Raw genomic sequence first — 72,089 nt, 5'->3', positions numbered from 1 at the left:
TTCTCTTTTGACTTCAGGTATGAAGTCATTATTTGTAACACAAATAATGACTAAACATGCAAGAAAACTAGGCATATCATACTCCATATCCAGACCCAGGAATAATTAGGTGGGGAACATTCCTGTATAAAGGAACACAAATGGGAAATTGAGTTAGAAAGATCACACATAAAGGAAAGCTTAATGTTGAGCTTTTTGCTCAGATGCAGACCTCCACTCATCCTTCTGAATAGATTGTGACATTTCTCTGAAATGGTGAGTTACTGACTTAGTGGTCCTTCATTCCCACCTGAATTCAAAACAAAAAAAAACCCAGTATTAGTTACAGTCTCAAGAAATGTATCTCAAATACCAAATCCCACAACAGAGCTTCAAGTTCAGTTCTAAATAAGTAACAATAAGACATTCATCACAGGAGATTCAAAACTTATCTTGATATCTAGGGAAATGACCTTAAGGTCAAAATAACACAAATAATTTTGCTTTAAGATGCTCAATAGCAAATAACCAAAGACTTACAATGTAGAAATATGAAAATTCTAAATTGTTTAATTATTAACACCACATTCAGTTATTAATCATATTCTAAGGGCATAAACATGGGATATCTCTTCAAACAATGGAAACAACTTTAAGGTGAAGAGATTTCATTAAATGATTTCATCCATATTTTTTAAAACTCATTCCTTACTTGGGGACTTCATCACCTACTATAGGTTCTTTTCCCATGGCAAAAATGGTTTAAAAAACCTAGCTAGTTTACAAAAAAAAGTGTATCAGCATGTGGTAGGTTTTTTCTCTTTCACCCAACTCCTATCCTCCAGTGATGGGGAGGGCTGCAGCATGCCTTCAAATCCCAAAGGGAACTGAGCCAAATGCAAAAATAATCTAAATAAGAAATTGTTTCAATTACCAATTTCAGATAACTCTCCCCAAACTAATCAATCTTAGAATTTTCATAATTGATAGACAAACTTTTAATTTTCCTAAATTCTTAGTTCTCAGCAGGGTTTGGAAGGAAGAGTTTTCCCTTCCTTCCCTTTAAATAAATTGCTTTCATTGTTTGGGAGGAAACAAGACAATTTTTAAAACTAAGAACAAAGGGGCAGCTAGATGGAGCAATAGCTAGAGTTCTGGCCTTAAAGTCAAGAGGACCTAAATTCAAATCTGACCTCAAACCCTTAATACTTCTTAGCTGTGTGGTCTGGGCAAGTCACTTAATTCCAATTGCCTCAGCAAAAAATAAATAAATAAATAGATAAAAAATAAATCATAAAAATAGTTAATTTCATTATTTTTATAAGTGATAAATAATTTTGGGTGAAACTTCACAAAATTTCCTATTATGTAGTACATGGTTTATGAACTTAGCTAAGATCTTTATCATAACCAGAAGGAAAATAAAACTTTCTTGGGGCCATAGGCTAATACATTTCTTATTTCCAAATAACAAATAACTAATTTTTTAAGGATGAGGAGCTGAATGGTGGTGTATTTGGCTGAAGAATTGATCCCTGAGGCAGGCAGAGAGAAGGCACTAAGAGACATCAATTTAACTCCATGGTCTCACCCTCTGGGGGGAGGGGAGGATGGAGGAGAAAGGGGAAGGGAGGAAATATCCAGGCAGAAATTTAAATTTAAAAAAATTAAATAAAGAAATGTACATCAAATCCCTGAGGCTCACCCTCTGTTGGGGTCTTGGGCAATCTCATCTTGCCATGTCCTATCAGAAATCCCATTCATGTCCCTGAAGTTAAATTTTCCCTTTAAAGTCTACTTATGGCCATGCACAATGCCATACTCACTGCCCTTCTTTGGGTCAATCCATGACAGCACTATGCCTCATAGTATTTTTCTCCTTATCTCTCCTTCATATCAAATCATATCTCCTAACCCCACCATGCCTTGTGGTGTCTCTCCTGACCCTACTTCTCTTTCTAGCTAGCTAATTCTTTTGAGGTACTAAGTTTCTTTCAGGATTTAGCCTGCCAGCTAAGGGCATGCCCCTAACCTCATGGGGTGTTTTCTTTCCTTTCTCCAAATAAATGGCAAGTTCCAGTAGGAAATTTGTCCTTTCCATCGTTAATTGTTAAAACCCCTTTCTATGCTTTCTCAACTCTATTTTATATTTACCATTCCTGGTATCTATTGTACTTTTCATTTTGTCTGTAACCTAGTCCCCTAAATAAGTCTACCTTTGCCAAAGAAAATGCTATTGTGAATTCTTCACCTCATCAAAGCACAACTTTTAATACTGACCATCAGTGCCCACATCAGTTGCATTATTAATGCCAAATAACAAATTATCTTTTATTTTTAGGTTACCACAGAGAACTTTAATTAAAGCCCAGATTTTGGCTTAAAAATCAAGTCAAATCCAGATTTATAGTTGCTAGTAGTAACACCAATATTCTTAGCACTTATAAATATTATCATAAATTAATGTATACACATTTCTAAAATCTTATACACACCAATTTAGGGGGAATTTTTTTCTCCTCCTATGAACCAGGATTAAATGCCAGTTTCATTTCAAAGTGTAGGCCCAGTAAACACCCTCTAATTCTCGTCCTGATTTTAGACAGCAGTATCCAAAATCTCTGTTTTGGGCACCAAGCCCCTTGTTAGGGGCCCAGAACATCAATCAAAACAAGCTCTCTCTAAATGGGAGATTCTTCTCCTTCCACATGTCTTAGGAGAGATCCAAAACAAAAAAATAGCCTTACATGGTTTTTGTCCCTGTGATAGAATCCATATGGCATTTATTTTTCTCTTCCTTGTTTTTTCTTTTAAAATTTTTTTCAATTATATATGTACATTCATTTTTTACATATTTCCAGAGAAAAATCAAAACAAAAGGGAAAAACCATGAGAAAAAAAAAAAAAAAACAAGAAAAAAAATGGTGAAAATAGTATGCCTTGATACACATTTAGTTCTTGAGTTACATAGTTCTCCCTCTAGGTGCAGATAATGTTTTCTATCCAAAGTTTATTAGAATTGCCTTGGATCACTGAATTAATGACAAATACCAAGTCTATCATAGTTGATCATTACACGATCTTGTGGTTGCTATGTACAATGTTTTCTTTGTTCTGCTTGTTTCACTCAACATTAGTTCATGTAAATCTTTCCAAGCTTTTTCTAAACTCAGTCTGTTCCTCATTTTTTATAGAACAATAATATTCCATTACTTTCATATACTAAAACTTATTGAGTCATTTTCCAAATGATAGGCATCTATTCATTTTCCAGTTCTTTGCCACCACAAAAAGAGTTGCTACAAATATTTTTGCACATGTGAGTCCTTTCCCTTCTTTCATGATTTCTTTAAGATACAGATCCAGTACTGTAAACTGTTAGACAAAGGACGTGTACAGTTTTATAGCCCTTTGAGTATAGTTCCAAATTGCTCTACAGAATGGCTGGATCATTTCACAACCTTGCATTAGTGTCCAAGTTTTCCCATATCCTCCCTCCTCCAACATTTATTATTTTGTTTTTCTAAAATCTTAACCAATCAGAATAGATGTGACATGATACTTCAAGAGTTATTTTAATTTGCATATTTCTAATCAATAGTTTTTTTGAGCATTTTTTTTCCACATGACTATAGATAGTTTTAGTTTCTTCATCTGAAAATTGTTCATATCCTTTGACCATTTATCAGTTGGGGAGTTGATGAGGTCTTCAATGTTATCAATTGGTAAAAATTAATTTCTTAGACAATCAGGAAGAAGGCACTGATAATGGAGATCAGTTTAGTTTCTTGGTCCTACCCTCTAAAGATAATCCAGTTAGAATTCCAAATTTTATGTCAAGATTCTGAGACTAAATTCTCCCTGTAAAACAACTTATGGCCCATGGTTTTGCTGCTACTTTCCTTTGGGTTAGCCTGCCACTGAACTCTGACTACTTGTGTCTTTCCTCTTCTCTTTCCCCATGCCCTATGGCATCTCCCCTAACTCCACAACACTTCTCAACCCCACTTCATCCTTATAGTTAACTTTTTTAGGGTATTAAGCCCATTTCAAGATTTAGCCTACCAGCTAAGGGCATGCCCCAACCTAATAGGCTGCTCTCTTTCTACTGGGGAATTGTGAGTTCCACTGAGGAATTTGTCTTTCATATGCTCTCCCGATTTTATTTCATATTTACCATTCCTGGTATCTATCATATCCCTTCACTTAGTAACCTCTTTCCCCAGATAAATCTACCTTTTGCCAAAGGGAACGGCCATTGTGAATTCTTCACATGACCAAACCCCAACTTTTGGTGCTTGACATCATTTGGTGCCACATCATGTCACAACAGAATGACTTCTTGTCTTATAAATTGGACTCAGATGTCTATATATTTTGGAAATGAGATCTTTATCTCATTCTTATCACTGGCTTATCATATCTTATCACTGGTTATAAAAATTCTTTCCCAGATTTCTAATTCTCTTCTAATCTTGGCTGCCTTGGTTTGGTTTGTGCAAAAAATAAAAATAATGTATTGTAATTAAAATTATCCATTTTAGATTTCATAATGTCCTCTTTCTTGTTTGGTCACAAATTTCTCCCTTCTCCAAGTATCTCGCAGGTAAACTACCCCCTTCCTCTCCTAATTTACTTATAATATTACCCTTTGTGCTTAAATGGCCATGCAGAGTTTTTTGGTACTAAATAAAGTGGATTTGATGGGGGTGAACCCTGAAACTGTCCCCCTTGACTTTTGGGGGGAAGCAATGGGGGTGAAGGGTGAAATCTGAAACTCTTCTCTGACAGAGACTTGCCCTTCAGGGAAGTTGAGTGGTTTCATTCTGTTAGAAATCTTGGCAGGGACTAGCTGCACCCTCCATTGAGTTGTAGATTAGCCCAGCACCACTCCCACTAGCTCACATTTAAGTGGCCTCATTCACTTGGAGATCTGGACCTGATATTTCTATTGGGTAGCTTGAAACTCCAAGATAAGTTCTCTCTTTTCAACTGGAAATCTAGGCCTTGGGGCATTGAATAGCAGCCCAGCCTCAGACTTCTTATAAAAAGACAATTTTGAACTCCAAATCTCAGCAGAAGTCTGAAGTAGGATGATGCTTTGCAATGAAGCTCTTTGGGCAAAGCTGCCTACCAGGACTCTTGCCCATTGTGAAGACATTCTCTTCTCAGTGTTAACCTTTATTTCCCTGACAGGACCTCTTGCCACAAAGGAGTCTGTCTTCCTAGCAAAGCTGGCCTCTCAGTGCCAATAAAAATCCCTTTTGTCATTCAGATTTTTTGGGTACGCAAATTGTTTCACGTTGGACTTGTGCACCAACCAGAGGGGATTCTCACCTCTACCACTAGAACCACATCAGACTGAAGAAGATTGGAAGAGGAAAATTTTATTAGTATGAAGAATTGTAGTATAAGAGACATGAAATCACATGAGATATTTATTACATGATAAAGATTTGCCATATTTGCATAAAATAGATCATGAGCTCAACCAAATATGATTAAGCAAGGCAGAATCACAAATGATTAAGCAGCATTTTTTCAAGTTCAATAACTTTCAAAGTTTCAGGGGAGAGGGGGAGCAAGGGCAGAGTCTGAGCAATAAAAGAAGGAATATGCCAGGAGTTGGGGAAGAATTAGAAAGAGTCCAGGGAGGAACCAAGAAGGATCCAAATGGAGTCTACCTAACTAAACCTCATATTGTCTGAAGTTGTACTTAGCAAGACAGTCTCAGAAATTGTTCTGTCTCTATGTAACAATGGAGATAGGGGATAAGATGGATGGATTAATGTTAATGACAGTGAAGGTTTAGATGAGGTGGTTAGAATTCTGGTTTTCACATCAAACAGTACTGGAGGATCCCACTACTGATTTATGCTAAGTATAAGCTATCCTATGGCTGCCAACAGGAGCCACTGGATTGGTTGGTTCCCTTCACCTTTAAGGGAGAAGAAATATCATATTAGAGGAAGGGGAAGGAGATAGAATAATAGTGAAGGCAATGAAAAAAAGGAGAAGGAAAAAGAGAATTTGGAAGAGAAATAAAAGGAAAAAACTCCTAGAGAGATGCTTTGAGGGTACCCCTGGTGACTAACACTCTACATATGCTTAACATATGCTTAGGGGACTGAATTGAATGGAAATTTATTTTTTCCTCCTCAAAAGTATGTTATATTTCCAATTACATGGAAAGATGGTTTTCAACATTAATTCTGGAAGACTTTGTATTCCAAAATTTTCTTCCCCCACACTCCTCCAAGACAGCAAGCAATCTGATATAGGTTAAACATGTACAATCCTTTTAAACATATTTCCATATTTGTCATCTTGTGCAAAAAAAAAAAGTCCAAAAGGGGCAAAAACACAAAAAAGGAAAACCAAATGAAAAAAGGGAGATGAGATACTATGATTTGAAGCATATTTAATAAAAATTTCTGAACTCCAAGCCTTCCCTATATCCCAGTAAACTCAAAGTCCTACTTTATTCAAAGTACTCCACAAGGTGGAGTCCTAACCCAGTGCTAAATGCCCAAGCAAAGTCAACTTGACAAGTGAGTCAGGAAAGAAGACGTTTAGCTGACCTGAATGGAACAAGGAGGGGCCACAACTGGAGGGAGGGGGAGAAGGAGGGAGAGGAGAGAGACCTGAAAGGATAAGAAACAACTGGCCTTCAGTAGAAAAGGAAGGCTGTTATCCAATGGGAAGAACCTGGTTTGATGCAATTTGAAGCTGTTTGTTTTGGGTTGTTTTTTCAAAATAATATTTTATTTTACCAATAAAATGCAAAGATCATTTTCAACATTCACCATTGCAAAACCTTGTGTTCCAAATTTTTCTCCCTATTTCCCTCTTTTCCCCTATCCAAGACAGCCAAAAAAAAAAAAAAAAGAAAAAATCTATCATTCTTCTAAACATATTTCTATATTTATAATGCTTCACACAAAAAATCAGATTAAAAAGGAAAAAAAAACCATAAGAATAAAAAGAAGACAAGCAAATAAGCAAACAAACAACAGCCCCCAAAAGCTGAAAATTCTATACTTCTATTCTCATTCAGTGTCCATAGTTCTCTCTCTGGATGTAGATGACTCTTTCCATCACAAGTCTATTGGAATTGCCTTGAATCACCACATTGTTGAAAAGAGCCAAGTCTATCACATTTTGTCATAGCATAATTTTGTTGTTGCTATGTGCAATCCTTTTGGCTCTGCCCATTTCACTTAATATCAGTTCATGTAACTCTGTCCAAGCTTTTCTGAAAAGAGCTTGTTTATCATTTCTTATAGAATAATAACATTTCATTACATTCATGAATCATAACTTATTCAGCCACTCCCCAATTGATGGCCATCCAGTCAGTTTCCAGTCTCTTGTCAAAAAGAGCTGTTATAGATATTTTTGCATATATGGGTCTTTTTATACTCTTTTTAAAAAAATAATCTTTTGGGGATACAGATCCAATAGAGATTGCTGGATCAAAGGATATGCATGGTTTAATGGCCCTTTGGCATAGTTCCAGATTGCTCTCCAGAATGGTTGGATCAGTTCACAACTCCACCAACAATGCATTGGTGTCATAGTTTTCCCATATCTCTTCCAATATTTATCATTATCTTTTGCTGTCATCTTAACCAATCTGAGAGATGTGAAGATGTATGTCAGAGTTGTTTTAATTTGCTTCTTTCTACTCAGTAGTGATTTGGAGCACTTTTTCCTTATGACTAGAAATTGTTTTAATTTCCTCATCTAAAAAATGACTGCTAATTTTCTGATGATGAAATTGAAACTATTTCTACTCATATGAAAGAGTGTACCAAATCACTATTGATCAGAGAAAGGCAAATTAAGACAACTCTGAGATATCATTACACACCTGTCAGATTGGCTAAGATGACAGGAAAAAATAACGATGAATGTTGGAGGGGATATGGGAAAACTGGGACACTGATGCATTGTTGGTGGAATTGTGAAGGAATCCAACCATTCTGGAGAGCAATCTGGAATTATGCCCAAAAAGTTATCAAAGTGCGCATACCCTTTGATCCAGCAGTGCTACTACTGGGCTTATATCACAAAGAGATACTAAAGAAGGGAAAGATACCTGTATGTGCCAAAATGCTTGTGGCAACCCTTTACATAGTGGCTAGAAACTGGAAATTTAATGGATGCCCATCAATTGGCATTGGAGCAACAGAACACTAACTGAGATAATGCTAACATGAAAACAGCAACAATCAAAACCTCAAAGAAAAAATTTAACAAGCACAACAAGAATTCCTAGAAGACTTAAAGAAAAGATAAGAATGTTATAGGGAAAATTAGGAAAAGCAATAAGGCTGAGCTAAGCAAATAATAAAAAGAAAATTAACAGCTTTTTAAAAAAACAGGCACCAAAAATTGGAAAAAATAAAAATAAAAACAAGATTAGCCTAATGTTAAAAGAAGTGCAGAAATGCACTGAAGAAAATAATTCCTTAAAAATTTTAATTGGATAAGAAATCAAAAAATGCCATGAAACATCAAGAAACAAATTTTCATTTTAAAAATGAAAAAACAAATAGAAGAAAATGTAAAATATGTCATCAGAAAACAAATAAATTGGAAAATAGATTGAGGATAGATGATTTCAAGAATTATCAAACTACCACAAAGCCATGATTAAAAAAAAAAAAAAAAAAAAAAAAAAAAAAGTCCTCGGCATCATATTTAAAGAAACTTTCAAGGAAAACTATCCTGATATCTTGAATCCAGAAGGTAAAATAGAAATTGAAAGAATGTACAAATGACCTCCCCAAAATGAAACCTATAAGGATATTATAGAGCAGAACTCCAAGTTCAAAGAGAAAACAATACAAGCAGACAGAAAGAAAAAATTCAGATATCATAGAACCAAAGATAGAATCACACAAGATTTAGCAACTTCAGGTTAAAGGAGAAAAGGGTTTAGAATAGGATATTCCATAAAGCGAAGGAGCCACGAATACAATTCAGAGTAATTTACCCAGAAAAACTGAGTATAAAAAACCCCAGATATTTAATGGACTAGAGGATTTTAAAGCACTCCTGATGCCAAGACCAGAGTAGAATAGAAAATCTGACATTCAAACACAAGACTCAAGGGAAACATAAAAATGTAAACAATAAGAAAAAATATAAGGGAATCAAAAAAGTTAGTGTTTATATTATTATATGGGAAGATGGCTTGTGTAATTCCTAATAATGAATATTATTATTATGACAGCAGTAGGAATCTACATAGACAGAGGCCATTGATGTGAGTCAATTTGGAATTATCTACAAAAAAAAAAAAAAAAAATGAAGGAGTGAGAAAAAGGAATGCATTTTTTTTTTGAGACAATTGGGGTTAAGTGACTTGCCCAGGGCCACACAGCCAGGATGTGTTAAGTGTCTGAGACCAGATTTGAACTGGGGTCCTTCTGACTTCAGGATTGGTGCTCTATCCACTGCGCCACCTGGATGCCCCAATTGGAATGCATTTGAAGAATGGAACAGGGAGAAGTAAAGTAGGGAAATGTTTATTACATAAAAGAAGTGTGCAAGGAAGAGCTTTTTATGATGGAGAGGATCATTTCGGGGAGAGTCATGAGCATTGTTTGTACCTCACATTGATCAGAAATGGTTCAAACAATAAAGGATACATCTACGCACTCACTTATGTATAGAAATTTGCCTACACAACAGGGAAATGGTAGGGAAAGGGGATAAGAGAAAGTGGGGAGAGGAATGATAAAAGGGATGGTGGAGTGAGGGAGGCAAGAAGTAAGATAGATTTTTGAGATGCTTCCCAATAAAAAGAGAAAAAATTGGAAATGGAATGGAGGGAAATACCCAGTAATTGTAACTGTTACTTTTAAGGGATGTGCTCACTCACCCACAAAAGAGAAGCAGAGAACAGAAAGGATTAGAAACCGGAATCCAAAAGTATGTTCTTATAAGAGATACACTTGACACATAAAAAGATTCTGTTATAGTAGAAACTATTATATTTCAGCAGAAGTAAAAAAAAAAAAAAAAAAGCAGGAATTAATCATGATCTCAAACAAAGCAAAAACGAAAATAGACTTAATTGAAAGAAATAATCAAGGAAGCTATGGTTTGGTAAACGGTACCATAGACACTGAATTTAAAAAAAAAAAAAACTTTCAGCAAGTTCCACTGATTAAAACTTTATTTCTCAAATATCTTGAGAACTGAGTCAAAATAAGAGCTATTCCCCAAATGATAAATGGCCAAAGGATATAAACAGGGAGTTTTCAGAAGAAGAAATCAAAACTATCTATAATCATATGAAAAAATGCTCTAAATTACTATTGCTTAGAGAAATTCACATTGAAACAACTTTGAAGTTCTACCTTATACTATAGAAAAAAAAAAAAAGATAAATCCTGGAAGAGTTGTGGAAAAATAATATACCCCTCTGTTGGTTGAGTTATAAACATTTTGGAGAACAATTTGGAACTCCACCCAAAGAACTATCAAACTGTGCAAATCCTTTGACCTAGCACTACCATTATTAGGTCCCTACCACAAAAAAGGAAGGAAAAAAAAAAAGAAAGAAAAGTGTTTTTATGAACAAAAACATCTATGTCAGCTTTCTTGTGGTGGTAAAGAATTGAACACTGAACAGTTGACCTCACTTGGGGAATGACTAAACAAATTGTAGTATGATTGGGATAGAATATTATTGTGCCATAAGAAATTATGAGAGCTATGGCTTTAGGAAAGCATATGTGAACTGATGTAAAGTGAAGTGAGAAGTGGAATATCATTGTGCACAGTAACAACAATGTTGTAATGATGATCCCTGAGAAGGGATGTGATGATTCACTATTAGACACTTAGCTTCTTTGATCATCCAATGATCCAAGACTATTCCAAGGACTCATAATGGAAAATGGTGTCCAGCTCTAGAGAGATAACTAAATGATCAGGTCCTCTGACTTCTAATCCAGAGTGATTTTGACCATAGCAGGAGGGGAGAAACCACAATGTTTTGGAGTGGAAAAAGCATTAACAAGAGTCTGAAGACCTGGGCTTATTAATTTGATACTAATTTGCTGAGTCACCTTAGACAAGGCACCTGGTATCCCCTTTCTTCTATAACTTAAAGGGATTGGGTTATTTCGATTGGCAAAGTGCTTTGGTCTAATACACAATCTCATTTGATGCTCTCATCACTTCTGTGAGATGAATGATGCTGGCATCTTAGCCTTATTTTCCATAGGAGATGAAATGACTAGCCTTAGATCACTTGGTTAGTAATAACCATGCCCAGAAGGGATCATTTGATTTCCTGAATGTTGATCATTGGTGTCTAGCACAGTGTCGGGTACATAGTGACTGTCTAACAAAAAATGTGGTAGTTGTTAAAGGAACTTTAAATGTAGAAAATATAAACTGGAAAGAATACTAAGAAAGCAATTCTATATTTAAGGGCCAGCACCCTTTTTGGAATTATTTTAATATAAATGGGTACTCCTGGTCAGTCACCTGGGAGATGTCTCAGTTCCCAACATATGCTCGACCTGGCGAGCAGGAAATAGTAAAGCTGGTTAAACAGCAAAAGGCCCAAGTCTTTTCATGGGATGGCCTAAAAAGGAAGTAACCATTATTGACCAGGGGACATCAATGTTGTCTGTTTCCTGTGAGTCATGTCACTTCCTATCACTTCCTAAAGCTTAGACCTAGGTCCTTTCTTGCCCTAGAGAACTTTAGGATCATGGATCTAGGATTATGTGACTTCCTGCAACTTGGGCTCAAGGCCTGACCCTCCTGTCCTACAGACTTCTGGGAATAAGTATCACATGACTTAGGCCTGACCCACTCCAACTCAAACTTTTGGAGAAAACTTCACCTGGTCCCCTTCATAGGTGAAGTATGACAATGACCTGAATTAGAGGGAAATCTGTGAGGGGAGAAAGATTAGATGACCTCTTATTTCAGGCTCTCCCTCCCTCTCACCTCTGATCTACTTTCTTCTCAAGCAGCCTCAAAACCCTGGAACACACCCTTTGCTGCCACTGCTTGGATGTCCATCTAACCTCTGACCCCAACTCCACCTACCAGCTCCCAAGAATTCCTTCTCTAGGTCCTAGACCTTCTTATTCTGTAGCTCCTCTCATGCTCCATCTCTTACTAAGCATTCTATACTCCAACTTCTTTAAATCTTCATGAAGCTCTTTCCCAATAGGTTTAGAATACTCTTTTCCATTCTTCCATTTTTTCCATTTCTTTTTTCCATTCTTCTCTCCTTCAAGAAGATTCTATGACTACTTACCCCTCTTTGCTTTGTTGGACCTCAGTTGCCCTTGAATTGATCTGCCTCAATCCCCCTGGTTGCAAACTCCCCCCTTCCTGATATAACTAAGGGCTAGCTACAGAATCATAAATTGTAAATGTTTAATCTCAGATAAGGGAGAGATATTTCATTTCAGACCTCCTGCCTACAAGGTCCTCCTAAGTTACTAAGAATTTATGGTCCTCACTCCCCAACCTGTCAGAACTGGATGTATGGTCTGTCCAGGAAATTCCTCCTCTTTAGTGTTTGGACTCTACCCCTTGCCTTTAACTCCCCTGATCACTAGAGTCCTATAAAAATCACTGGAATCTGACATTCAATGCTGAATTCAGCCGTAGGGGGGAAAATGGATTTTGCTCTGCCCCCTGATAATCTCTCCCTCTCAGAAATTCAAATAAAATATTAAAAACTCTCTCATCTTTATCTTGCCTCAGTTTCTCCAGCATTACAGTTTCTCCCCATTACCCAAATATTGATTTTTAGGATTTGGTTTTTACTGGTTTTTTTGTTTGGTTTTTTATTATTTTTCTCCTATTCTCTGAGATCTGTGCATATCTTTTCTGCCAGTCTATTGAGGAGAAAAACACCCCAACAAGATTAGGATCTCTCTTGGTCAGTGTTGTGTGGGACAGTATTGACCACAAAATGATCAGAGACTCTGAGAGTAAGAAAAAGCAAAAAGGATTTTATTACAATCTAACCAGAAAGGCCATCTTCCATATGACAGAATGTCAGCAAAAGGAGTACAAAACATAACCTGCAAAACACAAAATTAAATAGAACAGAAGCCCCTCCTTGACAGAGTACAGGCTTACATCCTACACCCAGAAATCTATCCCAGAAACAAAAGAATACAAGTAAATAATAATAGACTCTTAATTTAAATTCCCCTAGAGAAGGCTACACAACTAGATATCCTCAGATGAGAGAATTCAAAGACATTATCACCTTTAAAAGAAGTACTTAAATGGTAATTAAGAGATGGTAGAAAAGATGAGAGGAATGTTCTTTCAAGACAATGGAACACATGCAGCTTTTTAGTTATAGCTCAACTTATTATTATAAAGTCTCAAGTCATAATTAGGTCATATTCCCATGAGAGGATCTTCAATCAATTCATCCTAGACAGTGTCATGGGTTTGGCCAAAGAATTTGCATACTCAGTCACCAAGTTAAGGGGCAAAGAATTATTATGCTGCTTGACTGCAGGCTAACGTTCCAAAGGAATTTAGAAAAGGGAGTTTAGCAAAGAGGCAGAAGCAAAGAGATAATTATAACATCAATTTAAGTGAGCTAAAGTTCCAAGGGAATTTAGTAAAAAGTCAAATTCAGGGAGATAACTTCACAGGAAAGAGATACAAAGATTAAATTAATAAGCAAATATTATGATTTAGAGGTACAATTACAGAGTGGTAGAGATGAGGCAATTCCCATCATTGAGTTTTACTTCTTACTGACTAATAGAATCAATATTGAATAACTGTCTTTGGCCAGTATGGTTTGTGCTACTCCCAAGGCTGGCTAGCCTTAGGGCTTCTCAGCTCTTGCCACTTTCTCACCCTGCAACTGGGGAAGCTAAATGTACAAGCCTGTTTCTCTTGGCCTGAAATGAACCCCCCTCCTGGTATCCTTTAAAAAATATATAACAGAAACCCCTATAGATCCATGGACAGATTAAAGTAATTGTAGAATTTCCTCTGCATATTTCATGGGGTAATGTTTGGTTGTTTCTTTCCTTATAGTCCCATAAGTATGCAAGACATAAAAGGCATATTTAGAGTCAATATAAACTCTCATTCCTTTCCCCAATTCTAAGACTCTAGTAAGGGCAAAGAGTTCAGCTCTCTAAGCAAAAGTCCCTAGGGAGAACAGTTTAGCTCCAAAATTCTATTGAGGCTCACCACAAAATAATCTCCCTACTTTTCCCTGTTTTCAAGAAAACTGGACACATCAGTAAATCATTCACCATCCAGGTGATCATGGGACATATATCCTTAAATTGTACATTAATGAACTGTAACTTGAGGCTTTATAATAACAAATAGAGGTATAACTTAAAAACAAAAGGTTGCAGGTGTTCTTCCCCTCTCGTTTCCCACCACCTCTTAATGAACATTTAAGTACCTCTTTTAAATGCAATTTGTTCTTTTATTTCTGGGATAGATTTCCTCAATTAGGATGTAAACGCAGATTCCCCTAAACAATGGGAGAAGGGAACAGCTAGTAGAGCAGTGGATAGAGCACCAGCTCTGAAGTCAGGAGGACCTGAGTTCAAATTTGCCCTCAGACACTTAACACTTTCCTGGCTATATGACCCTGGACAAGTCACTTAACCCCAACTGCCTCAGCAAAAAAAAAAAAAAAAAAAAAAAAAAAAAAAAAAAGAGAGAGAGAGAGAGAGAGAGAGAGAGAGAGAGAGAGAGAGAGAGAGAGAGAGAGAGAGAGAGCGCCAGGTTAGGGGCTGGGGCCTTCTTCATTCAGGTTACTTGATCTTGTGTTTTGCAGGGGTCTCTCCTGTAGAGAATCTTTGGGCTGGCACCCTCCAGAGAGTGGTCCTTGGATTTGACTCAGGAACTCCCACTCAAATTGAATAAACTCTCAAAGAGAGACACTCTGAGAAAACAAAAAGAGAAGTAGGTTGGGAAAAAAAATAGAGGATTAATTTGGCCCAAGAGATAAGCCAGCTAAGAAAAGTTTGAAATCAGTCAGGTAAGTTGTGCAGCACAACTTAAACAAGCAAGAACTGTTGAGGAGAGGAGAAGGTATCTGTAAGAGCACTTTCCTCTGCCAAGCAATTTATGACCTGCCTGGGTAACTGGAATTGGGATTGGAGAATTTAGGCAATTAGAGTCTGTAAAAAGGTCCAATTTCCTTTTGATATAGAGAAAATTCTAGGCAGTTCAAGTCCGTAAGGATTCTCCTATTTTCCTTTGGTAAGATCACGAGAATTCTTCATTAAAAGAAGATAAGACACTTTGAAGCTCAGAATAGGACAGTAGCTAGCTGTAAACCTACCTGGTGACCCCAGAAGATAACTCTTTAGAAAGAGTTGGGATGAAGTACCAAGATGTATAAGGAAATAGTGCTGTTTCGTTTGGGCAGGAGCCTAAGTCACTGGGAGAAACTGTCCATCCCCCAAGGGTTGGGTATAAATTCAAAGGGCCTTCACTATGGGCTATCTCCTAAGGCTTTGGCTCCCGAACTCCCTTCCTTGATTCCATTCCAGAGTAGGGTAGAGAGCATCAGCTTGATTGATTTAGAAAAGCAGTTTGTGTTCTTGTGTGAATATGAGCTTGTGTTTGTCTTCTGTGTTTCTCTCAGTCAGCCAAATTACATAGGAAAAGATCTGGCTGTTTTAAATTTTTTAAATGTTTGTTTTGTACACAATTGGATTTATGCAAATAGCTTTTAGCTAGAGAGAGGAGAACTAGTTCTGAAATAGGGAAAGTTTTTAACTGTCACAGCAAAAAAAACCCTTATATTTCTGTGGACCTAGAACTGGCCAATTTGAGTCTACAAAAATAATTAAAACTTACAAAACTGTTAAAACATTTTAGCAGATTCTGGGGTTTTTGAGACTGTTTTAAGTTGCTTGGCACTATCAGCTAAGGTAAGTTGGTCTCTTGTATTTTTAAGTATACTTAATTTACATATCTTGAGGCTTATAGAAAAAAAAACAAAAAACAAAAAACCTGCCAAATGAAAAAAGGACCACCCTGTCTGGGATTTTTCCAAACTCCAAGTTAATGGAATATTTCTTGGCTAGGGCAGTGTCCCTGACTAGCGCAAATTTTTCTGGGGTTTGTGTTGGTGCTCCAACATCTTTGACATGCCCCCCACCCCAGCATTTTTGGCATGGAGGATGGCTAGTCACTGGGCCACAGAATTATAGCCAGACCCCTGGATCCAAATTTCTCAGAGCATCTTCCTCCAGGGTCCTAAAGTCCACCAGATTTTTAAGCCCTGTGGACAGACATGAAAGGGTAGTTTTCTGCCACCTTAAATTTTTGGGGCTGTGTGTGTTTAAATGGGAATTATGATTCTGAAATTGTATGATATAATTACTATTGTGTGGGACATTACTGATGTAAACTGTGTCCCCTTTGATGTTTTGGGGGGACCTGATACACTGTGTCCCATGTGATCTTTGGGGGAAGGTTGATCCAGAGTCTCAAACCCTCCCTATCTCTGGGACTCTTCTGTTCTTAAGGGAAACTTCCAGATAAGTAATTTCATTCGATGTTGGCCTGGGGCTTCATCACTGCTCTCTAGTGAATAGAGAATTAGCCCTTAATCTCCCCAGCCTCTAACCTCAGCCTCAAGCCACAGAAGACTAATAAAAGACTACTTGGAATCCCAAATCTTTGCCAATGCCCTTCTGGACTTAGCCTGCTGGGTCTTTCTCAATGTAAACATTTGCAGAAGTCCTAACAGGATTTTGCCCACCAAGAAAGCTGTTTTCTTAGCATAAATAAATCCATTCTTGCCACAAACCTTGAGCCTGTATTTATTGGGGTTTGTGAATTCTTTCCCAAAACCTGTGACTGGCCAACGAGGATTCCATTGCTGTTAGGGGATGTCTCAACCCTCAGTTCTCAGACCTTAACATTATCCTCAACAAAAACAGACACTCTCAGAATAAGAAAAAGCAAAAAGGGGTTCTTATGATCTCTCTAGAAAGGGCATCTCTCATCTGATAAGGTATTTGTCATTAAAGCAGAAAGCCCATCACACCAGGTTAAATAGCCTGAACACAGAAGCCTCCAAAGCACCTGCCCTACCCAGGCTGTCCTTTTCTCTCATTGTTTAGGGGACTGCAGCCTTATATACTAATGGAGGACATCTAACCCAGACACAAAAGAATGCAAGTCAATAATAATAAACTCAATTTAAGTTTCCCTATAGAACTATTAGGCAAGCAAATGTTCTTGGATAAAAAAAAATTCAAAATCATCACCTTTAAAAGCTCTTAAATGCCAATTAAGAGGTGGTGGGAAATGGGAGGGAACAAAGACCTGCAACTTTAAGCTAAAATTCTAGTATTATAAAGTCTCAAGTCACAATTAAAGTATAGTTTAAGACTATATTTCCTTGCATGTCTTTAGTCACTTAATTCCACACATTAGTACACGCTAAAATTGTGAACTTGTTTATTCTGATATAAGATTTTAGAAATGTATTTGCATTGATATTGAAGTATCATTACTAGAAATTTAAATCTGTATTTGATTTGATTTTAAATTGAAAATGTTGATTTTCTGGTAACTAACCTAAAGAGATCACATGTTTGTGTCTCCTAATTTAATGAAATAAATTTAAATACTATGTTGCTTGCCAAATAGTATATTGGTTAATTTGTAAAAATTATGAGCTGTGTTTTAGCATTTTGTCAGCCCATCTGGATATGGGGTATACATTTTGCGAAATTTAGTCCAAAATTATTTAGAATATTACATTTAAAGTCTTGTCTTACTTTCTCCTTTTAACAGAAAAGTACAAGCAAAAACATTTGGCACATAGGAATATGTGTAACTGCAGAACAAGTTGCATCTGAAAGGCATGTCTAAAAACAAATAAGAAAGTATTGAGGAGGTTTCCCTCTGGAGGGAGGGAGTCTAGCTCCAAAATGTTTAGGTTAGGTTTTCATGAAATGACACCAATGGTGAAACTAAAATAGGGGATGGGTAGAAACTTTCCTCTGATCTCTGCTGCTTTAGGAAGGGTTAGTGGAATAACATTGGAATAAATTGTACCTAAACATGGATTGGTGAAGACTACTGATTCTGATAATGGAACTTTACTTCTAAGGTTTTGTTTTTTTTTTTATAGCTTTTTATTGACAAAACATATGCCTGGGTAATTTTTCAACATTGACCCTTGCAAAAACTTCTGTTCCAACTTTTTCCCTCTTCTCCATTCCCTCCCCTAGATGGCAGTTAGTCCCATACATGTTAAATATGTTACAGTATATGTTAAATACAATATATGTATACATATTTATACAGTTATCTTGCTGCACAAGAAATATCAGCTTTAGAAAGAAGGTAAAAATAACCTGGGAAGAAAAACAAAAATGCAAGCAAACAATAACAGAAAGAGTGTAAATGCTATGTTGTGGTCCACACTCATTTCCCAGTGTTCTTTCACTGGATGTAGCTGGTTCTATTCATTATTGATCAATTGGAACTGACTTGGATCCTCTCATTGGTCAAGAGGGCCACATCCATCAGAAATGATGCTCATATGTACAATGATCTGGTTCTGCTCAATTCACTTAGCATCAGCTCATGTAAGTCTCTCCAAGCCTCTCTGTATTCACCCTGCTTGTCATTTCTTACAGAACAATAATATTCCATAACATTCATGTACCACAATTTATTCAGCCATTCTCCAATTGATGGGCATCCATTCAATTTCCAGTTTCTAGCCACCATGAAAAGGGCTGCCACAAACATTTATGCACATACAGGTCCCTTTCCCATCTCTTTGGGATATAAGCCTAGTACTTCTAATGTTTCATAAAAAGTAATGGGGAGGGATTAGAAACTGAGTGGTAATTCCATACACCTGGGCATCTGCCCTAATCAGGGAAAGTAGAAAAAGTGAATCAGACTCTTAAGGAACAAGTTACTAAACTGATGTTAGAGACTAAATTTTCTTGCACCAAATGTTCGCCTAATGATCTGTTAAAGAATTAGAACTGTTCCCAAAGTGATCTGGGACTTTTCCCATATGACATTTACTTTCTTGGGGGAGAAAAAAAAAGAATATGTTTTAAAGGAATTATACACTGGCCTTGTCCTCATCCCTTTTTAGCTCCTGGAAAGTAAGAATTACTGGCCCAGTTAACATCTTTGTCATCTGCAGTCCCGGGAGTCCTGAAAGAAGTAGAGGAGAAGTACCAAATATTATAAATGAGTGAGACTGCAGGCTGAAAACATCAGACTTAAAGGACCTATGGAGGAAACTCAAAAATGGACTGTGAAGGACAACTCATAACCTCTACAACTGACTTGGAAATTAGGAATGTTTTGGTAGAAGGTGGAAATGTTTGTACTTAGAGGAATTTTAACAATATTGATGTTGTTGTACTTGTTATGTATATTTTATAAGGGACTCCTCCATTGGAATAAGTTGAATTAACGTTTTTTAGGATGAAGAAATTATTGTTAATTCTAATAAGATTTTCTCATGTGAAATTAGGCCAGTATATTCTATATTCTATGTGAGTTTTAATTGGTTTCATTGAGTCATTTTAAAATTGTTCCCATTGTTTAATGAGATTCTGAGAGCAATGGTCTGTGTCTTTGTCCTTTTAAACATGGTTAATGTTTTAATGTGCACTAGATGTAGATATAGATTCATTATTGAGCATCTTAAAAGTAAAATGATTTGTGTAATGTTAAAGTTAGATATGAAGATAAGCTGTGAACTTTCTAGGGTGTATCTCTTATTGTTATCAATGTAAGTAGCTATAGTCAATACTTTTTCAGGATATGTGAACCTTGAGAGCTAAATTCACATGAAGCTTTGATTAATGAGAATTGCTATTTGAGAGAAAATCTCTTGGGATTATAGCTGATATTATTTGGAGTTTTGAATTCAGGTATGATTGTCTGGTGGATCATCAAGCCAGTGATCCATCATATGAAAAGAATATGTCACAAGTTACTCAGAGAAATGTGAACCTGAATTGTTACAGGTGGAGGTTAGTATCTGGCAAGAGTTGGGAGGACCTTGGCCTCTGCTTAAGGTGGGATCTTTTTGACTCAGTTTTCCAATGATGAAAGAACCTACCTGATTATTCCTGAGTCTGGTAATAAGGTGGAATTGTGAAATTGAGCTAAGGATGCTTTATCCTATCATCATGTCCCTGCTATTTCTTCTTATAGCAAATTTCTATAATCAAGGCAAGTGTTTGGCACATGCAAAATCTTTCGGTTTCCTATCTGAAAATATGTGGTTAGTGAGTATTTGGCCTAGTCATGTGTCTGTTGCTAGATACATATATCTGTCTTTCTTTTAGTATTTTGTTGTTGCTGATAGTTTTATTTGTGAAAGATTACCTACTCTACTTGGGACACAAATGGTTGGGGTGATAGATGGCCCCCAGTGGGAGTTGGGAATACAGAACTCCAATTTATATGCTGAATAGGCTCATTAGACTGCCATTATGATGACAAAAGCACAGAATTTGTTTTAGATTTGAGAGAACATATAGTTAGCAAGGAAAAGGCTTTTATAAGTTCCTTGGTAGAACTCACAATTTCCCAGTAGGAAAGGAGTACGCATGAGATTGCAGCATGCCCTTAGCTGGTAGACTAAATCCTGAGAGGGACTTAGCATCCTAAAAGGAGAAGTGGACTCAGAAAGCATAGTGCAGTTTGGAGAGATATCACATGGCATAGAGGAAGGGAAAAGATACCACAGGCAAAATGCTATGGGGGACTGACCAGAAAAGAGTGGCAGTCATGGGAGGGCCAATAAATAGGTTTTATAGGGAATTTTTACCCTTAGAGACATGATTGGTATTTCCACAGAAGAAAGATTGAAGCATCTCCTAAAGAAGAAAGTCCAGTTAGACAAGGATGAACCCTAAAAGAGAAAAAGGAGAAGCCAGATGGAGTGGAATTAGAGACTGAGAACAAGATGGTTGAGGAAATGTATCAAGAATGGTATGAGAAGTCTTCAAAAGGATAATAAATAAAATGGAGGGATGGTGTGGAATTAACTGAGTGAAGACACTCTCATAAAAAATATAGCCTTAAACTATACCTTAATTGTGACTTGAGACTTTATAATAACTAGTAGAGGTATAGTATCCCCTCCAGTTTCCTTTCACTTCTTCATTGGCATTTCAGTACCTCTTTTAAAGGCAACTTGTTCTTTTATTTCTGATATAGATTTCCTTGATTAGAATGTAAACCTATATTCCCCTAAACATCAGGAGCAAAGGCCAGGCTCTGGAGGAATGGAGGCTTCTGCATTCAGGCTACTTAATCTTGTGTTTTGCAGTTTTTACTTTGCATTCCTTTTAGTGACAAAAACTTTGCCAGTTAGGAGATGACCTTGTGCTGGATTGTCCTTCAGATCCCACCTAGATACATATGGAGTGAAGTGCAAACAGCCTATCTTTATTCAGTCATTCTCTCAGGTGGGGTAGCAGGAAGCAAGAGCTAGAGAGTGGAAGAGCAAGTATGAGTGTGTGTGCCTTATTTGTGTGTGTGCTTAAAGCTGACAATTTAGCTTCTTCTCTTCCAGGATTATCCCATGCCCAGCCCACTCAGTACTTCATAGGTGGAGCCACAGAAGGAAGACTTCTGGAGTTAGCTCTGCATCCCAGGAGATCTAGCAAGAGGACATCCCCCTGGATACCTCAAGGAACCTATTAGCAGTTCCTTTAACTCCTGCCAAACAACCTTCTGCCTCAAAATGCCAAGCCCCCTTCTTACCTCCTGAGCCTGCCCTACCAGCTAACATGGTATATAGGCTATGTGGCATGCATGCTACATGGAAACTCTTGGAGAGAGAGTCCCTAACACTTTCTCATGAGGTCATAATATATCCCTTTTTACTTTTTCTTACCCTGAGAATTTGATTGTTTTTGTGGACAATACTGTCCCACACAAGAATGTCCCTCAAATCAGGTCTACTAAAGTAGACAGAAACTGAACCACTGCCAGGCAGGATTGAGAATATGGCACACCCAGAGAGCCAAGTCAGGGTTGTCCAGCAGGAGAGCCAGAGAACTGGTAAGCCTTCCGCTAGCAAGCCACTAATGACCTTTGGCTTCCAAAATGCCAGTGGGGGGGTGAGGTTATAACCTCCTATGATTAGGCTAGGGTGAGCTTGGAAGCTTCCTCAATTAGAAGGGGTGTGGCAGTCACTGCTCTAAGACAGGAGGCCCACCCAAGGACACAAGAGTCAAGCTTTTTTGAGAAGTAAGCAACAGGTCTGGGAGTATGGACCACAACATAGCATTCTCACTATCTCTGTTTTTGTTTGCATTTTGTTTTCTTGCACAGTTTTTTTTTTTTTCCCTTCCTTCTTGATCTGCTTTTTCTTGTGCAGCAAGATAACTGTATACATATGGAACAGAAGGTTTTATAAAGGTCAATGTTGAAAAATTACCCATGCATATATTTTATAAATAAAAAACTTTAATTTAAAAAAAAATGAGATGATTCAAACTATTTCCAGTTGTTCAATGAAGGAGAGCCATTTATACCCAGAGGGAGAACTGTGGGAACTAAGTGTGGTTCACAACATGGCATTTTCACTCTTGTTATTGTTGTTTGCTTGCATTTTATTTTGCTTCTTTTTTTTTTCTTGTGCAGCATGACATTTTGGATTTAACATATATTTCTACCACATTTAACACATATTGGACTACTTTCCATCTAGGGGAGAGCATGGGGGAAGGAGGGGAAAAATAGAACACAGGGTTTTGCAAGGGCTGATATTGAAGAATTGTCCCTGCATATGTTTTGAAAACGAAAAAGCTTTAATAATAATAAAAACATTTGATAATAATCTAAAAGAAAATGTATGATTATCTCAATAGGTGAGAAAAAGCATTTGACAAAATTCAGCACTATTCTCTCACCAGAGAGCATGGGAATAAATGGAGTTTTCCTTAAAATGATCAGTGGCATCTATTTAAAACAATCAACCAATATCATATGTAATAGTAATAAATTAAAAGCATTCCCAATAAGATCAGGGGTAAAACAATGTTGCCCATTATCACCATTGCTGTTCAATATTGTTTTAGAAATGTTAGCTTCAATAGTAAAAAAGGAAAAAGAAATTAAAAGAATTAAAGTAAGTAATGAATAAACAAAATTATCCCTTTTTCAGGATGATAAGATGGTATACTTAGGAATCCTAAAGAATTAACTAAAAAACTACTAGAAACAACAAGTGTAACAAAGTTGCAGGATACAGAATAAATCTACATAAATCATTAGCATTTCTATATGTTACCACAAAGTTCAGTAGTGGGAGATACAAAGAGAAGTTCCATTTAAAATACCTGTAGATAATAAAAAATATTGAAGAGTGTACGTGCCAAGACAAAGAAAGCAACTATATAAACACAATTATAAAACATTTTCCATACAAATAAAATCAGATCGAAACAATTAGAAGAATATCAAGTGCTTGTGGGTAGGCCAAATTAATATAATAAAAATGACAATTCTACCTAAAATAATCTACTTATTCAGTGACATACCAATCAAACTGCCAAGAAATTACTTTTCAGAGCAAGAAAAAAATAACAAACTTGCAGGTCTTTCAGGGAATTAGTGAAAGAAATGCAAATGAAGATGGCCTAGCTCTACCAGACCTAAAACTATATTATTTAATTTAATTTTTATTTTATTTTATAATTATAACTTTTTTTTTTGACAGTACATATGCATGGGTAATTTTTTACAACATTATCCCTTGCACTTACTTCTATTCAGATTTTTTCCCTTCCTTCCCCAACCCCCTCCCCCAGATGGCAGGCAGTCTTATACATGTTAAATATATTACAGTATATTCTAGATACAATATATGTGTGTAGAACCGAATTTCTTGTTGCACAGGAAGAATTGGATTCAGAAGGTAAAAATAACAGTTTACACTCATTTCCCAGTGTTCCTTTTCTGGATGTAGTTGATTCTGTCCATCATTAATCAATTGGAATTGGATTAGCTCTTCTCTATGTTGAAGATATCCACTTCCATCAGAATACATCCTCGTACAGTATCATTGTTGAAGTGTATAATGATCTTCTGGTTCTGCTCGTTTCACTTAGCATCAGTTGATGTAAGTCTCTCCAAGCCTCTCTGTATTTCTCCTGTTGGTTATTTCTTACAGAACAATAATATTCCATAACATTCATATACCATAATTTACCCAATCATTCTCCAATTAATGGACATCCATTCATTTTCCAGTTTCTAGACACTACAAAAAGGGCTGCCACAAACATTTTGGCACATACAGGTCCCTTTCCCTTCTTTAGTATTTCCTTGGGATATAAGCCCAGTAGTAGTATGGCTGGGTCAAAGGGTATGCACATTTTGATAACTTTTTGGGCATAATTCCAGATTGCTCTCCAGAATGGTTGGATTCTTTCACAACTCCACCAACAATGAATCAGTGTCCCAGTTTTCCCACAGCCTCTCCAACATTCATCATTATTTGTTCCTGTCATCTTAGCCAATCTGATGGGTGTGCAATGATATCTCTGAGTTGTCTTAATTTGCATTTCTCTGATCAATAGTGATTTGGAACACTCTTTCATATGAGTGGAAATAGTTTTAATTTCATCATCTGAAAATTGTCTGTTCATATCCTTAGACCATTTATCAATTGAAGAATAGCTTGATTTCTTATAAATTAAAGTCAATTCTCTGTATATTTTGGAGATGAGGCCTTTATCAGAACCTTTTACTGTAAAAATGTTTTCCCAATTTGTTACTTCCCTTCTAATCTTGTTTGCATTAGTTTTGTTTGTACAGAAACTTTTTAATTTGGTGTAATCAAAATGTTCTATTTTGTGATCAATAATGGTCTCTACTTCTCCCTTGGACACAAACTCCTTCCTCCTCCACAAGTCTGAGAGGTAAACCATCCCATGTTCCTCCAATTTATTTATGATTTCGTTCTTTATGCCTAAATCTTGGACCCATTTTGATCTAATCTTAGTATGTGGTGTTAAATGTGGGTCCATGCCTAGTTTCTGCCATACTAATTTCCAGTTTTCCCAGCAGTTTTTGTCAAGTAATGAATTCTTATCCCAAAATTTGGGATCTTTGGGTTTGTCAAACACTAGATTGCTATTTTTATTCACTATCTTGCCCTGTGAACCTAACCTATGCCACTGATCAACTAGTCTATTTCTTAGCCAATACCAAATGGTTTTGGTGACTGTTGCTTTATAATATAGTTTTAGATCAGGTACAGCTAGACCACCTTCATTTAATTTTTTTTTTCATTACTTCCCTTGAAATTCTCGACCTTTTGTTGTTCCATATAAATTCTGTTGTTATTTTTTCTAGGTTATTTAAATAGTTTCTTGGAAGTCTGATTGGTATAGCACTAAATAAATAGATTAGTTTAGGGAGTATTGTCATCTTAATTATATTCACTCGGCCTATCCAAGAGCACTGAATGTCTTTCCAATTATTTAAATATGACTTTATTTTTGTGGCAAGTGTTTTGTAATTTTGCTCATATAATTCCTGACTCTCCTTTGGTAGATATATTCCCAAATATTTTATACTATCGACCGTTATTTTGAATGGAATTTCTCTTTGTGTCTCTTGCTGTTGGATTGTGTTGTTAATGTATAAAAATGCTGAGGATTTATGTGGATTTATTTTGTATCCTGCAACTTTGCTAAAATTCTGAATTATTTGTAATAGCTTTTTAGCAGAGTCTTTGGGGTTCTCTAAGTATACCATCATGTCATCTGTGAAAAGTGATAATTTGATTTCCTCATTTCCACTCTAATTCCTTGAATCTCTTTCTCAGCTCTTATTGCCGAGGCTAGAGTTTCTAGTACTATATTGAAAAGTAATGGTGATAGTGGGCAACCTTGTTTCACTCCTGATCTTACAGGGAAAGATTCTAGTTTATCGCCATTACATATGATGTTTACTGAAGGTTTTAAATATATGCTCCTTATTATTTTAAGTAATAGTCCATTTATTCCTATATTCTCAAGCGTTTTTAGTAGGAAGAGATGTTGGATTTTATCAAATGCTTTTTCTGCATCTATTGAGATGATCATATGGTTTTTATTAATTTGATTATTAATATGGTCAATTATACTAATAGTTTTCCTAATATTAAACTAGCCCTGCATTCCTGGTATAAATCCTATTTGATCATAGTGTATTACCCGGGGATGATTTTCTGAATTCTTTTTGCTAATATCTTATTTAAGATTTTAGCATCAATATTCATTACGGAAATTGGTCTATAGTTTTCTTTCTCAGTTTTTGATCTACCTGGTTTAGGTATCAGTACCATGTCTGTGTCATAGAAGGAATTTGGTACGACTCCTTCAATCCCTATTTTTTCAAATAGTTTACATAGCATTAGAGTTAGTTGTTCTTTAAATGTTTGGTAGAATTCACATGTAAACCCATCTGGTCCTGGGGACTTTTTCTTAGGAAGTTGGTTAATAGCTTAGTATATTTCTTTTTCTGAGATGGGACTATTTAGACTACTTACTTCTTCCTCTGTTAATCTGGGCAAGCTATATTTTTGAAGGTATTCTTCCATTTCATTTAAGTTATCGAATTTATCGGCATAAAGTTGAGCGAAGTAGCTCCTGACTATTGTTCTAATTTCCTCTTCATTAGTGGTGAGTTCACCTTTTTCATTTTCAAGACTAACAATTTGCTTTTTCTCTTTCCTTTTTTTAATCAGGTTTACTAAGGGTTTGTCTATTTTGTTGGTTTTTTCATAGAACCAACTCTTAGTTTTATTAATTAATTCAATAGTTTTTTTACTTTCAATTTTATTAATCTCACCTTTTATTTTTTGAATTTCAAGTTTTGTGTTTGTCTGGGGGTTTTTAATTTGTTCCTTTTCTAGCAATTTTAGTTGTAAGCCCAATTCGTTGGCCCTCTCTTTCTCTATTTTATGCAAGTAGGTCTGTAGAGATATAAAACTTCCCCTTATTACTGCTTTGGCTGTATCCCACACATTTTGGTATGATGTCTCATTATATTCATTTTCTTGGGTGAAGTTATTAATTATGTCTATGATTTGCTGTTTTACCCAATCATTCTTTAGTATAAAATTATTTAGTTTCCAATTATTTTTTGGTCTATTTTCCCCTGGCTTTTTATTAAATGTTATTTTGATTGCATTATGGTCTGAAAAGGATGCATTTACTATTTCTGCCTTACTGCATTTGATTTTGAGGTTTTTATGCCCTAGTATATGATCAATTTTTGTATAGGTTCCATGAACTGCTGAGAAGAAAGTATATTCCTTTCTGTCTCCATTTAGCTTTCGCCAAAGATCTATCATATCAAACTTTTCTAATATTCTATTTACCTCTTTGACTTCTTTTTTATTTATTTTGTGGTTTGATTTATCTAATTCTGAGAGTGCAAGGTTGAGATCTCCCACTATTATAGTTTTGCTATCTATTTCCTCTTGCAGCTCTCTTAATTTCTCTTTTAAGAATTTAGATGCTGCACCACTTGGTGCATATATGTTTAATATTGATACTGCTTCATTATTGATGCTGCCCTTTAGCAGGATATAATGCCCTTCCTTATCTCTTTTAATTAGATCAATTTTTGTTTTTACTTGATCTGAGATGAGGATGGCTACTCCTGCTTTTTTGGTTTTGCCTAAAGCATAATAGATTCTGCTCCACCCTTTTACTTGTAGTTTGAATGTCTCACCCTGTTTCAGGTGTGTTTCCTGTAAACAACATATAGTAGGATTCTGACTTTTAATCTAGTCTGCTAACTGCTTCCTCTTTATGACGCAGTTTGCCCCATTCACATTTATGGTTAGAAGGACTAATTCTACATTGCTTGCCATCCTATTAACCCCTGCTTATGCTTTTCTCCTTTCCTTCCCTCTTACCCCCCTACCCAGTATTAAACTGGTGAACACCACTAGCTTTTCACAGCCCTCCCTTTATAGGATCCCTCCCCCACCTTAAAGATCCTCTCCTTATTTTACCCCTTTTCCTCGAAATTTCTGTATTCCCTTCCCCTTAGCTTACTCCTTCCCTTTCACTTTTCAATGAAGTGGAAGAAGTTTCACCATAAATCGAATATGTCTATTGATACACACTATGTTCATCTCCCTCCTTTCTTTCTCTCAGATATAATAGGTTACCTTTGCCTCTTCATGAGATGTAGTATCACCACTTTACACTTTTTTATGATATAATTTCCTTTCCACCTCTAGTTTCTAAGACAAATTGTACATATGTTCTTTACATATTTTTTTGGCAGAAGTATAGTTCTCAAGATTTCTTTTTACCTTTTTAGAAATCTCTTGAGTTCTGTATTTGAAGATCAAACCTTTTATGTAGGTCTGGTTTTTTCCTTGAGAATAGATGGAATTCCTTTATTTCGTTAAATGTCCATCTTCTTCCCTGGAAAACGATGCTCATTCTTGCTGGCTAAGTTATTCTTGGCTGCATACCAAGTTCCTTAGCCTTTCGGAATATCATGTTCCAGGCCCTGTGTTCTTTTAATGTGGATGCTGCTAGATCCTGAGTTATCCTTATTGTGGATCCTCCATATCTGAATTGCTTTTTTCTAGCAGCTTCCAATATCTTTTCCTTTGTCTGATGGTTCTTGAACTTGGCCACTATATTTCTTGGCATTTTGATTTTAGGGTCCCTTTCAGTAGGTGATCGATGAATTTTTTTCAATGTCTATTTTACCCTCTGTTTCCAGAACATCTGGGCAGTTCTCTTTGATAATTTCCTCGAAAATGGTGTCCAAGCTCTTTTTTTTCCTCACATTTTTCAGGGAGTCCGATTATTCTCAAATTGTCTCTCCTGGATCTGTTTTCCAGGTCTGTTGTCTTTCTAGTAAGGTACTTGACATTCTTTTCAATTGTTTATTTCTCTGGTTTTGCTTGACTACCTCTTGGTTTCTCCTTTAGTCATTCATTTCTACTTGTTCCAGTCTAATTTTCAATGATGTATTTTCTTCACTCACTTTTTTTATATCTCTTTGTCCAATTGGGTTTTTATCTTCTATGGAATTTTTTTCCATTTTATCCATTTTATTTTTTAGAGAGCTGTTTTCTTTTTCCAGCTCACTAATCCTGTTTTCCTTGGATTTGTTCACCTTTTCCAGCTCACTAATCTTGTTTCTCAATGATTTGATTTCTTTATCCACTCTGTCTTTGAATGCATGGGATGACTTCTCCAGGCTCTCTTGCCAAGCTTCCCTTTCCTTTTCCCATTTCTCTTCCAGCTCCCTTGTGAGAGCCTTTTTGATTTCCTCTATGAGATTCTTTTGTATTGAGGAGCAGCTCATATCCCTCTTAGGGGATTCATCTGGGGACAGTCTGTTTTTAGTCTCCTCAGTATTTGAAGTCTGCTCTCTCTCCATACAAAAGCTGTCAATGGTTAGAGCCCTTTTGAATTTTTTGTTCATTTTGTCAGAGTAGGAATCTAAGAAAACAAACTGACAAGAGAAACAATTGGTCTGTTTTGCGGGGGATGGTGCTGGATGGTATTAATGGGCTTCCTCTACAGACTGGGGGTAGGGCAGCAGAGAGCCACTAACAGAACAGCAATGACTGTACTGAGTCTGCGCTCTGAGGCTCTGAGAACGCACTGGGTCAGTCCAGGTGGGGGTTGGGGGTGGCTGGGTTCTGAGAGATGCTGGCTTTCTGGGGTTTTAATCTTCACCTCCGTTGTTTATACCCTCTCCGCTGCTCCCGGCTTGCTGCCAAGATGGAGTATCCACACTGGGGTAAAAGCCTTTTCGCAGAAACGGCAGAGATCGTACCCCTTCCCCTTTGGTCTGAGCTGTGTGAGCTGCCTGTCTCGCTCTGGCTTGCCTGCCCCGCTCTGGCTTGCCTGCCCTCAGTCTGCGCCCAGTCTGATTGTCCCCTCCCCCGAGCAAACACAGACCTTTTCTGGCAACTTTCAAGGATGTCTTCTCTTGGTGATTATTTGTGGATTTCTTTCTGGGTCAAGCATTAAGTCTGAGGCTTGTCATGAAGTAAGTTCTGAGAGAAAACGAGGAGCTCAAGCAGCTGTCTGCCTCCACGCCGCCATCTTGGCCGGAAGGAACTGTTATCCTAAAACTATATTATAAAGCAGTGGCCATTAAAACCATTTCTACTAAGAAATAGAGTAGGTGATCAGTGGAATGGATTAGGTTCACAAGACTCAAAAGTCAAGGGCTATAGTAATTTAGTGTTTCATAAACCCAAAGACTCTAGCTTCTGGGATAAGAACTCATTATTTGACAAAAACTGCTGAGAAAATTGGAAAATAGTATTGGGAAACTAGGCCTCAACCAAAACCTCACACCCTTTACCAAGATAAGGTCAAAATCGATTTATAATTTAGACATAAAGAGATAATACCATAAGCAATTTAGAAGAACAAAGGATAGTTTATCTCTCAGATCTGTGGGTGAATGGAATAAACTGAAGGAACACCTCTCATAGAAATGTGACCTTAAACTATGCCTTAATTGTGACTTGAGACTTTAAAATAACAAATTGAGCTATAACTAAAAAGCTACAGGTGTTTGATTGTCTTAGATGAACATTTCCCCTCCTATTTTCCCCACCACTTAATTATGACTTTGGGAATTCAGGTAAGAGAATTCTCTCATCCAAAAATATCTGCTCTGCTTGTACATGAGGTCTCTAAGGAAATTTAAATTAGACTGTGTTTAGAGTGTAAGCCTGCACTCCCTCAGACAATGGAAGGAAAAAGTTAGGGATGGTGTAGAGGCTTCTGGTCTATAAATCTTGTGTTTTGCAGTTTGTTCTTTACATTCCTCTACTGACACTTTATTAGAAATTGCCTATCTTGAGAGATTGTAATACATCCCTTTTTGCTTTTGTTTTTGTTTTATTTTTTAATCTCAAGAATCTACTTTTAATTTGGGTAAGGGACACTGTCCCACACAGTTTGGGGGCTAGTCCAGGATATTTCCTGTTCATGAAGGGTTCTCTCCTGTATCGAATCCTTGGGCAGGTGCCCTCCAGAGAGTTTTCCAGTAATTCTTGGATTTGACTTGGGAACTCCCTCTCTGATTGGGTATACACATAATGAAAAATGGTGTTCAGCTCTAGAGAAAGAACTGAAATTTGGTCCTCTAATACTTGTCCAGAATGCTTTTGCCCATATTGGGAGGGGGGAAGACAATGTGATAAAATAGAAAGAGCATTAACAAGAGTCTGAAGATCTGGGTTTAATTTGATGCTAACTTGCTAATTAACCTCAGAGAAGGCATTTTTTACTCCCTGGAATCCCCTTTCCTTTGTTATATAAAGGGATTGGATTATTTGGGTTGGCAAAGTGCTTTGTCTAGCACACAATCTCATTTGATGCTCTCATTAAGTACATGACATGAGTACTGCAGGTATTCTTAGCCTTATTTTTCCAGAGGAGGTGTGTTAAAGGCTAGAACTGAGCAGATGCACTTAACATAAGGTAACTTAGCACTTCAGGCTAATTAACAATTGGACAATTCTCTATTAACATATGCTTGGAGGATGACCCTACTCAACTCTCTGCTGGTTACACATGTGGGTATGGACAAAGAAGGGGAAGAGAGATCAGAGGCTGAGTAAGACAAGCAGGATAATTCTTTGTAGATGGAGAGAGAGAAAGGAGGTGTGGAGATTCCTATATCTAATCCCCTGACAGTGACTCCAGAAGACCAAGAATAAATACTTTTGTTTATCCTGACTCCAGCTGATTCTAAGATATCCAGGGTACCAACATGGACACAACATTTGGCATCCAGCGTGTGGGCCAAGCACCCTACTTTCACTTAAGTCCTCTGGTGACCAGGAAATTAGGTGAGTATTTTAATAGACAAACAGGGAACTTACTTTGTTAAGGGCTAAACTAGTAACCTTTTATACCTGAAATGGGGCAAATGTTAGGAAAAGATTCTCCCCCCGTCCCCATCCCCAGCCCCTACCCCAAAGGGGCGCTATAGAAAGCATGCTTAAGTTAATTGATGGGCAAGATTTAATTATAACCTAGGAACAGATCACTAGACTCTTGGGTACATTAGGGCACATGTCCCCTTGGTACTTAGAGAAGAAGAAATAAGTGTAGATAATTGGAAACTTGTGGGACAACAACTTTATGAATATTACAACAATAAAGGTCCTCATTCAATTTCCACAGAAGCATTTTATATATATAACATAATTCAATTGGCATTAAACAATCTGGCAAGTTGTAGAAAAAGGAAAAGTTTTAGAAATGGCCAGATGAGGAAGTGTGAGGAAAAAAAGGGAGACAATGAACAGTCTAAAGATCTTGCCTGAGGGCATGGGAACTTAAATGAGTTTCAAGGGTGTGGTAATTATAACTTTCTTGAGGAAGCTTCATCCCCACTTAGGGAGCAGATTATTGCTGGGCCCCCATCAACTTCACCTTCTGGGATATAAGCAGGAGGAGTAGTGGGAGGGGTGGTGATATCATCAACACCTCCCCCTCAGCAATCACCCTCTCCTATAACTAGATTGCAAAAGACAGTACTTAAAGCTACAGAAGAAGGGAGGGATATAGGTGATCTGAGGCTCCAAATATATCCTGTGATTCAATAGTTTAACTCTTCAGGTCAAGAGAATAGAAGATATACTCCTTTTGATATAGACGTCCTCAAAGACCTGAAAAAGGCTTGCACTCTTTATGGGCTACATCAGCTTATGTTAAGATATTATTACAGAATTTGGCTTCTGAAGTCTTAACCCCTAGTGACTGGAAATCTATAGCAAGGGTATGCTTAGAACCTGGGCAAAACTTGTGGCTTTCTGAATATAGTGAGCTCTATAAGATACAAGCCCAACAAAATAGTCAAAGTGGAGTTAATACTTCAATCACCTGTGACCAACTAAGGGTTTTTATTCAGAAATTTCAGTACAGATTAATTACTCCATAGCAGCATATGAGCAAATTGCTACTGCTGCTAACAAAGCATGGGCTTCTCTCCCCAATAAAAAAAACAAGGGCAAGACCTTCACAAAAATTGAACAAGTATCAAATGAATAATTTGCTGGTTTTGTGGGATGTTTGCAGACAGCTACTAATGGTGAAAATACAGTAACAGACATTTTGATAAGGCAATTGGCTAAAGAAAATGCTAATAAGGTTTGCAGAAGAATTATATTAGGACTACACAAAGATGCTCCTTTAGAGGAGATCAGAAGATGCTATGCCACAGTGGGTACAAATATTTACCTTTTATAGCCAGGCTATGATGCAGACTTTCCAAGATCCTAACATGAGAAGACAGGGTCCTTTTTGGCAAGGGACTTCCAGAAAGACTCATCAATGTTTTCAATGTGGCAAAGTAGGGCATCTGAAAGCTCAATGTTGGCAAAGAGACAGAGTGAGAAAACAGGGTGGGAGAACAAGATCCTATACCCCATGCCCAAAATGCAACAGAGGATTCCATTGGGCATCAGAGTGTATACTGATTCAGGGAAACTGGATGAGGGGCCCAGCTCCAGGGCCCCAGGCAAAAAACACTTGGGTCATGATGGCAGCCAATGCCACACCCAGAGAGTGCCTAGAAGTCCAGTACCCAGACATAACCAATCAGCAAGAAAGCCATCTGATGGGAGAAAGGGATTACACAATCAATCAGCTAGGAGGCAACCTGATGGAAGAAAGGGATTATAATTTGGGAGGATAGAGTTGTATGCAGCTGGGACAACTGAGATATCCTCTGGAGAGGTGAAATGTGTTCCTCTCCAACCTATGGATCCCTTGCCTCCAGGCCCAGTAAGCTTGACCATTTCACCTCCTGAGAGTACTTATAAAATAGTGTCCATCCATACACTGATGTGGGAAACTGGGGAATGTGTAGATAATATCCCAGTCACAGGTAGACAATGTGTGACTTATCAACTAGGAGAAGTAGTGGCATTAGGTTTATTGATACAGACTCCTAATAAGCAATCTGGTGATAGTCACCCAGATTCTGACTCCAAGCAGCAAAACCCAGGAATATACTGGACAGCAGCCATGATAGCTGATCGACCTATGCTCACCATCTATATAAATGGCATACCATTAGAAGGACTGGTAGCACAAATGCAGACCGTACAGTCATTAGAGGTGCCAACTGGCCCAGTCACTGGCCAAAGACTAAGGCAGATACCTACATGTCTGGTGTAGGAGGATCAATAGCAGCTGAAGTTAGTGCTACCCCTTTAAGATGGATATTTGAAGGTGAAACAGGAGTTTTTACTCCTTTTTATAGTTGAAAAAATCCCCATCAATATGTGGGGAAGAGACATTTTACAACAATTAGGGTTACAAATGAGTACTTCGGTTTTTAAGGCAGGGCTGCTGTTGAAGGCCTGCCAACATTTTCACCTGTTCCTATTCAATGCAAAACTGATACACCAGTGTGGATAGAACAGTGGCCCTTAGCTAGCAATAAAATTCGGCCTTATTAGATATCATATAGGAGCAACTTGACCAAGGACATTTACAACCTTCTCTAAGTCCTTGGAATTCCCCAGTATGTGGTGTAAAAAAGGAATCTGGAAAACGGAGGATGTTTTCTGATTTAAAAAATGTAAATGAACAGATGGAAACTATGGGAATTCTTCAACCTGGACTTTCATCTCCTACTCAATTGCTTCTTTGGGTTATAGACATTAAGGATTGTTTCTATTCTATCCCTCTAGATAAGGAGGATATGAAAAGATTTGCCTTTTCAGTGCCCAGTGTTAACTTAGCTGAGCCTTATAAAAGATATGAATGAACAGTTTTGCCACAGGGAATGAAAAACAGCCCTACTATTTGTCAAATGTATGTTGCTGCTGCTCTTACTCCAGTAAAAAAAGCATTTCCAAAAGTAATGTTAATACATTACTTGGATGATATATTGGGATGTGCACCTGAGGAATAAATGTTAGAAGCATGTCTACAAAAAACCATAGAAACACTAAGGAATTATAAATTGCACATAGCTCCAGAAAAAATTTAAAGACATGCTCCTTTCCAATATTTAGGATATGAAGTATATCCTAAGGTGCTTACATTACAAAAATTCTCCTTAAGAACAGAGAAGCTAAACACCTTAAATGACTTCCAGAAATTGATAGGAGATGTCCAATGGATAATGTGTCCCACGTTAGGCTTGACTACCTATCAATTGCAACCATTATATGACATTTTAAGGGGAGACAGTGCTTTAAGTTCACCACACCAGCTTACAAAAGAAGCTCAAGAGGCTTTGAGAGAAGTTGAACTGGTTTTATCCAATGTGGTTGAAAAAGTCACTAAAAAACCCTTGGAAATATTAGTTTTTGCTACACAAGAGGTATCCACAACACTTCTTCATCAAGGACACAGTGTGATAGAGTGGGTGAATCTCCCAGCACAACCAGAACAAAGCCTTACTCCTTACTCAGTGCTTGTGGTTAGAATTTTATTAAAAGCCATTAAGCAAGCAGTACAATCTGGGATAAGACCTGACAAGATATACACCTTTTACACTAATGCACAAGTTAATGTGTGTTGTGAAATAATCCCAGAATGGCTCCAAATTTTACAAACGGGTCTCCATTAAAGATAACCAGACTATTACATAATTGGTGATGGATTCTTGAAGAAAACGTTTCTAAAGTTCCTCTTAAAGGACCAACTATCTTTACAGATGCATCCAAACATAATATTTGTGCTGTATACTCTTGTGACTTAACTATAAAGAGAATAGTCAGAACTCCTTTTCAGTCCACTCAGCAGAATGAATTGTATGCAATCATTCTAGCTCTTACTTATTATTCAGGAGACATAAATATAATATCTGATTCAGCCTATTCAGTAAGTGTGGTACAAAGAATTGCCAAAGCCCAAATAAAATCTGTAGCCTCCAATATATATCAGCTCTTTAGGGAACTTCAAGAGCAAGTGAGAAAGCATTCAGATAAGATTTATATCTTGCATGTCCACTCTCATAGGGGACTTCCAGGTCCTATTTTTGATGATAATTCAAAACAGATAGCCTTCTAACTATGTTAGCCAATACTCCTTTATTTCAAGAAGCCCAAGAATCTCATTCTAAATATCATCAGGCTTCCCAAGCTCTACATTTACAATTTGGAATAACAAGAGAAGAAGCTAGGAGCATAGTAAAAGCCTGTACAGCTTGCCTTCCTTTCCATGCTCCTATACTCCCTCCAGGGAAGAACCCTTGTGGTTTGAGACCCAATGAAATTTGGCAAATGGATGTGACCCATTATAAATCTTATGTCTTTTATCCATGTTGTGGTAGACACCTTTGAAGGATTCACTTTTGCAATACCAAGCAGGAAAAGAGACAGCCCGAGTGGTCACTGAATTTGCATTTATGCAAGCATTTGAAATTATGGGTGTTCCACAAGCAATAAAAACAGACAATGGACGTGCATATACTTCTAAACATTTTGCACACTTTTGTGCACAGTATAAGATTTTGCATACCGCTGGCATACCCTTTAATCCTCAAGGATAGACAATAGTAGAAAGGAGAAACAGAGACCTCAAGACGCTGCTCCAAAAAAAAAGAAAGGAGAAGCCACAGGTAACCCTAGAGAACTTCTAAATCTAGCCCTTTATACTATTAACTTCTTAATTTTTGACAAAGATGCACTGGCTCTGGCAGACAGGTTTTATAACCCACCAGAAGGGCAATGTCCAGTGCGAGCAGCTCCACTGTCTTTAGATAATCACCAGGTCATGTGGAGAGACCCAGAAAGTGGTGAATGGAAGGGACCAGATAGGTTAACTGTTTGGGGGAGAGGGTTTACTTGTCTCTGTACAGATGGAGACGGAATCAGATGGGTGCCGACAAGCCATATTCACCTTGTTCATCAGAGAGAGACAGAATAGACCCTTGAAACAAAGGAGAAGACCCAAGAAACATCGGGTGATTCTGTTGCTGACTGCCCACCACTGAAAGAGCCTGGCAGTTATGGCATTTGACTCATGGACATCAAAAATTGTTGGACTTAAAAACCCTCAGAAATCATTGGATTTTCTGGAACATCATAAAACTATTGTAAGACTTGAAAACCCTCAGGAATCATTGGATTCTCTGAGACATGATAAGACTGTTGTAGGATTTGAAAGCCCTCAGGAATCATTGGATTCTCTGAAACATAAGACTATTGCAAAAAGTCCTGAGGATCATTGGATTCCCTGACATGTGAAGCAATGGACAATAGATTGGTTTTGGACTATCTCTTGGCTGCTGAAAAAGGTGTATGTGTGACTGATGTTTACATACCCTCCTTCTAGGACTTCTGGAAATCTTTTACAAGACCATGTTGATTTATATTGTTTCTTATATCACTATTTGCATGTACAATTCGTGTTTGTTATAACTCATAGAGCCTGCACTGACTGTGGAGAGTGCGTTATTGCTTTGTGCTTATGTAATACCTCCCATGCTGATGGTTTGTGCACACACACACAAGACCCTTCAGCCCAGAAACACTCTAGCAATCCCGACTTCCCTTTGGTGCTTTTCATCTCCCTTCCTGAGAAGTTGGGGGAGGGGGTTGATCACCTCCTTTTTGCTGTTTTCACCTCCATTCCTAAGAAATCAGGGAGGGTGTGATCACCTCCTTTTTGGGGTACTTACCTCCCTGAGAAGTCAGGGATGGCATGACCACCTGTTTTCTAAAACAAAAGAAAGTGGGAGATGTAAAGGGCTAGAACTAAGCAGATGCACTTAACATAAGGTAACCTAGCACTTAAGGCTAATTACCAATTGGACGATTCTCTATGAACATATGTTTGGAGGATAACACTACTTAACTCTGTGCTGGCTCCATCTGTAGGTGTGGACAAAGAAGGGGAAGAGAGATCAGAGAGTGGAGTAGGACAAGCAGGATCATTCTTTGTCAGTGGAGAGAGAGAAAGGAGATGTGGAGATTCTTATACCTAATCCCCTAATAGGTACCCCAGAGACCAAGAATAAAGACTTTTGCTTATCCTGACTCCGGCTGATTCTAAGATATCCAGGATACTAACGTGGAAATAACAGAGGTGAAATGATTTGCCCAACATCACATGGCTAGTAATAAGAGCATACACTTATCTAGCACTTTTAAGATACCCAAAGGACTTCACATAGATAATATCATTTCCTTGTATTTTTATAACAATCCTGTGAGATAGCTCTTTCAACATCCTCATTATACAGATGAAGAAATTGAGGATAAAAGAAATGAAGAAATTGGCTTAGGGTTACACACTGAGTATTTTATGCAGGAGTCAAACCCAAGTTTTTGGACCTCTAAGTCTAGGACTTTATCCATTACTACCCCACTTTTAACTCAGATGGGTAAAAAGGATCTTCCAGCATCTATGAATATCTGATATATTCTATGAGATGCAGATGGCCACACCAGAAAGCCTTTTATAAAAGAAATTTATTTATTTATCTTTAAATAATGTTTTTTTTAATACTCAAAATATATGGAAAGATAGATTTCAACATACACTTTTGCAAAACCCTGCGTTCCAAGTTTTTCTCCTTCCCCTCCCCTAGGAAAAAAAAATCCACTAATCCATGATATGTTCAACATGTACAATTCTTTCATACATATTTCCCCAGAGAATCTTCATTTTCTAGGCCTAGGAATGTGTCTCATAGGCTCTCATCATTTAAAATTCAAAATTTATTTAAATAGTTGTTAACTTTTAACATGCAATTGGAAAATATGTTGTGAAATATATAAAAATGTATTTTTAAAAGAACATCTATGTTATACCAGAACTCAAAAGAAGAAATGGGAGAGAACATTCTTACTCCCCCTTTTACTCTCCCCTTTACAGAGGAGATAAAGCTATAAAAGTTGTATATTACATATAGTTGGATGGGTTTTTTTTTATGTATTTATCAATCACACTGATTTTTTCCATGTATTTTTTTTCTTTTTTTGACTTTAAAAGTACTTCTTTGTAAATGGCATAAAAATCTTGGAATAGAAGAAAAGATAACACAGAAAACTGTTCTGATATAAAGCAAAAAAAAACAGCAATAAAAATGTACTTTTCAAAAAAAGTCTATGTTTTATGTTCTAAGATTCTTTCCAGCTCCCACATTCTAGAGTTCTAGAATTCCAGGTCTCATTCATTCACTGATATTTAGTTGAAAGATTCCTGAACCTGGGATCAGGAGATTTGACTTGGGAAATCTGTCTCAAAGAGAGGAATGGAAGAGGAGAAATAATGAGAATACTACTACATCTGGACTCCTCTGTCTGGCTTTTCAAGATCCTTTCCAGACTCCAGCTACTGCCTACCTACCTTAAATGATCTTTTCTGCCTCCCCTTCATATAATTAGTTTTGTATTCTAGGATGCTTCTTCACTACATATATATATATATATATATGTATATATATATATATATATATATGGTACATTACACTCAGTCCCACCTTCATGTTTTTGCCTTCTCTTCCCAATAACAATTTTGTCTCTTTAGGAAGCTCATAAGAGGAGGGAATTATGTGTGTGTATATTTGTGTGTGTATATGTATAGATATGTGTATATATATATATATATATATATATAAATACATATATACTTATATGTCAGTGTATATACAATATGTATATGTACACAAAAATATTGTTTTGTGTGTATGTATATAAACATACACATACATAAAAACATACACACATATTAATGAGGGGAAGGCAAAAATAGGAATGATCAAGAAAGGGGGAGTCCCTTCCTGCCATTCTAACAGTATTACTTGTCTTCTTCATCAACAAAGAAAGGAGCAGGTGTGCTGATGCTTTAGAATCTATATGATGAGTGCACTGTTTTGAATCCATGCCAAAATCTGTCTTACCACAATTGGCCATCAGGACATTTCTTTCCTCTGATCAATAATAACTTCCTTCTCAGAAAGATCTCAAAGGGAAAGATTACCTGTCTTCTAATATCTCGTTCTAATATTTACTCATCACACTTGGGTGGGGGATGCAGCTACTAGTATCAGCTGATTTAGCAAAGTTGCAGAATTTAAATAAACCCACACAAAGGGGCAGCTAGGTGATACAGTGGATAGAGCACCATCCCTGAGGTCAGGAGGTCCTAAATTCAGATCTGGCCTCAGACACTTAATACTTTCTAGCTGTGTGACCCTAGGAAAGTCATTTAAACACAAATGCCTCAGGAAAAAAAAAAACATACAAATCATCAGCATTTTTATATATTACTGAAAAAAAAAACATCAGCAAGAGATAGAAAGAGAAATTCCATTTAAAATTACTGTAAGCAAAATAAAATAATCAGGGGTCCACGTGCCAAGACAAACCCAAGAACTATGTGAACACAACTGAACACAATTGTGCACACACAAATAAAATCAGATCTAAACAACTGGAAAAATATAAATTGTTCATGGCTAGACCAAGCTAATATAATAGAAGTGACAATTCTGCCTAAATTGGGTTACTTTTTGTTTCTTTTTTTCTTTATTTATTTAAAAAAAATTTTATTGAAAACAAAGTCACTTTATTATAAAATTTTTCTGATGCATGAGTAATTTTTTAAATAACATTATCCCTTGTAATCATTTTTCCAAATTATCCCCTCCCTCCCTCTACTCCCTCCCCTAGATGACAGGCAATCCCATACATTTTACATGTGTTACAGTATAACCTAGATATAATATATGTGTGTAAATCCAATTTTCTTGTTGCACATTAAGTATTAGATTCTGAAAGTATAAGTAACCTGGGTAAATAGACAGTAGTGCTAACAATTTACATTCACTTCCCAGTTTTCCTTCTCTGGGTGTAGTTGTTTCTGTCCATCATTGATCCACTGGAAGTGAGTTGGATTTTCTTTATGTTGAAGATATCCACTTCCATCAGAATACATCTTCATACAGCATTGTTGTTGAAGTGTATAGTGATCTTCTGGTTCTATTCATTTCACTCAGCATCAGTTGATGTAAGTCTTTCCAAACCTCTCTGTATTCATCCTGCTGGTCATTTCTTACAGAGCAGTAATATTCCATAACCTTCACATACCATAATTTACCCAACCATTCTCCAATGGACATCCATTCATCTTCCAGTTTCTAGCCACTACGAAAAGAGCTGCCACAAACATTTTGGCACATACAGGGCCCTTTCCCCTCTTTAGTATTTCTTTGGGATTTATAAGCCCAATAGCAGCAATGCTGGATCAAAGGGTGTGCAAAGTTTGATAACTTTTTGGGCATAGTTCCAAATTGTTCTCCTGAATGGTTGGATTCTTTCACAATTCCACCAACAATGTATTAGTGTCCCAGTTTTCCCACAACCCCTCCAGCATTCATCATTATTTGTTCCTGTCATCTTAGCCAATCTGACAGGGGTGTAGTGGTATCTCAGAGTTGTGTTAATTTGCATTTCTCTGATCAGTAGAGATTTGGAACACTCTTTCATATGAGTGGATATAATTTCAATTTCATCATCTGAGAATTGTCTGTTCATATCCTTTGACCATTTATCAATTGGAGAATGGTTTGATTTGTTATAAATTAGGGTCAGTTCTCTATATATTTTGGAAATGAGACCTTTATCAGAACCTTTAACTGTAAAAATATTTTCCCAATTTGTTACTTCCCTTCTAATCTTGTTTGCATTAGTATTGTTTGTACAGAAACTTTTTAGTTTGATGTAATCAAAATCTTCTATTTTGTGATCAATAAGGATCTCTAGTTCTCCTCTGGTCATAAACTCCTTCCTCCTCCACAAGTCTGAGAGGTAGACTATTCTCTGTTCCTCTAATCTATTTATGATCTCATTCTTTATGCCTAAATCATGGACCCATTTTGATCTTATCTTGGTATATGGTGTTAAGTGTGGATCCATATCTAATTTCTGCCATACTAATTTCCAGTTTTCCCAACAGTTTTTTTCAAATAATGAATTTTTATCCCTAATGTTGGTATCTTTAGGTTTGTCAAAGACTAGATTGCTATAGATGTACCCTTTTTTGTCCTTTGTACTTAATCTGTTCCACTGATCCACTGGTCTATTTCTTAGCCAATACCAAATGGTTTTGGTGACTGCTGCTATATAATATAGCTTTAGATCAGGTACACCTAGACCACCTTCATCTGACTTTTTTTTCATTAGTTCCCTTGGAATTCTCGACCTTTTATTCTTCCATATGAATTTTGTTGTTATTTTTTCTAGGTCATTAAAATAGTTTCTTGGGAGTCTGATTAGTGTAGCACTAAATAAATAGATTAGTTTGGGGAGTATTGTCATCTTTATTATATTCACTCGGCCTATCCAAGAGCACTGAATGTCTTTCCAATTATTTAAATCTGACTTTATTTTTGTGGCAAGTGTTTTGTAATTTTGTTCATATAATTACTGACTTTTCTTTGGTAGATGGATTCCCAAATATTTTATACTCTCAACATTTGTTTGGAATGGAATTTCTCTTTGTATCTCTTGCTGTTGCATTTTGTTGGTGATATATAAAAATGCTGAGGATTTATGTGGATTTATTTTGTATCCTGCAACTTTGCTAAAATTCTGAATTATTTCCAATAGCTTTTTAGCAGAGTCTTTGGGGTTCTCTAAGTATACCATCATGTCATCGGCAAAGAGTGATAGTTTGATTTCCTCCTTTCCTACTCTAATCTCTTTCTGGGCTCTTATCATGGAGTTTCTAGTACTATATTGAATAGTAATGGTGATAGTGGGCAACTTTGTTTCACTCCTGATCTGACTGGGAAAGTTTCAGTTTATCTCCATTGCATATTATGCTTACTGACGGTCGTAAATATATGCTCCTGATTATTCTAATGAATAGTCCATTTATTCCTATACTCTCAAGCGTTTTTAATAGGAATAGATGTTGGATTTTATCAAATGATTTTTCTGCATCTATTGAGATGATCATATGGTTTTTGTTAATTTGATTATTAATATGGTCAATTATACTAATAGTTTTCCTAATATTAAACTAGCCCTGCATTCCTGGTATAAATCCTATTTGATCATAGTGTATTACCCGGGGATGATTTTCTGAATTCTTTTTGCTAATATCTTATTTAAGATTTTAGCATCAATATTCATTAAGGAAATTGGTCTATAGTTTTCTTTCTCAGTTTTCAACCTACCTAGTTTAGGTATCAGTACCATGTCTGTGTCATAAAAGGAGTTTCATAGGATTCTTTCATTCCCTATTTTTTCAAATAGTTTATATAACATTGGAGCTAATTATTCTTTAAATGTTTGGTAGAATTCACATGTAAATCCATCTGGTCCTGGGGATTTTCTCCTGGGGAGTTGATTAATAGCTTGTTCTATTTCTTTTTCTGAAATGGGACTATTTAAGCAATTTATCTCCTCCTCTGTTAATCTAGGAAGCCTATATTTTTGGAGGAAGTCATCCATTTCACTTAAGTTATCAAATTTATTGGCATAAAGTTGGGCAAAGTAATTCCTTATTATTTCTCTAATTTCCTCTTCATTGGTGGAAAGATCCCCCTTTTCATTTGTAAGACTAATAATTTGATTTTCCTCTTTCCTTTTTCTGATCAGATTTACCAAAGATTTATCTACTTTATTGGCTTTTTCATAAAACCAACTCTTGGTTTATTTATTAATTCAATAGATTTTTTACTTTCAATATTATTGATTTCTCCTTTTAATTTTTGTATTTCAAATTTGATTTTTGGTTGGGGGTTTTTAATTTGGTCTTTCTAGCTTTTTAAGTTGCAGGAATTGGGCTACTTTTTCAATGCCATGCCAATCAAACTGCCAAAACATTATTTTATAGAACTAGAAAAAATAATAATTAAATTCATATGGAAGAACAAAAGGTCAAGAATATCAAAGGAATTAATAAAAAAAAACTTACTGATAAGTCAGAATGCTGGCTCAGCAGTAAGAAACCTAAAGCAATATTATAGAGAAGCAGTCACCTAAACTGTTTGGTATTGGTTAAGAAATAGTCAGTAGAACAGATTAGATACACAGGACACAATAAGCAAGGCCAATAGCAATTGAGTATTTGATAAGCCCTCAAACTCCAGCTCCTGAAACTCACCATTTGACAAAAATTACTGGGAAAACTGGAGAATAATATGTCAGAAACTTGGCATAGACCAACATCTCATGCCCCATGTCAAAATAAGATCAAAATGGATACATGATTTGGGCATAAAGGATGATAGCATAAACAAATTAGGAGAATGAGGGAAAATTTACCTGTCAGGTCTCTGGAGAAGGGAGGAACTTAAGATCAAAGAAGAACTAGAGAACATGATGAAGGAAAAAATGGACAACTTTACATTAAATTAAAAAGTTTTTGCACAAACAAAGCCAACAGAAATAAGATTAAAAGGGAAGTACAAAGCTGTGAAAAGCCTTCTGGCAAGGTCTCATTTCTAAAATATATAAACTGTGTCAAATTTATAAGAATGCACATCATTTCCCAATTGATAAATGATTAAAGGATATGAACAAATGATTTTCAGATGATGAAATTAAAGCCATTTATAGTTATATGAAAACATGTTCTAAATCACCATTTATTAGAGAAATGCAAATTAAAGCAACATTGAGGTACTACCTCACACCTCTCAGAATGGCTAAGTTGACAGGAAGAATAATGTTAAATGTTGGAGGGGATGTGGGAAAACTGGGACACAAATGCATTGTTGGTGAAGTTGGGAAATGATTCTATCATTCTGGAGAGCAATCTGGAACTATGCCCAAAGGGCTATAAAACTGTGCATACCATTTGACCCAGCAGTGCCATTACTGGGAGTGTACCCCAAGGAAATCATAAAGAAGGGGAAAAGGCCTACCTGTGCAAAAATGTTCATAGCAGCTCTTTTTATGATAGCAAAGAATTAAAAAAGGAGTGGATTCTCATCAATTGGGGAATGCCTGAACAAGTTGTGATACATGAAGGTAATGGAATATTACTGTTCCATAAAAAATGAACAAGCTGATTAGAGAAAGGCCTGGAAAGATTTACATGAACTGATGCTGAGTGAAACCAGCAGAACCAGGAATATGTTGTACACAATAACAGCAAGATTGTGCAGTGATCAACTATGAAAGGCTTGGTTCTTTTCAGTAGTTCAATGATCCAAAAGAATCCCCATGGACTTTGGACAGAAAATGCCATCTGCAAACAGAGAAAAAACTAAGGAGACTGAATATAAATCAGCACATGCTATCTCTGCTTCTTTTTTCTGTCTTTTTCTCTCTCCCATGATTTTTCTAGTTAGTTCTGATTTTTCTCTTCCAACATAATTCATAAAACAAAGTGTATTAAAAATAAATAAACTAAAAAAAGTAGTATTAGCTAAAGCATGGAAAAAGGAAGGTCTTTTGGTCATTGTGGTTGGCAATTGGACTTTATGTGGAAAGGTGGAAGTGCCATTTGTCAGGTCTAATGTTAAGTTATCTGGTAACCATCATAGTGTTTTCTCTGAAGAAATTCAGACTTACTTTCCAACTCAAAGAAAGGCATTTAATGACATTTAAACACTCATTGGGTGGGCCAAACTCCCTGAAGGAGTCAGCAGGTTGGCCAAGCAAGATAAGGATTTTGAAAGAGTCAATGGTGCTGATTACATGAGAAGATATAGAAATTCTGAGGTTACAGGAGGAATTTGGGGAGGTCCTAAAGCCTTGATGGAAGTGGACATGGGGTTATATAAAATGCAAACAGGAAAGCCTATTCAAGAGGTATTAATGTTTACCTAATGAGACAAAGAAGGGTAATAGGGCAGGCATTCTGTCAGGGGTAAGATTTATTGAGGTTGGCAATTCAGCATCCTGTTCTACATCCTGTTGGTGCCACTTTCTTATTGACTGACTTGGCAAAGGCAGCCAAAGAGGCTGCCAATGATTGGAATCCTGCCTGACCAGCTAATCAATACTACCTGCCTAAGAAATGGTAAGGCCCATTTAACCAAGATCATAGTCCTTTTTCAGGGAAAAGTGCTAACTATCTGAAGTTCTAATTCTCCTGGAGGGAAAGAGAGCTAAGCATTCAGATACTTGGGATACTGTATTCCCCAAGCCTTATTTTTTCCCCACTTAATAGTGGGGGAAAAGCTTAATAGCTTTTGATTTTTTCCAATTATATGTAAAAACAATTTTCAACATTCATTTTTAAAGGAGTTTTTAAATGTTATCTTTTTCTGTTCCTTTAACCTGGAAGTTGCTAAATATTGTGTGATTTTGACTGTGGTACTATGAGATCTGAATTGTTTCTAGCTACTTGTAAAATTTTCTCTTTGACATGGGAGATCTGGAAATTATCTATAATTTTTGGATCTCTTTCAGGAAGGGATAAGTAGATTCCTTCAATTTCTATTTTATTCTCTGGATCCAATATGTCAGGATAGTTTTCCTTCATAATTTTTTGATATATGATGTCAAGAGTTTTTTTTCTTTTTTAAAACCAAGGCTTTAGGGTAGTTCAGAAATTCTTGAATTGATAAAGTAACTGGATAATTTAAAAAATAATAATAATTCTTGAATTGATTTCTCTCAATCTTTTTTCCAGGTTTGTTTTTCTGAGGATCTGTGACTTCCCAGAGACATGGCTGAGATTCTGATTCAAGACAAGTGCCATATTGGGTTTTCTCTAACCATTCTTGAGATCATATCTCAATCTCATCTCTCTGTGACATAAGGGCCTGAAGAGTGGCACTCAAATACAAACAGAAGCAAAGTAAATTTCTAAAGAAGCAGTAAGACAGTCAGGTAACTTGCGTGTGCATTATCCAAAATTAAAGAGGAAAGAGGAGTCCAGACTTTAGAGCTGCTCTCCTAGAGTATTGGCTATGTCCTTAAATTACTCTTAGGCTGAAGGGGCCTCCAAAACCATCAAGGCTTGGTGATCCAAGGCTAATGGGTGGTTCCTAGTAAGCCAGAAGGATAAATGGCAGAGAGCAGGAACACTCTGAATAACTGCTGGATAATGGTGTCCCCTTGAGGACTTGAGGATCCACGTTGAGAGGCTCAATGTATTATAGGATCTCAAGTCATGAATTTGGAGCTGTTCTCCCCAGAAGAAAAGGGGAAGGAGCAGTTCAAAGTAAATCTTTGGAGCAAACCATCAGAGAGTGCACTTGATGATATATTGCTGTTTTGTGTGGGGAAGGGACGATCTTCTTTCATGTAAATTTTGTCTATGTGTTTGTGCATTTGTACAAAATGTCTCTGTCATGTCTGTTCTGTGAGCTAGATTTTGTTTTAAAAGGGGGGGTGGTGGAGCTAACTTCTTCCTGTGCATCTCAGCTCTGGCCAAGCTGGGGACTGCAGAAAAAAAAAAGCTAATTTTTTGGAGCAATAATTAGGGAGTTTGGAACTTGGTCATTTCAAGAATGCAAAAGTGCTTAGCATAAAATAAATGATTTATCGGTGTTAATTACTTTATTGGATTTAATTGCTTAATGTTTTGTAACTTTATTGGATTTTTAGCTGTGATCAACATACAATACTAGTGTAGAGATAAATGAATTTTTTGTGTGTGTGAAGTAATTTGGAAGAAAATTCAACTATTTTAAGATCTCCATGAAGAGGATAGTGCACAGGATAAAGCCTCACATGGGAGGAGGGGTGAGTGACAGAGAAATTATGTTCAATCAGTTCAGTGAAATTTGTTGGTTTTTTTTTTTTAATTGAAGCTTTTTATTTTCAAAACATATGCAAGGCTCACTGCTAGAAACCGTGCTGGGAGATGGGATCCCACACTGATCCTTGCAAAACCCTATGTTCCCCTTTATTCCCCCAGTCCCATGTCTAGATGGCAACCAAACTGGATATATGTTAAACATGATAAAATATATATGTTAAATCCAATATAGACATATATACTTATACAATTATTTTCCTGCACAAGAAAAATCAGAACAAAAAGGGGAAAATGAATAAGAAAACAAAATGCAATCAAACAATATCAAATAGAATAAGGCTGCTTATGTTGTGATCCATGTTCAGTTCCTACAGTCCTCTCTCTGGAGGTAGATGGCTCTCTTCATTACAAGATCACTGGAACTGGCATCAATCATATCATTGTTGCAAGAAGTCACATTCATCTGAATTGATCAGCATATATTATTGATGTTGCTTTGTACAATGATTTCCTGGTTCTGCTCATTTCACTTTGCTTCAGTTCATGTAATTCTCTCCAGACCTCTTTAAAATCATCCTCCTGATCATTTCTTATAGAACAATAATATTCCATGATGTTCAAATATCATAAGTTATAAGGTCATTCTCCAACTGATGGGCATCTATTCAGTTTCCATTTTCTTGCTAGTACAAAAAGGGCTGCCACAAACATTTTTGCACATGTGGGTCCTTTTCCCTCCTTTAAGATCTCTTTGGATATAAGCCCAGTAGAAACACTACTGGATGAAAAGGTATAAGAAATTGCTCTTCAGAATGGTTGGATCCATTCACAGTTCTACCAACAGTGCATTAGTGTCCCAGTTTTCCCACATTCCCTCCAACATTATTCACTATCTTTTCCTATCATCTTAGCCAACCTGAGAGTTGTGTAGTGGTGTCTCAGAGTTGACTTAATTTGCATTTCCCTGATTCATAGTGATTTAAAGCACTTTTTCATATGACTAGAAATGACTTTAATTTCTTCATCTGAAAATTGTCTGTTCATATCCTTTGACCATTTATCATATAGAAAATGGCTTGAATTCTTATAAATATGAGTGAATTCTCTATATATTTTACAAATTCAGCCTTTATTCAAACCCTTAAATGTAAAAATGTTTTCCCAACTTATTACTTCCCTTCTCATCTTGTCTGCATTCGTTTTGTTTGTACAACAACTTTTTAACTTAATATAATCAGAATTATCTATTTTGTGTTCAATTATGAGTTCTAGTTCTTCTGTGGACATAAATTCTTTCCTTTTCCACAGATCTGAGAGGTAAACTATCCTATGTTTTTCTGATTTGCTTATAACATCACTCTTTGTCTAAATCATGAACCCATTTTAACATATCTTGGTATAAGGTGTTAGATGTGGGTCAATGCCTAATTTCTGCCATGTTAATTTTTAATTTCCCCAGCAGTTTTTGTCAAAGAGTGAGTTCTTATTTCAAAAACTGGGGTCTTTGTGCTTGTCAAATACTATGTTACTATAGTCATTAACTATTTTGTCTTGTGAACCTAACCTATTCCACTGATTAACTATTCTATTTCTTAGCTAGTAACCACTGCTTTATAATAGAGTTTCAGATCTGGCATAGCTAGTCCACCTTCACTAGCATTTTTTTTCCCTTAAATCCCTTGAAATTCTTGACCTTTTATTCTTCCACATGAACTTTGTTATTATTTTTTCTAGATCTATAAAATAATTCTTTGGGAGTTTGATTGGTATGACACTAAATAAGTAGATTAATTTAGGTAGTATTGTCATTTTTATTATATTTGTTCAGCCTATAGATCTGATTTTATTTGTGTGGAAAGTGTTTTGTAGTTGTGTTCTTATAGTTCCTGACTTTGCTCTGGTAGTTATTATTATATTAGACTCCTAAATATTTTATGTTACCAACAGTTATTTTAAATGGAATTTTTCTTTTTTATTTCTTGATGCTTGACTTTGTGGGTAATATGTAGAAATACTTGTGATTTCTGTGGATTTATTTTGTATCCTGCAATTTGTTAAAGTTATGAATTATTTCTAGTAGATTTTTTTAGTTGATTCTCTAAGGTTCTCTAAATATACTATCATATCATCTACAAAGAGTGATAATTTAGTTTCCTCATTACCTAATTCCTTTCATTGCTTTTTCTTCTCTTATTGCCAAAGCTAACATTTCTAATACAAAGTTGAATAGTAATGATGATAATGGGCAACATTGTTTTACTCCTGATCTTATTGGGAATGGTTCTAGTTTGTCCCCATTACATATGATGCTTGCTGATGGTTTTAAATAGATGCTACTGATCATTTTAAGGAAAAGTCCATTTATTCCTATACTCTTTAATGTTTTTTTTCTTTTATTAATTTTTATAATTATAACATTTTTTGACAGTACATATGCATAGATAATTTTTTTTTACAACATTATCCTTTGTACTCCCTTCTGTTTCGAATTTTTCCCCTCCTTCCCTCCACCCCCTCCCCTAGGTGGCAGGCATTCCCATACATATTAAATATCTTATAGTATATCCTAGGTACAATATATATATGCAGAACCGAATTTTGTTGTTGTTATTGTTGCAAAGGAAGAATTGTATTTGGAAGGTAAAAAATAATCTGGGAAGAAAAAAAAATAATAATGCTCACAGTTTGCATTCATTTTCCAGTGTTCCTGTTCTGGATGTAGCTGATTCTGTCCATCATTGATCAATTGGAATTGGATTAGCTCTTCCCTATGTTGAAGATACCCACTTCCATCAGAATACATCCTCATACAGTACTCTCTAATGTTTTTAATAGCAATAGGTGTTGGATTTTATCAAATGCTTTTTCTGGATCTATTGATTTAATCATATAATCTTTGTTAGTTTGATTATTGACATAGTCAATTATGCTTCAAGTTTTCTTAATATTGCCCTGCATTCCTGATATAAATCCTATGTAGTCATGTTGTATATCCTGGGGATGACTTTCTGTAATCTCTTTGCTAATCTTTTATTTAACATTTTTGCATCAATATTCATTAGGAAAATTGGTCTATATTTTTCTTTCTCTGTTTTCACCCTACCTGGTTTAGCTATCAGTACCATGTCTATGTCAAAAAAGAATTTGGTGGGATGCCTTCTTTCCCTATTTTTTCAAATAGTTTATCTAATATTGGAATTAAGTGTTCTTTAAATGTTTGGTAGAGTTCACATGTAAATCTGTAAATAGCTGAAACTCTTGAGTCAATGCACTGGGACAAGACAATCAAGTATGTGAGGCTAATTACTGATTGGACAATATTCTATAAGCATAAGCTTGGAAAATGGCCCTTCCCATTATTCTGTGCTGGCCCCAGTTGTTTGGTGTATACAGAGAATTGTGGGAGGGTCTAGGAGGTGCAGTGAGATTAGCCAGGGTCATTTCAGAGAGAGAGAAGAAGCGGTGAGGTTGCAGAGATCCTACGCATCCACTCTCTTCACTTCTAAGGCTAAAGACCAAGAATAAAGACTTTTGCTTATCCTGATTCCAGCTGATTCCAAGGATACCCAGGGTGCTAATGCAGGTCACCACATAAATCTATCTGGCCCTGGAAATACTTTTTATTATTATTAATAGCTTGTTCTATTTCTTTTTCTAAAATGAGACTATTTAAATAACTTATTTCCTCTTTTGTTAACCTGAGCAATCTATATTTTTGAAGATATTCCTCCATTTCACTTAGATTATCAAATTTATTTCCATATAGTTGGGTAATATATCTCCTAATTAATGCTATAATTTCTTCTTCATTGATGGAAAGTTCTCCCTTTTCATTTTTGAGACTAACAATTTGATTTTCTTTTTTTCTTTTTCTAATCAAATTAACTAAATATCTATTTTGTTGATTTTTCATAAAACTAACTCTTAGTTTTATTAATTCAAAAGTTTTCTTATTTTCAGTTTTATTAGTCTCTCCTTTTATTTTCAGAATTTCAAATTTGGCATTTAATTGAGGGTTTTAATTTGTTCTTTTTCTATCTTTGTTAGTTGTAAGCCCAATTCATTGATCTCCTCTTTCTCTATTTTATGCAAGTAAGCATTTAGAGATATAAAATTTCCCCTAATAACTGTTTTGGCTGCATCCCACACATTTTGTATGCTGTCTCATTATTGTCATTCTCTTGTATAAAGTTATTGATTGTGTCTATGATTTGTTGTTTCACTCATTCATTCTTTAGGATTAGGTTATTTAATTTCCAATGAATTTTTGGTGTATTTTCTGCTGGCCTTTTATTGCATGTGATTTTTATTGCGTCATGATCTGAAAAACTGCATTTATTATTTGAGGTTTTTATGCGCTAATATATGATCAATTTTTGTACAGGTTCCATGAACTGCTGAGAAAAAAGTAAACTCCTTTCTGTCCCCATTCAAATTTTCTCCAAAGATCTGTCATACCTAACTTTTCTAACACACTGTTTACTTCCTTAACTTCTTTCTTATTTATTTTGTGGTTCTTTTTATCTATTTCTGAGAGAGCAAGGTTTTGGGGGGTGGATCCCTTACTATTATAGTTTTGCTGTCTATTTCTTCTTGCAGGTCTCTTAACTTCTCCTCTAGGAATTTGGGTGCTATACCACTTGGTGCATATATATTTGGTATTAATATTGCATCATTATATATGGTACCCTTTAGTAAGAAATAGTTTCTCTCCTTATCTCTTTTAAGTAGATCTATCTTTGCTTTTACTTGATCTGAAATTTAAAAAATGTTTTTTTACTTTTATTTTTTTTACTTCACCTGAAAAATGATAGATCCTGCTCCAGTCTTTTCCTTCACTATATGTATCACTCTGCTTTAAATGTGTTTCTTTTAAATACATATTATAGGATTCTGTTTTTAATCTAGTCTACTATCCACTTCCATTTTATGGGAGAGTTCATCCCATTCACATTCTCAGTTAAATTAACCAATTCTATATTTCCTGCCATCTTATTTACTCCAAGTTATGTTTTTCTTTTTCCTATCCCTTCTCCCCAGTATGTTGCTTCTGACCACTGCTTCCCTTAAATAGCCCTCCCCCTTTTACAGTCCCTCCTCCTTTCTTATATCTTTTCCCTGCTACTGCTGTTTTCCCTTCTATTAGCCTCCCCCTTTCATTTCCCCATTTCCCTCCCACTTCCCTATAAGGTGAAACAAATTTCTCTGTAAAACCAAATATGTCTGATATTTTCTCTTTGAGCCACATCTGATGAGAGTGGGATTCACACAATGCTCATCCCCTTCTATTCTTGCCCTCATAGGTCTTCCTTGCCTCTTCATGAAATGTAATTTCCCACATTTTTACTCCATTTTCCTCTTTTTCCATTACAATCCCCTTTCCACCTCAAATTTCTTTTTTATATTAACACAATAAAATCAAATTATAGCTGCATCCTCTAAGTATATCCATAACAGAGATATAGTTTTTAAGAGTTCTTTTCCTTTTTACCTTTTTGTGCTTCTCTCGTGTTCTGTATGTGAAGATAAAAATTTTGTTCAGTTCTCATCTTTTCATCAGAAATAAATGAAATTCACCTGTGTCATTGAATGTCTACCTTCTTCCCTGAAAGAGAATGCTTAATTATGTTGGATAGTTGATTCTCGACTGTAATCCAAATTCCTTTGCTTTCTTATCATATCCATTTCCAGGCCCTTTGATCCTTGAAGGTGGAAACTGCAAAGCTGTGGGTAATCCTGATTGTGGCTCCTCAATAATTGAATGTTTTCTTTCTGGCCAATTGCCAACCACAATGACCAAAAGGCCTTCCTTTTCCCATGCTTCAGCTGATACTACATTTTTTAGTTTATTTATTTTTAATACACTTTGTTTTATGAATTATGTTGGAAGAGAAAAATCAGAACTAACTAGAAAAATCATGGGAGAGAGAAAAAAAGACAGAAAAAAGAAGCAGAGATAGCATGTGTTGATTTATATTCAGTCTCCTTAGTTTTTTCTCTTTTTGCAGATGACATTTTCTGTCCAAAGTCCATGGGGATTCTTTTGGATCATTGAACTACTGAAAAGAACCAAGCCTTTCATAGTTGATCACTGCACAATCTTGCTGTTATTGTGTACAACATATTCCTGGTTCTGCTGGTTTCACTCAGCATCAGTTCATGTAAATCTTTCCAGGCCTTTCTCTAATCAGCTTGTTCATTATTTTTTATAGAACAGTAATATTCCATTATCTTCATGTATCACAACTTGCTCAGGCATTCTCCAATTGAATCCACTCCTTTTTCAATTCTTTGCTATTATAAAAAGAGCTGCTATGAACATTTTTGCACAGGTAGGCCCTTTTCCCGTCTTTATGATTTCCTTGGGGTACACTCCCAGTAATGGCACTGCTGGGTCAAAGGGTATGCACAGTTTTATAGCCCTTTGGGCATAGTTCCAGATTGCTCTCCAGAATGATAGAATCATTTCCCAACTTCACCAACAATGCATTTGTGTCCCAGTTTTCCCACATCCCCTCCTACATTTAACATTATTCTTCCTGTCAACTTAGCCATTCTGAGAGGTGTGAGGTAGTACCTCAATGTTGCTTTAATTTGCATTTCTCTAATAAATGGTGATTTAGAACATGTTTTCATATAACTATAAATGGCTTTAATTTCATCATCTGAAAATCATTTGTTCATATCCTTTAATCATTTATCAATTGGGGAAAATTTGACACAGTTCTTTATATATTTTAGAAATGAGACCTTGCCAGAAGGCTTTTCACAGCTTTGTACTTCCCTTTTAATCTTATTTCTGTTGGCTTTGTTTGTGCAAAAACTTTTAAATTTAATGTAAAGTTGTCCATTTTGTCCTTCATCATGTTCTCTAGTTCTTCTTTGATCTTAATTTCCTCCCTTCTCCAGAGACCTGACAGGTAAATTTTCCCTCCTTCTCCTAATGTGTTTATGCTATCATCCTTTATGCCCAAATCATGTATCCATTTTGATCTTATTTTGATATGGGGGCATGAGATGTTGGTCTATGCCAAGTTTCTGACATATTATTCTCCAGTTTTCCCAGTAATTTTTGTCAAATAGTGAGTTCCAGAAGCTAGAGTTTGGGAACTTATCAAATCCTCAATTGCTGTTGGCCTTGCTTACTGTGTGATTTGTATCTAATCTATTCTACTGACTATTTCTTAACCAGTATCAAATGGTTTCAGTGACTGCTACTTTACAATATTGCTTTAGATTTGTTACTGCTGAGGCAGCATTCTGGCTTAGCAGTTAGTTTTTTTTTTTTTTGTTTTTTTTTTTATTAATTCCTTTGATATTCTTGACCTTTTGTTCTTCCAAATGGATTTAGTTATTATTTTTTCTAGTTCTATAAAATAATGTTTTGGCAGTTTGATTGGCATGGCATTGAAAAAGTAACCCAATTTAGGCAGATTTGTCATTTTTATTATATTAGCTTGGTCTAGCCATGAACAATTTATATTTTTCCAGTTGTTTAGATCTGACTTTATTTGTGTGTGCACAATTGTGTTCAGTTGTGTTCATATAGTTCTTGAGTTTGTCTTGGCACATGGACCCCTGATTATTTTATTTTGCTTACAGCAATTTTAAATGGAATTTCTCTTTCTATCTCTTGCTGATGGGTTTTTTTTTCCAGTAATATATAAAAATGCTGATGAGTTGTATGTTTTTTTTTTTTTTTCCTGAAGCAGTTGGGTTTAAATGACTTGCCTAGGGTGACACAGCTAGGAAGTACTAAGTGTCTGAGGCCAGATCTGAATTCAGGTCCTCCTGACCTCAGGGAGGGTGCTCTATCCACTGTATCACCTAGCTGCCCCTTTGTGTGGGTTTATTTAAATTCTGCAACTTTGCTAAATCAGCTGATACTAGTAGTTGCTTCCCCCACCCAAGTGTGATGAGTAAATATTAGAATGAGATATTAGAAGACATCTAATCTTTCCCTTTGAGATCTTTCTGGGAAGGAAGTAATTACTGATCAGAGGAAAGAAATGTCCTGATGGCCAACTGTGGTAAGACAGGTTTGGCATGGATTCAAAATAGTGCACTCATCATATAGATTCTAAACTTTCAGCACACCTGCTCCTTTCTTTGTTGGTGAGGAAGACAAGTAATACTGTTAGAATGGGAGGAAGAGACTCCCCTTTCTTGATCATGCCTCTTTTTGCCTTCCCTTCATTAATATGTATGTGTATCTTTATATACATATACACAAAACCATATTTTTGTGTGTTCATATACATATTGTATATACACTGACACAAAAGTACATATGTATATTATATATTTATATATATATATATATATATATATATATATATATATATATATATATATATATATACACACATCTATACATATACACACACAAAATTCCCTCCTCTTATGAGCTTCCTAAAGAGGCAAAATTCTTATTGGGAAGAGAAGGCAACGACATGAAGGTGGGACTGAGTGTAATGTTCCAGACATAGATATATAGATACATAGAGATATATACATGTATATATCCCTATATAGTGAAGAAGCAGCCCAGAGTACAAAACTAATTATATGAAGGGGAGACAGAGAAGATTATTTAAGGTAGGTAGGCAGAAGTTGGAGTCTGTAGAGGCCCTTCAGAAGCCAGACAAAAGAGTACAGATATAGTTATGTTGGCATTATTTCTCCATTTCCATTCTTCTCTTTGGGACAGTTTTCCTAAATCAGATCTCCTGATCCCCGGTTCAGGAATCTTTCAACTAAATATCAGTGAATGAGACGTGGAATTCTAGAACTCTAGAATATGGGAGCTAGAAAAAAATCTTAGAACATAAAACATAGACTTTTTTTGAAAATACATTTTTATTTCTGTCTTTTTGGTTTTACATCAGCACAGTTTTCTCCCTTACCCTTTCTTCTTCCACTCCAAGAGTTTTATCCCATTTACAAAGGAGTACTTTTAAAGGCAAAAAAGAAAAAAAGAAATGGAAAAACTTAGTGTGATTGATGAATACATAAAAAAAAAAAAAACCTCAAACTACATGCCACATAGAACTTTTATAGCTTTATCTCCTCTATAAAGGGGACATTAAAAGAGAGAGTAAGAATATTTTCTAACACCTCTTCTTTTTGAGTTCTTGTATAATATAGAGATTCTTTTTAAAATACATTTTTATGTATTTCACTAAATATTTCCCAGTTGCATGTAAAAAGGTTACATCTATTTAAACAAATTTTGAATTTCAAACTATGAGAGCCAATGAGATACTTCTTAGGCCTGGAAAATAAAGACTCTCTGGGGAAATATGTGTAGAAGAATTGTATATGTTGAACATATATTGGATTATTTATTGTCTAGGGTAGGGGAGGGAAAAATTTAGAACACAAGGTTTTGCAAGAGTGACTGATGAAAACTGTCTTTGCATATATTTTGGGAGCACTTGCTACCTGGGAATATTACAGCAAAACCATCTACTCCAAGATATCCACACCATCCTGGTAGAATCTCTGGTCTACTGCCCTTTTCCAATACCTGCAGAGTAATGTGGAAAATACATCTAGAACCAGAGCTGTCCACATCCCCCGCCCCACATACCTGTAAAGACCTAGCTTACATACTCACACAAATATAGTCATTAGACACACAAAGAGATTACCTGCAGCCTAAGCCCTATCTGAGAGAGAAAGCTAGGATGTGAAATGGGTATTTAATAGAGAAGCATGTTTTAGGTGGGTGGTTTGTCTCCAGTATCAGAATTAGTAGGGATTTGTGGATTTTTTTCCCACTGTGTCTGCATAAATTTGGTCACATTAACATGAGGGTCTCACTGCTATGAAAAGTAGTCCATACTCACATTTGCTCACATAGAAGTAAGAGTAAACTCTACATATCCCCAGAATGCAAAGTTGGAAAAGAGCTCCAAGAGTACCCTTCCAACACACCCCTTTGCAACATCCCGCCTAAAGCCATTCTTTTCCAGCCTCCTGTCCAGGAGGAAGTTACTATCTTCATTACCTCACATTTCTGTCTGCAAAACCAGAGAGCCCAGCTCTGTCGGCACCGACCACTGAGACACTTACGCACCTGGACTTGATGACTCTTTCCCAATAGTTTCGAAACTCAGCAGCATACTTGGCCATCTGCTCTGGGGTAGCATCATCTCCAGGGTAAACTGGCTTCTGTGGAGCCTCCTGAGCATTCAAGAGAGCCACACAGCAGGAGAGGAGCAGAAGAGAGAGCCAGTATTGAGGGGCAGCCATCTGAGAACAAAGGATGAGAGAGAAGAGTCAGAAGGGAAGGCCAGGGGAGGAAGCCGGGAAGGGAAAGAAGAAAAGGAGAGGGGAGGAGAAGGGAAAGGAGAAAAGAGATGTCACCATGAGGGAGAAATGAACAGAGCAAGGCAAAAGAGAACAGAGAAAAAGGAAAGGAAAGAAACAGTTTTAACTGTTTACCTGAGGAACAAGAAAGAGAGGGACAAAGAAAGGAAAGGGGGAGAGAGACAGAGAAACAAAGAAAGAGAAATAAGCAAGAGAAAGAGATAGACATTCAAGAACAGAAATTGAGAAAGAAAGAAATGAGAAACAGAAACAGAAAAAGATACACACAGACACAGAAAGACACACAGAGACAGAGACAAGAGAGAGAGATACAGAGTTACAGAGATAAAGAGATAGAGAGAAAGACAGACACAGAGATGGGGAAAGAGAGATGAAGACCAAGAGACAGTAAGTTCCTCCTGGACAGGAGGCTGGAAAAGAATGGCTTTAGGCGGGATGTTGCAAAGGGGTGTGCTGGAAGGGTACTCTTGGAGCTCTTTTCCAACTTTGCATTCTGGGGATATGTAGAGTTTACTCTTACTTCTATGTGAGCAAATGTGAGTATGGACTACTTTTCATAGCAGTGAGACCCTCATGTTAATGTGACCAAATTTATGCAGACACAGTGGGAAAAAAATCCACAAATCCCTACTAATTCTGATACTGGAGACAAACCACCCACCTAAAACATGCTTCTCTATTAAATACCCATTTCACATCCTAGCTTTCTCTCTCAGATAGGGCTTAGGCTGCAGGTAATCTCTTTGTGTGTCTAATGACTATATTTGTGTGAGTATGTAAGCTAGGTCTTTACAGGTATGTGGGGCGGGGGATGTGGACAGCTCTGGTTCTAGATGTATTTTCCACATTACTCTGCAGGTATTGGAAAAGGGCAGTAGACCAGAGATTCTACCAGGATGGTGTGGATATCTTGGAGTAGATGGTTTTGCTGTAATATTCCCAGGTAGCAAGTGCTCCCAATCTCTGAATTTCTCCAGATTGGGGCAAGGAGGGTATAATGTATGTGTGTGGTGGGGAGGGAGAATGTAAATGCACATGTCAGTAGGTTTGTGTACATGTCCTCCAGAAGTAGGCAATAAAAGGGATGGGAGGAAGGAGTTTGCGGGGAGGGGAGGGGGGGGGGGTAACAATGGGCCTTCAGGGTTGGAATCAGGGTCCCTGGGAAAGAATATGGGCAGAGTCTCTAGGAATGGGGACAAACAGGGCACACCATCAGCTGAACCTTCACTGCTCTTGCCTCTCTTGTCTCTCTCTTTTTCCAGAACCCTGTAGGCAGTCCTGGCCCTTGCTCCCCTGGGTCTAGCAGAAGCTGAGCCACAGAATTCTATCATCATCCCTGAACCAGGCTTAATAAAGCTAAGTCAAAAATCAGAGCCTCTTTGTCTCTCTGTGGGTTTATCTTTATAAATTGATTGCCTCCAATTTACAGAAAGATTGTATAACTATTATCTGTTTTGTTCATGATATAGATAGGGTAAGTAGAATTTCTTATTTTGCATATAAGTATCATAAGACTTTTCAATGATAAGATCCTTGTCCAAGTTTTTCAATGAAATCATAAGGACTTGAATTTGTGTCTCTGAATCTGAGTCCATGAAAAATGGGGGAGCTGAGGCTTCAGTTAAGAAGATGATGACCATGTTGATGGTATGCTATTGTAAAAGCTGTTCTCCTGAATATGCAGAAAATTGGCTCTAGAACTCCTTGGTGTCTTTCTCATGTTCAGGGTGACTGCATAAACAATTGGACAAATCCTGGTCCATGACCCCATTCAGAATTATTGCATCTATTATAAGAGTCACTTATCCACTCATCAAAATGTAGGTATATAAACAATATAAATGATGAGAAAGAATCAAGTAGAAAAGTCATTCTCTATTCCCACCCTCCTACCCTATTCCCCCAAGACCCATCTCCCAGTACTCCCCCACAGACATAGAGAAATATATACACAGGAAGACTCTACTATACTCCAAGGTCCCAAAAAATGTAGAATGTCTGAGGTAGAAGGGACATTTGAGCCAATTTAGCTCCTCTCTCATTTTTTGAAGCTAGGTTACTCAGTAAATCCCCAGAGCACTGGATTTGGAGGCAAGAAAACATGGGCTTAGAGCCCAACTTTAAAACTTACTAATTCTGAAGATCAAAAGTAAATCACTTAACCAATTTCAGCCTCAGTTTTCTTAGCTATCAAATGAAGATAATAGCCCCAGCACTCAGGTAAGAATATGAAGATGAAATGAGATAATTTTTTGAAGAGTTTTTCAAAATATAAAATGGCATAAAAAAGCTAGCTGCTATTATTATTTTGCATTTGGAGAAACTGAGTCTTTGAGAGAAAGATGATTTACCCAAGGTCACAGAGCTAGTTGTATGGCCCAGTTGGGATTAGTACTCAGCTCTTTTGAGTCCTGAACTGTGTTCTTCCCACTATTCTGCTTGTTATTTAGATCTCTCTCTCTCTCTCTCTCTCTCTCTCTCTCTCTCTCTCTCTCTCTCTCTCTCTCTCTCTCTCTCTCTCTCTCTGTCTCTCTCTCTCTCTCTCTCTCTCTGTCTCTCTCTCTCTCTCTCTCTCTCTCTCTCTCTCTCTCTCTCTCTCTCTCTCTCTTTCTGTCTCTCTCTCTCTGTCTCTGTCTCTCTCTCTGTGTCTCCCTTTCCTTCTCCACCCTACCTTCTCTCCTGATGTCCTTTTTATATTAGTTCTGTTACTACTAGCCATAATTTACTCTATTCTTGATTGACAAGGGATGATTTTTTCCCCCACAGCTTGTTCTTCCTTCTTAATGAACTCTGAAAAAATCAAAGGAAAGATGAACAAAATAGAAATACCATAAACTATTTTTTAAAACCATACAAAACCAACTAACTGTTAGCTATTTTGATTAAATGAGGAAAAAAGTTACTAATATCAAAAATCAAAAAGGAACATTCACAATAAATGAAAGAATTAAAGGAAATAATTAGAAAGTATTTGGTCCCACAATATCTCAATAAAACCAACTTAAATGAGATATAATAGAAATATAAAATATCCAAATTATCAGAAGAAAATGAAATGTATGTAACACAGTGTCCAAAGGAAAAAAATAAATAAGCCATAATTGAACTTCCAAAGGTGAAAACCAATCTAGAAATAGATAGATTCACAACTGAATTGTATCAGATATTTAAAGAAAGTTAATTAGATAAGTTGTTTACAAGACTGGGAAATGACAGGATCTCACCAAATTCCTTCTATAATTCAAATGTCTTATATAAAAAGGGTAGAATCAAACAAAAAAGGAAACTATAGACACACCTTCCTAATGAACATTAACACAATAATTTCAAATAAAACTTCAAATTTACTATAATAACATGTCACAAATATTATACACAATGACCAAGTTGGATTTATAGTAGTAACATAGTGTTTATTATTAGGAAAACTAAAAACTTAATTAATCATATTAATGAGAAAAAAGATCCGTTGATATCCATAGATGCAAAAAAAAAAAAAAAAAAAAAAAACCAAAAACCTGACAAAGTATTTCTGCTAAAAACACTAGAAAATGTAGGGTTTAATGGACCCACACTTAAAATAATAAATAACATATATTTAAAACCAAGAGTGACCAGTATATTCAATTTAGATAAATTAGAATTGTTTCAATAAAAATCAGGAATGAAACAATGATGTGCATTGTTATTACTTCTGTTTTGATACAGTATCATTAATGATGACATTAGACAAGAAAAAGAGATTGAAGGAATAACAAGTCTTTAAAAAAGAAGCAAAATAATTGCTTTTTGTAGATGATATTGGTATATGGAACGAACCCTAAAAAATCAAGTAAAATGTTATTGAATCAAATAAAGTTAGCAAATTTTAGGACATAAATGAATCCACAGAAATTTAATGCCAGTTAAAGTTGACAAGAAGAGATAAAAATTCTATTTAAAATCACTACAGGATGTATAAAATACTTGGGAGTCTATCCTCCAAGATATACACAAGAACTATACAAATACAACTGATGAGGTTTAGATTTGGGGAACTTAATTCAATTAGGGTTTCTGGTGATCAGGAAGTTAAATGAGGTTTTGTGGTGGCACAAGGGTAGGGAGTTCTGGAGAGTCCCTTTTGGCGGTGCAAGCAATTCTCTGTAAAGGAATTTACAGACCCAAAAACCTAGACTGATAAAAGAGATTATGGGGATTGGAAGTAAGGTTAACGCCTGGTTAAGGAAATAGATGAGGGTAAAGAGAAGATAGCACTAGAAACAGTATTCCAGTGGGCAAAAGCTCCTTGGGGTGCCAAGCATGATCTAGCTGGCATGTTTAGAACTTCTGCAAAGAGAGGATTTTAGTTTGGCTCTTTTTATAATGAGAGATTTAGCTAAAGGGGGCCCGTGAGTGGAGTCCCAAGTTGGGGGAACCAGTGGGGACTGAGACAAGCCTGGATCTCCTATTGGAATTCAAAGGGGTGCTTTTGACCAGGATTTGTGAATCAAAGGTCCTAGCTTCCTGAATTGATAATGCATGAGCCAGGAGGGATTGAGAGTAACTTGAAAGGAATCACAAATCAATAGGAAATAGTTTCTTAAAGGGACCACAACCTGCTTCACAATTAGACACATTTGTATCTAATAATTGGACACAATCTAGTAATTGGAAAATATTAGCTGATTATGTGTAGATCAAATCAATCTAATACAATTTTACTAATACAATCAAATACAAATTTACTCATTCAATGCCATACCAATCAAACAATTGAAGGATTACTTTATGTAACAAGAAAAAATTATAAGGTTCATCTGGAGGCAAAAAAAAAAAAAAAAAAAAAAAAGTCAAGATTCTAAAGGAAAAAGAAAATAAATAGGGGAAAAGGAGTATATCAATACCAGTTGTCTAACTATCTGACAAATCAGTAATTCTCAAAACAATTTTGTACTGGTTAAAAAAAATAGATAACCAGAAATAAGCAGAATTGACATTTTGGCCAAGGTTCTCTAGTTCCAAAACAATTAACAAGTATTAAGAATCACAAGTCAAGAGCTGCCCCCTCTATTGTAAAAGATCTTTCTTCCTTCTTTCATGTGTGATAATTTACTGTATTGTGCCTTTTCCTCTCCCACTAAATTCCTATCTCACTCCTTAATTTCACCTTTTTTAGATATTCTTCCTTCACATTTTATAAGCCTTGTGCCTTGTCTATATGTACTCCCCTCTACCTGCCCTATCCTGAGAAAATTCTTATGATTGTAACAATTTGCCATATACAAATGCAAACTGTCCAACTTCATTGATTCCCTCATTAATTCCTTTTCCTCTTTATTTTGTGATGATTCTCTAGAGTTTTGTAATTTGAATTTTCTATTCAGCTCTGGTGTTTTCTTCAAAAGTGCATGAAAGCTGTTTATTTCATTGAATATTCATTTTTTCCCCTGAAGGTTTACATTCAGTTTTACTGGGTAGTTGGTTCATGATTATAATCCTAGCTCTTTTGCCCTCTGGAATATCATATTCCAGACCTTCTGATTCTTTGATGTAAAAGCTGCTAAATCTTGAGTTATCCAGTGATTTCGTGATATTTAAAGTGTTTCTTTCTAAGTCTTGTAATACTTTTTCCTTGACCTGAGAGCCCTGGCATTGGGCTTTAATACTCCTGAGAGTTTTCATTTAGGGATCTCTTCCTTTAAAAAAATTTTTTAAAATTAATTTTATAATTATAACTTTTTTTTTTGACAGTACATATGCATGGGTAATTTTTTACAACATTATCCCTTGTACTCACTTCTGACCCAAATTTTCCCTTCTTTCCTCCATGCCCTCACCTAGATGGCAGGCAGTCCCATACCTATTAAATATGTTATAGTATATCCTAGACACAATATATGTGTATGCAGAACCGAATTTCTTGTTACACAGGAAGCATTGGATTCAGAAGGTAAAAATAACCTGGGAAGTAAAACAAAATTGCAAACAGTTTACACTCATTTTAGGGATCTCTTTTAGGAGATCATCAGTGAATTCCTTCCATTTTTATTTTACCCTCTGGCTGTAGAATCTGAGGGAAGTTTTCTTTGACAATTTCTTGAAAGATGATGTCTAGACTCTTTTTGCTTATGGTTTTCAGGTAGTCCAATCATTTTTAAATTCTTTCCCCTGGATCTATTTTCCAGATCAGTTGCTTTTCTAATGAGATATTTTACATTGTCTTCTATTTTTTCATTCAATTGGCTTGGACTTATTATTTTCTGATTTCTCATTAAGTCCTTAGTTTCCATTTGCTCAATCATTTTTTTTTCTTCTGAGGCAATTGGGGTTAAGTGACTTGCCCAAGGCAACACAGCTAAGAAGTGTTAAATGTCTGAGGCCAAATTTGAACACAGGTCTTCCTGACTTCAGGACTGGTACCCTATCCACTATGCCACCTAGCTGCCCATTGCTCAATTATTTTTTTAAAAAATTATTTTTTCAGTGAGTTTTTGAACCTCTTGTCTGATTCTATTTTAAAGGAATTATTTTTTTTGGCAGATTTTTTTCTTTTGTCTTAGGTCAGTTCTGCTTTTTAAAGCATTCTTCTCCTCATTGGCTTTTTGTATTTCTTTTACCATTTGGTGTAGTCTGTTTTTTAAAATGTCATTTTCTTTAATTTTTTTAATGTCTCCTTTATCAAGTTGTTGGTTTTCTTTTTCATGATTTTTTTCTATCAGTCTCATTTTGTTTACCAATTTTTTTCTGCATTTTTTTAACTTAATTTCAAAATCCTTTCTGAGCTCCTTCATGACCTGAGACCATTTCATATCTATCATGGAGGCTTGATTATCTTCTTCTAAGTATGTATGTTGATCTTCCTTGTCACTAGAGTAATTTTTCATGGTCAGAATCCTTTTGTGTTGTTTATTCATTTCCCCAACTTATTATTACTGGACTTTTACTACATTACCTATTATTCTACCTCTTTGTGAAAGTAGCAACCTGCTTTGACCAACCCCAACTTTTGGTGCTTGACATCATTTGGTGACAAACTCCACATCATGTCACAACAGAATGACTTCTTATCTTATAAATTTGACTCAGATGTCTATATATTTTGGAATTGAGATCTTTATCTCATTCTTATCACTGGCTTATCATATCTTATCACTGGTTATAAAAATTGTTTTCCAGTTTTCTAATTCTCTTCTAATCTTGGCTACTTTGGTTTGGTTTGTGCAAAAAACAAAAATAATATGATATAATTAAAATTATCCGTGTTAGATTTCATTATGTCCTTTATTTCTTGTTTGATCATAAATTTCTCCCTTCTCTAAGACTCTTGCAGGTAAATAACCCCTTTCCTCTCCTAATTTACTTATAATATTACCCTTTATGCTTAAATGGCCATGCAGAGTTTTTTGGTACTAAATAAAGTGGATTTGATGGGGATGAACCCTGAAACTGTCCCCCTTGACTTTTGGGGGGAAGCAATGGGGGTGAAGGGTGAACTCTGAAACTCTTCTCTGACAGAGACTTGCCCTTCAGGGAAGTTGAGTGGTTTCATTCTGTTAGAAATCTTGGCAGGGACTAGCTGCACCCTCCATTGAGTTGTAGATTAGCCCAGCACCACTCCCACTAGCTCCCATTTAAGTGGCCTCATTCACTTGGAGATCTGGACCTGATATTTCTATTGGGTAGCTTGAAACTCCAAGATAAGTTCTCTCTTTTCAACTGGAAATCTAGGCCTTGGGGCATTGAATAGCAGCCAAGCCTCAGACTTCTTATAAATAGACAATTTTGAACTCCAAATCTCAGCAGAAATCTGAAGTAGGATTATGCTTTGCAATGAAGCTCTTTGGGCAAAGCTGCCTACCAGGACTCTTGCCCATTGTGAAGACATTCTCTTCTCAGTGTTAACCTTTATTTCCCTGACAGGACCTCTTGCCACAAAGGAGTCTGTCTTCCTAGCAAAGCTGGGCTCTCAGTGCAAATAAAAATCGCTTTTGCCATTCAAATTTTTGGGGTTTGCAAATTTTTTCATGTTGGACCTGTGCACCAACCAGTGGGGATTCTCACCTTAATTCTCTACCATTAGAATCACATCAGATTGAAGTAGATTGGAAGAGCAAAACTTTATAAATATTGTATAAAGAATTGTGGTTCAAGAGATATGAAATCACATGAGATATTTATTACATGATAAAGATTTGCCATATTTGCATGAAATAGATCATGAGCTCAACCAAATATGATTAAGCAAGGCAGAATCACAAATGATTAAGCAGCATTTTTTCAAGTTCAATAACTTCCAAAGTTTCAGGGGAGAGGGGGAGCAAGGGCAGAGTCTGAGCAATAAAAGAAGGAATATGCCAGGAGTTGGGGAAGAATTAGAAAGAGTCCAGGGAGGAACCAAGAAGGATCCAAATGGAGTCTACCTAACTAAACCTCATATTGTCTGAAGTTGTACTTAGCAAGACAGTCTCAGAAATTGTTCTGTCTCTATGTAACAATGGAGATAGGAGATAAGATGGATGGATTAATGTTAATGACAGTGAAGGTTTAGATGAGGTGGTTAGAATTCTGGTTTTCACATCAAACAGTACTGGAGGATCCCACTACTGATTTATGCTAAGTATAAGCTATCCTATGGCTGCCAACAGGAGCCACTGGATTGGTTGGTTCCCTTCACCTTTAAGGGAGAAGAAATATCATATTAGAGGAAGGGGAAGGAGATAGAATAATAGTGAAGGCAATGAAAAAAAGGAGAAGGAAAAAGAGAATTTGGAAGAGAAATAAAAGGAAAAAACTCCTAGATAGTTGCTTTGAGGGTACCCCTGGTGACTAACACTCTACATATGCTTAACATATGCTTAGGGGACTGAATTGAATGGAAATTTATTTTTTCCTCCTCAAAAGTATGTTATTTTTCCAATTACGTGGAAAGATGGTTTTCAACATTAATTTTGAAAGACTTTGTATTCCAAATTTTTCTTCCCCCACACTCCTCCAAGACAGCAAGCAACCTGATATAGGTTAAACATGTACAATCCTTTTAAACATATTTCCATATTTGTCATCTTGTGCAAAAAAAAAAAATCCAAAAGGGGCAAAAACACAAAAAAGGAAAACCAAATGAAAAAAGGGAGGAGATGAGATACTATGATTTGAAGCATATTTAATAAAAATTTCTGAACTCCAAGCCTTCCCTATATCCCAGTAAACTCAAAGTCCTACTTTATTCAAAGTACTCCACAAGGTGGAGCAGAACTCCAAGTTCAAAGAGAAAATAACACAAGCAGACAGAAAGAAAAAATTCAGATATCATAGAACCAAAGATAGAATCACACAAGATTTAGCAACTTCAGGTTAAAGGAGAAAAGGGTTTAGAATAGGATATTCCATAAAGCAAAGGAGCCAGGAGTACAATTAAGAATAATCTACCCAGAAAAACTGAGTATAAAAAACCCCAGATATTTAATGGACTAGAGGATTTTAAAGCACTCCTGATGCCAAGACCAGAGTAGAATAGAAAATCTGACATTCAAACACAAGACTCAAGGGAAACATAAATATGTAAACAATAAGAAAAAATATAAGGGAATCAAAAAAGTTAGTGTTTATATTATTATATGGGAAGATGGCTTGTGTAATTCCTAATAATGATTATTATTATTATGACAGCAGTAGGAATCTACATAGACAGAGGCCATTAATGTGAGTCAATTTGGAATTATCTACAAAAAAAAAAAAAAAAAAATGAAGGAGTGAGAAAAAGGAATGCATTTTTTTTTTGAGACAATTGGGGTTAAGTGACTTGCCCAGGGCCACACAGCCAGGATGTGTTAAGTGTCTGAGACCAGATTTGAACTGGGGTCCTCCTGACTTCAGGGTTGGTGCTCTATCCACTGCGCCACCTGGATGCCCCAATTGGAATGCATTTGAAGAATGGAACAGGGAGAAGTAAAGTAGGGAAATGTTTATTACATAAAAGAAGTGTGCAAGGAAGAGCTTTTTATGATGGAGAGGATCATTTCGGGGAGAGTCATGAGCATTGTTTGTACCTCACATTGATCAGAAATGGTTCAAATAATAAAGGATACATCTACGCACTCACTTATGTATAGAAATTTGCCTACACAACAGGGAAATGGTAGGGAAAGGGGATAAGAGAAAGTGGGGAGAGGAATGATAAAAGGGATGGTGGAGTGAGGGAGGCAAGTAAGATAGATTTTTGAGATGCTTCCCAATAAAAAGAGAAAAAATTGGAAATGGAATGGAGGGAAATACCCAGTAATTGTAACTGTTACTTTTAAGGGATGTGCTCACTCACCCACAAAACAGAATCAGAGAACAGAAAGGATTAGAAACCAGAATCCAAAAGTATGTTCTTATAAGAGATACACTTGACACATAAAAAGATTCTGTTATAGTAGAAACTATTATATTTCAGCAGAAGTAAAAAAAAAAAAAAAGCAGGAATTAATCATGATCTCAAACAAAGCAAAAACGAAAATAGACTTAATTGAAAGAGATAATCAAGGAAGCTATGGTTTGGTAAACGGTACCATAGACACTGAATTTAAAAAAAAAAAAAAAAAAAAACTTTCAGTATGTTCCACTGATTAAAACTTTATTTCTCAAATATCTTGAGAACTGAGTCAAAATAAAAGCTATTCCCCAAATGATAAATGGCCAAAGGATATAAACAGGGAGTTTTCAGAAGAAGAAATCAAAACTATCTATAATCATATGAAAAAATGCTCTAAATTACTGTTGCTTAGAGAAATTCACATTGAAACAACTTTGAAGTTCTACCTCATACTATAGAAAAAAAAAAAGATAAATCCTGGAAGAGTTGTGGAAAAATAATATACCCCTCTGTTGGTAGAGTTATAAACATTTTGGAGAACAATTTGGAACTCCACCCAAAGAACTATCAAACTGTGCAAATCCTTTGACCTAGCACTACCATTATTAGGTCCCTACCACAAAAAAGGAAGGAAAAAAAAAAAAGAAAGAAAAGTGTTTTTATGAACAAAAACATCTATGTCAGCTTTCTTGTGGTGGTAAAGAATTGAACACTGAAGGGTTGACCTCACTTGGGTAATGACTAAACAAATTGTAGCATGATTGGGATAGAATATTTTTTTGCCATAAGAAATTATGAGAGCTATGGCTTTAGGAAAGCATATGTGAACTGATGTAAAGTGAAGTGAGAAGTGGAATATCATTGTGCACAGTAACAACAATGTTGTAATGATGATCCCTGAGAAGGGATGTGATGATTCACTATTAGACACTTAGCTTCTTTGATCATCCAATGATCCAAGACTATTCCAAGGACTCATAATGGAAAATGGTGTCCAGCTCTAGAGAGATAACTAAATGATCAGGTCCTCTGACTTCTAATCCAGAGTGATTTTGACCATAGCAGGAGGGGAGAAACCACAATGTTTTGGAGTGGAAAAAGCATTAACAAGAGTCTGAAGACCTGGGCTTATTAATTTGATGCTAATTTGCTGAGTCACCTTAGACAAGGCACCTGGTATCCCCTTTCTTCTATAACTTAAAGGGATTGGGTTATTTCGATTGGCAAAGTGCTTTGGTCTAATACACAATCTCATTTGATGCTCTCATCACTTCTGTGAGATGCATGATGCTGGCATCTTAGCCTTATTTTCCATAGGAGATGAAATGACTAGCCTTAGATCACTTGGTTAGTAATAACCATACCCAGAAGGGATCATTTGATTTCCTGAATGTTGATCATTGGTGTCTAGCACAGTGTTGGGTACATAGTGACTGTCTAACAAAAAATGTGGTAGTTGTTAAAGGAACTTTAAATGTAGAAAATATAAACTGGAAAGAATACTAAGAAAGCAATTCTATATTTAAGGGCCAGCACCCTTTTTGGAATTATTTTAATATAAATGGGTACTCCTGGTCAGTAATCTGGGAGATGTCTCAGTTCCCAACCTGGCGAGCTGGAAATAGTAAAGCTGGTTAAACAGCAAAAGGCCCAAGTCTTTTCATGGAATGGCCTAAAAAGGAAGTAACCATTATTGACCAGGGAACACCAATGTTGTCTGTTTCCTGTGAGTCATGTCACTTCCTATCACTACCTAAAGCTTAGACCTAGGTCCTTTCTTGCCCTAGAGAACTTTAGGATCATGGATCTAGGATTATGTGACTTCCTGCAACTTGGGCTCAAGGCCTGACCCTCCTGTTCTACAGACTTCTGGGAATAAGTATCACATGACTTAGGCCTGACCCACTCCAACTCAAACTTTTGGAGAAAACTTCACCTGGTCCCCTTCATAGGTGAAGTATGACAATGACTTGAATTAGAGGGAAATCTGTGAGGGGAGAAAGATTAGATGACCTCTTATTTCAGGCTCTCCCTCCCTCTCACCTCTGATCTACTTTCTTCTCAAGCAGCCTCAAAACCCTGGAACACACCCTTTGCTGCCACTGCTTGGATGTCCATCTAACCTCTGACCCCAACTCCACCTACCAGCTCCCAAGAATTCCTTCTCTAGGTCCTAGACCTTCTTATTCTGTAGCTCCTCTCATGCTCCATCTCTTACTAAGCATTCTATATTCCAACTTCTTTAAATCTTCATGAAGCTCTTTCCCAATAGGTTTAGGATACTCTTTTCCATTCTTCCATTTTTTTCCATTTCTTTTTTCCATTCTTCTCTCCTTCAAGAAGATTCTATGATTACTTACCCCTCTTTGCTTTGTTGGACCTCAGTTGCCCTTGAATTGATCTGCCTCAATCCCCCTGGTTGCAAACTCCCCCCTTCCTGATATAACTAAGGGCTAGCTACAGAATCATAAATTGTAAATGTTTAATCTCAGATGAGGAAGAGATCTTTCGAGGGCGGAACCAAGATGGTGGAGAAGATACGCTTGAATTTGTAAGGTGGGGGGAGAAAAAGAAGGTTGGGGGATGGGGCCTTCTTCATTCAGGGGTCAGGTGTTTTGCAGGGGTCTCTCTTGTAGAGAATCTTTGGGTTGGCACCCTCCAGAGAGTGGTCCTTGGATTTGACTCAGGAACTCCCACTCAAATTGGGTAAACTCCCAAAAGGAGACACTCTAAGAAAACAAAAACAGAAATAAGCTGGCAAAAAATACAGGATTAATTTGGCCCACGAAATAAGCCAGCTAAGAAAAGTTTGAAATCAGTCAGGTAAGTTGTGCAGCACAGCCTAGACAAGCAAGAACTGTTGAGGAGAGGAGAAGGTATCTGTAAGAGGACTTTCCTCGGCCAAGCAATTTATGACCTGCCTGGGTAACTGGAATTGGAATTGGGAGAATTTAGGCAATTAGAGTCTGTAAAAAGGTCCAATTTCCTTTTGATATAGAGAAAATTCTAGGCAGTTCAAGTCCGTAAGGATTCTCCTATTTTCCTTTGGTAAGATCACGAGAATTCTTCATTAAAAGAAGATAAGACACTTTGAAGCTCAGAATAGGACAGTAGCTAGCTGTAAACCTACCTGGTGACCCCAGAAGATAACTCTTTAGAAAGAGTTGGGATGAAGTACCAAGATGTATAAGGAAATAGTGCTGTTTCATTTGGGCAGGTGCCTAAGTCACTGGGAGAAACTGTCCATCCCCCAAGGGTTGGGTATAAATTCAAAGGGCCTTCGCTATGGGCTATCTCCTAAGGCTTTGGCTCCAGAACTCCCTTCCTTGATTCCATTCCAGAGTAGGGTAGAGAGCATCAGCTTGATTGATTTAGAAAAGCAGTTTGTGTTCTTGTGTGAATATGAGCTTGTGTTTGTCTTCTGTGTTTCTCTCAGTCAGCCAAATTACATAGGAAAAGATCTGGCTGTTTTAAATTTTTTAAATGTTTGTTTTGTACACAATTGGATTTATGCAAATAGCTTTTAGCTAGAGAGAGGAGAACTAGTTCTGAAATAGGGAAAGTTTTTAACTGTCACAGCAAAAAAAAAAAAAAAACCTTACATTTCTGTGGACCTAGAACTGGCCAATTTGAGTCTACAGAAATAATTAACCTTACAAAACTGTTAAAACATTTTAGCAGATTCTGGGGTTTTTGAGACTGTTTTAAGTTGCTTGGCACTATCAGCTAAGGTAAGTTGGTCTCTTGTATTTTTAAGTATACTTAATTTACATAATTTGAGG

The sequence above is a fragment of the Sminthopsis crassicaudata genome, chromosome 4 (genome assembly GCF_048593235.1).
Source record: "Sminthopsis crassicaudata isolate SCR6 chromosome 4, ASM4859323v1, whole genome shotgun sequence".
NCBI classification, from domain to species: Eukaryota; Metazoa; Chordata; class Mammalia; order Dasyuromorphia; family Dasyuridae; genus Sminthopsis; species Sminthopsis crassicaudata.
The sequence above is the reverse complement of the archived record's forward strand: the minus strand, read 5'-3'. Positions refer to the sequence as shown.